Source organism: Chenopodium album, chromosome 14, assembly GCF_948465745.1.
Source record: "Chenopodium album chromosome 14, dcCheAlbu1.1, whole genome shotgun sequence".
Classification (NCBI taxonomy): domain Eukaryota; kingdom Viridiplantae; phylum Streptophyta; class Magnoliopsida; order Caryophyllales; family Amaranthaceae; genus Chenopodium; species Chenopodium album.
The window spans coordinates 3,135,000-3,207,088 of NC_137847.1; the positions used below are offsets into that span (position 1 = coordinate 3,135,000).

The 72,089-nt window shown below is 33.7% G+C and overlaps 5 protein-coding genes, 1 long non-coding RNA gene and 1 pseudogene across 6 annotated transcripts; 3 read left to right on the forward strand and 4 right to left on the reverse strand.

Annotated features, from left to right (window-relative positions):
* The first annotated feature begins 9,282 nt into the window (after window positions 1-9,282).
* LOC145579859 (putative sulfate transporter 3.4) lies at window positions 9,283-16,061 on the forward strand. The gene is made up of 13 exons (XM_081637145.1): window positions 9,283-9,743; window positions 11,935-11,983; window positions 12,068-12,275; window positions 12,675-12,846; window positions 13,199-13,264; window positions 13,390-13,503; window positions 14,193-14,309; window positions 14,466-14,592; window positions 14,706-14,992; window positions 15,083-15,273; window positions 15,363-15,448; window positions 15,554-15,630; window positions 15,728-16,061. The coding sequence occupies exons 1-13, from the start codon at window positions 9,420-9,422 to the stop codon at window positions 15,878-15,880; spliced, it is 1,971 nt and encodes a 656-aa protein (XP_081493271.1). The 5' UTR covers window positions 9,283-9,419; the 3' UTR covers window positions 15,881-16,061.
* A 4,966-nt stretch (window positions 16,062-21,027) lies between these two features.
* On the forward strand, window positions 21,028-22,953 carry LOC145578574 (trihelix transcription factor ENAP2-like). Its single transcript, XM_081635877.1, has 2 exons — window positions 21,028-22,052; window positions 22,676-22,953. The coding sequence occupies exon 1, from the start codon at window positions 21,066-21,068 to the stop codon at window positions 22,041-22,043; it is 978 nt and encodes a 325-aa protein (XP_081492003.1). The 5' UTR covers window positions 21,028-21,065; the 3' UTR covers window positions 22,044-22,052; window positions 22,676-22,953.
* Window positions 22,954-23,173: 220 nt separating this feature from the next.
* Window positions 23,174-27,630, reverse strand: LOC145578575 (ARF guanine-nucleotide exchange factor GNL2-like). Its single transcript, XM_081635878.1, has 2 exons — window positions 26,530-27,630; window positions 23,174-26,268 (listed from the first exon to the last, which is right to left on the reverse strand). Exons 1-2 carry the CDS (start codon window positions 27,525-27,527, stop codon window positions 23,223-23,225), a joined length of 4,044 nt encoding a protein of 1,347 aa, XP_081492004.1. The 5' UTR covers window positions 27,528-27,630; the 3' UTR covers window positions 23,174-23,222.
* Window positions 27,631-28,549: 919 nt separating this feature from the next.
* LOC145578576 (DNA mismatch repair protein MSH7-like) lies at window positions 28,550-38,745 on the reverse strand. Its single transcript, XM_081635879.1, has 17 exons — window positions 38,392-38,745; window positions 37,095-37,626; window positions 36,876-36,971; window positions 36,728-36,783; window positions 35,642-35,708; window positions 34,679-34,774; window positions 34,467-34,598; window positions 34,341-34,374; window positions 34,206-34,253; window positions 33,507-33,706; window positions 33,293-33,419; window positions 32,924-33,201; window positions 31,574-31,768; window positions 30,816-31,223; window positions 30,590-30,686; window positions 29,895-30,022; window positions 28,550-29,175 (listed from the first exon to the last, which is right to left on the reverse strand). Exons 1-17 carry the CDS (start codon window positions 38,727-38,729, stop codon window positions 28,699-28,701), a joined length of 3,309 nt encoding a protein of 1,102 aa, XP_081492005.1. The 5' UTR covers window positions 38,730-38,745; the 3' UTR covers window positions 28,550-28,698.
* A 920-nt stretch (window positions 38,746-39,665) lies between these two features.
* LOC145578577 (FRIGIDA-like protein 4a) lies at window positions 39,666-44,429 on the reverse strand. Its single transcript, XM_081635880.1, has 3 exons — window positions 43,502-44,429; window positions 40,659-40,834; window positions 39,666-40,558 (listed from the first exon to the last, which is right to left on the reverse strand). Exons 1-3 carry the CDS (start codon window positions 44,352-44,354, stop codon window positions 39,917-39,919), a joined length of 1,671 nt encoding a protein of 556 aa, XP_081492006.1. The 5' UTR covers window positions 44,355-44,429; the 3' UTR covers window positions 39,666-39,916.
* Window positions 44,430-55,223: 10,794 nt separating this feature from the next.
* On the forward strand, window positions 55,224-57,414 carry LOC145579717 (desmethyl-deoxy-podophyllotoxin synthase pseudogene; annotated as a pseudogene).
* Window positions 57,415-68,035: 10,621 nt separating this feature from the next.
* Window positions 68,036-71,986, reverse strand: LOC145578578 (uncharacterized). The gene is made up of 3 exons (XR_014098888.1): window positions 71,328-71,986; window positions 69,346-69,417; window positions 68,036-68,291 (listed from the first exon to the last, which is right to left on the reverse strand). It is a non-coding gene; the product is annotated as an uncharacterized LOC145578578 (long non-coding RNA).
* Between the last annotated feature and the right edge of the window lie 103 nt (window positions 71,987-72,089).

Consider the following 72,089-nt stretch of genomic DNA (forward strand, 5'->3'; position numbering starts at 1 on the left):
TATGTGCAACCAAACAACACCTCAAAGTATGATTATAACTTTTGAGAGGAAAACTGTTTTATTGGCCTGGAGTATAGAGGGCTATTTGTGGGCTAGGTCCAACACTTGAGATAGTTGGGCTTATTTTGACCCCACATGCAAATACTTTTTTTTTTTTCTTTTAAGGACCACATGCATATACTTGTTCATAAAATAAATTAAACAATTTTTTTTTCCTAAGAAGCGTATATAAATTGTTTTGTGGAATAATAATATTGATTTAATTTGATAGTTGTTTTATGGAATAATAAAAGATGTTGACTTTCATTGACCGATTTGGAATTGTTAGAAGAAAACAGAGGTGAAAGTTGGGATTAGTCAGAATAATCGATAGTTGGGATTATTCAAATTAAATTAGACAAAGTTGGAATTAATAAATTGTATTTTCCCTTTAATGTATGAAGGTATTTTGGGGAAAATTTTAATTTGGAGTCTTTTAAGAGTGGGGCTATCAACCCAAACAAGTTCGAGGGGTATGCTCTCATCATTTGTGCTCGATAATATGAGGCTAGCTAAGAGAAAGTTGTAGGGTGCTCCAAATAATGCTCCTACGAGGGCCGATCAACTTAGAAATGTACTTTTTAAATAAAGACAGAGAGATAACTATATAAAGTTCAAAATTTAGATGGAAAAGTAATTAGTCTTTTAATTTTGATGTAGGTCTAATAATATCATAATGAAGGATTTGTACTATCAAAACTACTGAACTAATCAACATTAATCTATATTATAGACATTGCATATTAAATATAAGAGTTTCGACCTTGATTAAGCTAAGAATGAATGATCCTTATGGATACTCTAATACTCCGTAATAGGGTTGAACCGAAACATAAATTGAACTCCAGATGTGGTAAGAGATTGTTATAAGAACATAAAATACAATCTAGAGATGATAAATTAAAGAATTTTTCTATTGGCAATGACAATAGCAAAATGACTTCAAATTCATCTAAGTGTGATTAATTAAAAGTAATATATAATACAATTATCGATGGCTTAATGCCAAGCAAAATCAAATTGGGATATTGAAATGGTCCTACGTTAGGTCAAGTTTGACCTCAAATAGTCATCAATAATTCTATGCAAAATTTGTTAGGTCTATTTAGACGGGTGGTTATGTGTATTATGTCTTGACATTGCCCAACTTCTCAAATGTTACAAATATGGGGCCTTGGCCTAATCATTGCGCTTCCCCTTTTTTTTTGACGCCCAAATGCAACTTCCTTCCGTCCCTATATACAATCATACAAATATAAAATATGTCATTACAACGATTTCAAGCAACCTTTACATCCACGTCAACTCATATAAACCTTCCGTTTCACAAAATCATACAAATATATAATATGTCATACAACGATTTCAAGCAACCTTTACATCCACGTCAACTCTTATAAACCTTCCGTTTTATAATAGTCCGATCATTTAACTAATGGGGTTATATATTATTAATAAAATAGATGTGATCCATATTTTAGGAGGGACGTACTTCAAAATTTAATTATGTTCTAATTATAACGTAGAGAATTGGATTATTTTTTAATTTTTCCAAACCATGTAATCCGTATGGTGTAATGTGTATTAGTTCGTACTTATAATTTTTTTTTTTGAAAGCTCGTACTTATAAGTTATTTCCGAAAGTAGAAATTAGTGTTTTGATTTGATTATTTTCACAGCTGTGGAAACTTTGTTTTCCTTAATAGTAGTAGTAGATTTACAAGGCTAAAATGAGGAATAAGGATCTTAAATATAGCCTTGGGCTAAGCACGAAGAGCGGGAAATACGGTTGCCCACTTAGTTGCTAGATGGGATACCAATTTCGACTCTGAACGTATTTGTATGGGTTTGCTTCCTTCCCCCAAAGCTTTCAAACTTTGGCAAACCTTAATTTAATTTAATGCTAATTCCTGTTTGGCTTAAAAAAAAAAAAAAAAAAAAAAAGGAATAAGGATCTTAAAGATGGCCTTGGGCTAAGTCTAGGTCTATTATCCGAATCATGGTCCAATTTAGCCCATGAATCATGTAGATCGGCCCAATTATTTATTGTTAGTTCTGGACTGGAATTTACTTGCGTTATCAAGGTAGGCCAACCCAACCCAACCTACTGATCATGGCTGTTTTTTTTTTGGATGACCTAATGATCAACTATCTAAAGAAGATTCTGGCCTGAGTTAAACATGTTTTGTAATGAACATTTTCATTGGTTTTAGCGTTAATTTCTGACACCTTAAGAGGACTCCATAATGCCAAGTTGGTGATATAAATAACCATCTCTTACAACTCTTCACTAACAGTGCCAATGTAATCAACATAATTCCGAAATATTCTTATAATTAAACCAAACTCATTTTCGTGACTTTGTAGACCTATGGCCTTTGTAGTTCCAAACCAAGTCAAATGACCATTGTCAATCTCTTACGCAATCACTCAATTTTGGAAAGAGGTCAGGCCTCGATGCTTCTTATCATGGACCCTACGACACCTCGAGATGCCATTTGGATGGTTGGAATCGTCCATTTTATCCTTAAACTACTAATCTAGCTGTCTACGTATACACCTCCTTTCATTAATTAAAGGCTACCACGGGGCTTTAATTGATCAAATAGTAGTTTACAAGGTTCCAAATAACATAATATGCCCTTGGGATCAATCCCCTTAAATCCCAAAGTTTTCGATACCTGGCCTAGTCCCTAAACCTTCGAAATCTTATTTCGTGTATTATTATTGCCTTCACTTTTGGAGAATTTTCGAGTGTTTGGTTTTGGAATTGAAAATGGTTAGGGTGTTTTACATGGACCTCACACAGCACACCGAGAGGATATTTGGGTGGTTGGAAGTTGGAACCATTCAATTTGTCTTTAAACTATCTATGTGGTGATTACGTATACATGCCTCTCTTTATCATCTCAAGGTAGCCACAAACTTTTTGGTTACTGACTAAATGTCCTTATACAGCTTTAAACAATATTATATGATCCCAAGATGCATCATTTACCATCCCAAAAAAATGCCATCACCGAGTCCCAAAATGTTTGAAATTGATCCAATTTCGTGTGTTATACCCTTTAAATTTGACTTCCGGAGAACATTTTTGGACTCATTAAGATTATGCAATATGCATCAAGTTGCTTTTCCAGGTCCCTAAAGGGCCCCGGGAAGCCAACTAGGTGCTCAGAATCATATATTTTCATTCATGCCTTGGTTCACCTTACCCTTGTCTTGCCTTGGCCTTGTCACTTACTACTTAGTACTGTATTGGTCTTGCGTTGCCTTGACTTGTTTTTCCTTGCCTTCCTAGGCCTTGCTTTTGCCTTTGGGAGACGATACCCTCAATTGCAAAAGTAGGTAGTGTTTTTAGGGAATAACCACTTCAAGTCTTTAATTTATCCATTCATTCTAAACAATATACAAGATCTTATAAACAAATATAATCATGTGAAAACTATAAAAACATCAATTTTTAAACTTTTTTTTGCAAATGCTTAAATTAAAATACTTACACTCAACTTCGCAATAGCAACTATAATACTCGTGAGGTTGAAAAACGAAAAGAATGGAGGGAGTACTTTTACAATTAGAATGAATTTGTGTTGTGTGGACGACAAAATTTAATTTTAGTAGAAAAAGAAACATTTTAGTCAGTTCATATCAAACATAAAAAGAAAGTTTCTTTGTGTGGAATTCTAACAAACTCGTTAGTTTTTACCAAAAAAATTGATGGAGTCAACTTTGCAAGAAACCCGCAATTGCGTGGTCCTTCTTGTAAGGGGGGTCCTGGATTGAGCAACATAGATGGTTATTAGTGCAAGGCCGGTCCTCACGCATGGGAGTACGAAAATGGAACCTAAAGCTTGGCATGAGCGTGTAAACATGGTGTAGGTAAACTTTATTTTCGATCTACTCCATTATTCAACCTTTGTTCACGTATATATAATTGATACATACATAGATGTCACTTACCAGATTAAATTAACTTTCAACATTAACTTCTAAATATAGATAATATAAGTAATACACGAAGTATTAATAAAAAGGCTAAGTTTTCATAAGAGGATAAACGTGAGAGACAAATTAAAGATATGTATAGAAATTGGTAGGTAACATATAGGCATATGTTGATATTGATCGAATTATTAGTTTCTTTTCTTTGATACGTTGAATTACAAGTATTAAGAGTAGAAGAACATAATCTTTTCTTGTACTTTTAGAAAAAGCTCTACCATTTTGCCGAAATGCAATTTTCATTATTCTCATAAATTATTGTTTAATCATAAATATCTCTTAGTTCATCCCAATAAATAGGATTATTTGGAATTAATATGCATCTTTCGGAACACCAACCATTAGTAAAGATTGATTCCAATTATGATTATTTAAAAGGGCTACTAAAATAGTCATGTTTTCCTCGAAAGATTCTTGTATCCGCATTACACATTATTGTTTAGTTTATTGTATAATTCCATCAAACCTTTAGGTGGAGTTAATCCGTAAGGTATGACTATATGAGCAACACCAAGTTCTTTGTTCCTTGTTATAGTTGAATGATAAATGACACAGATTAATTAAATCCATTCATAATTTATGTTGTTCAATTTGAATGGAATATCAAAGGCGCTAATCCATTATTTCATGTAGTTAACTCTCAAATATGGTAGAGTGCGCGCATGTAGTCATGCACACATAGTCGCATATATATATATATATATATATATATATATATATATATATATATATATATATATATATATATATATATATATATATATATATATATATATATATATATATATATATATTCTAATGGAATTAAGTTGAAGAAGTATAGCCTAACAAGGTCGATAAAGAAATAAGCAATGTACTTTATATTTTGTAAAATAATCCCGATCATATAGGCACATAAGATGCCATAGTTTGTTCCAAAATACTTACGCTACTATTCCAAAATCGTTGAGTGCAAATAAATGTTAAGGAGCGACTCACAGTCTCATAGAGTCACGGGAGTTACCAAACAATTCCACAAGGAGAGGAGGGCATGGGTAGAATGAATAGGTCGATAAGAAGTCTTCTTTCTAAATTTCCTATTATGTGAAATCATTTTTTATGCAATATTCCTATCCCCTAGAACTCCAGCTTTGGCACTCAGTGTTACATTTCAAAGCAACAAATTAAATGAGCAAGTTGCATGTGTTACTATTTACGTAGTATACTATCGTTGAATCTATTATATTCAGTTTTGACTTTAGGACTGTAGAAAGAGATTACAAGAATGACATTTTTCAAATCATTGAGTTGAAAGTTAGATTAAGAAATTCTACAAAATAGAAGTCAAAAATTTCATTATCTGATTCGTAGCATATATTAAAAAAAGTACTGCATATATACCTATCTTTATCGATGTTTCAGAGCAACAATATTAATTAGTAATTTAATTTGGTTTTGAATAAAAACAAGAAGATTTTCGGATCCCCCAAACAATAAACTACAAAATAAGTCACGATCCAAGACCTACACTAGATGAGAAATATGAGATGACTTCTTAGCTTAGCTTGCTCTAATAATAATTATTTCATGCTATTTACATAAACATGCATTCAAGGCTACTTGCATAAACATGTTTTTAATTATTTGAAGTGATTAACGTAGCAAGTGGTTTGTTCGAATTGATCAAGCTAAGCTTAATTAGGATGATGATTATTATTGTGTGATAATTGATCTGTGAGATAAAGATAATCATCAACACCATGCTATTGATCAACTCGATAAAAGACTAATTTGACTATTATTTATAAATTATTCAAATTGGTCATGAAAATAATAAGTAAATCAATACACAGACTAGTCTGTATTCTGTAGTGGTCATGTTAGGTCCATGCCAAGTTTTATTTGGAAATGATGACCATGTACATCGGTGACCCATAAGAGGTCTTTCTTGTCATGTCGAGCTGAACTTGTGGCAATAGGCTTGTGCCATTTTCGTGGTTTTCTTGATCGACCCTCATGCCGGACTCTATATAAGCATGCATGTGTGATGTACTATTGTATGAAGGCTAAGAGACAGACGAGGTCATACGAGAATGAAAGACAAGATTGAATTGGACACAAATCAAAATCACATAAAGACATAAATCCGGTTCTACAACTTGCATATGTACATAATTGAATAACTTGTCATTTGTCATACTCAAGGTTGTCAACTTGTCATTATTTTTCTAAATAAAACTGTGTAGTAGTTTACAATAATCACGAGAGAATGTTTTTCTTTTAATTTTTTTTAATTAAGTAAAGAAAAAAGAAATATAAAAAAATCACGGGAGTATGTTCTTCAAAATCCAATAATCTAAACACAACCACAAGGAATCCCCCAAAAATTGTTTTTTTAGACCTACAAAAAGGAATTCCTACGTACCAAATGAGGCTATGCACTCCATGATAAAATTTAAGATTAAAATAAATTCATTAGGTCATACGAATTGAAGTATCTTGTTATATAATTATGGGACTACTAATAATATCATACTTAATGATAAAATAATTTGTTCTTAGCTCTATACAATATATCATTTGTGCTTGTGCATTCGCCTCATGCTAGGGGACAATAAGTGATAATGGAATTTTTGTATTGTATTGGGGCAAACTATTTCTTTATAAGTTTGGTGCCACCTTTATATGGCTAGTCCATTATTGGAATCGAATAGTGTAAAGATTATAGTTTACAAAAGATCTTAATGATATTATACATTAATTGTTTTAGAATGTTTATTCTAATTAACTTTTCAATATAAAATTAGAAAATAATTTATAAGAATATACTGCATGTATATCTTTACTGATGTAGAAATTTATAATAAGTATAAATGATATAATTAGAGCGATTCATTTGAATATTAAATGAAAAAGATATTTGATCAATATGAATAGTTAGTATTTTGTTCAGAGTATGCACACACAAAAAAAAAAAAAAAAAAAAAAAAAAAAAAAAAAAAAAAAAAAAAATTGCTAATAAGATTTCGATTCAAATGTTTTGATACATAGCTTTTAAAAACTTTATCGATCTAGTTAATTAGCTAATAATAACCTAACATTTTTTTTTTTATATCTATCACTTATACTTGATAAATTGGAATAAACTAATAGTTTAATTGTTCTCTTCTCTATAAGAATCAAGAATTTATATTTTGAAACTATGAAGAAGTATATTGTAAAATTGATATTTAATTGGATGATGGGACAACAATTTGCTAATACTTTATCCTTTTTGCTTCACAAAAATGATATTTTGATGTCAAAAGAATCTTAGAATTGTAATAGATAATATAGAGACAACCATGTGTCATGTTATGGCAAGTTAAACACATTTTTGCTATAGGAGTTTTAAATTTCAACCAGAGTGGGTGGGTCTTCTAGATAGTGATAAATACGAATCATTGAAAAACATATTTCTAGTTAGGATATTAATTATTTGTTCTCACTGCCTTTTTTATTTTTAGCACAATCACCAAAAAGGACAACATAATACAAAAACACTTAATTACCAAAGTAGTTGTGATGTTAAACTTTACCTTCCATATTTTCTAAGAATGGAAAGCTTGCATCTTCTTATTAGGTGATATAGTTCATCTAAGGTATTAATCATGTAATTTTGAGGTGATCAAGACATATAACATCTTTGCATTATTTAATTGTGTGTATGAATAGAATCTTCAAATTGCATGATTAATATCTTCTACTACAAAAATGGGTTTTTTGAAATTATCTCCTTGTCTACTTGTCCTTGTTGTGCACAAGCCAAGGGGAAAAAAACAAAAGAGATAGAAATTGAAATGCGGTCTTTAAGCAATACTAGGACGGTGATGAATGTATATATATTGAATCATACAATTAATTAATTACGTTAAACGTAGTACTTTGTTCTTGATGCATGCTTACTTGCAAGGCACAATTTCATGGAGTTACATTATGCACATATCAGGTTATAGAAATCATCAAGTAGCGGTTCCTATTTTCTAATACAAAAGAGATAGAAAGTTACTAAGCAATTAGATAATATGAAATAGAAACGAACAATTGTGAAATATTAACTATCAAAATAAATGTTAATGTGTAGCTTTATAAGTTTTCACGCTTAATAACCAGGGCATATATGTGGGTGGGCTTGAGGCAAACCTATCAATCTTAGATGTATAAAGGTAGTCCCATCCTTGTACAAAACACAATACATCCTCCTTTCACATCCTTAACACGACGTACTTTTGGTGATAAATTACTTGGACTGTACCCTAAGCTAAGTACCTTAGGATAGGAAGTTACAAATCTTCACCCTTAGTGATTCTAATTGATAATAATCATTTGCAATTATTAAAATTATAGTAAACCATTATATTTTAAGTTAATTGAAAAAAAATGTATATGGAGCTCGATCGAGTGAAGAGCACATGGCATATATATGATCAATAATAATTTTTTTTTTTTTTTAAAAAAAAAGGTAAAAATAAGTCGATCAATATGAATTATTTGTTTCTAGTGCAAGTGTGCAACTATCAACATATTCATTCAAGTCTCACTTTATTCAAAAACAGTAGTAGTTGAGCCACTTCATTTTCCCTCCATGCACGGTCATTATAATTTTCTTCCATTTGCCCTCAAAAAAAAAAAAAAAAAAAAAAAAAAAAAAAAAAAAACTTCCTTTTTATGTAATTCTTATTTTACTTTCCAAATAACCATTAAGAAATAATGTCCATTAATTCTAATATACTCCATATTTGTTATATTCCCTCTTCAACACACTAACGATTTGGGGTGTTTGACAATTGGCTTTTTGCCTACCTTTTGACTTTTGGCTTTTTAGTTTGGTCAAACAGCCAAAAAATATGTTTGGTAGTTGGCTTTTTTGTTGGCTTTTAAGCTAGTTTTTCCGCCAAAAGCCAAAAGCTAATAAGAGTAGCTTTTTCTATTGGCTTTTGGCTTGTTGGCCCACTTTATCACTAATAAACAGCTAACAACCATTAATAATTTTACAAAACACTTTTGTAAACAACCAGCTTAAACAATAACTTAAAAAGTCAACTCATACAACTAATACTTCCAGCTAGTCAAACAAGCCAAGCAAACAAGCCAACAGCCAAGCGCCGATTGCCAAACAAACCCTATAACTTGTAGCATTTCCCATTCCCTAAAAAATACACACACATCCACAAAACTATAAGATGGGTCCAATAATTTATATTCCTAATTTATATTCTATTATTTCAATCTAGATAATGTCCTAAACTCCTCCCTATATATACATACACTTTACACCTTAATATTTCAAGCATACTCCTTCCCCTCTCAAAAAACTTGGTGATCGAGGAGAGAGTGTTTCTTGTACGAACTCGAGTATGGGACTAGAAGATCAAGGCCATCAAGCTATGTCCGTCGAGCAAGAAGAAATGTCGATTAACGTACCGAATAGTCTAGGGATACATAGTGTCTCTTTGCCACCCAAAAAAACCACATTACAAAAACTCAAACACAAACTTAATGAAATTTTCTTCCCAGATGATCCACTTTATCAATTCAAGAACAAAAATCTTAAAACTAAATTGATTTTGGGTTTTCAATACATCTTCCCTATTCTTCAATGGTTGCCTACTTATGGTTTTCAGCTCTTTAGATCTGATCTTGTTGCTGGACTCACCATTGCTAGCCTAGCCATCCCACAGGTAATCATATATATATATATATATATATATATATATATATATATATATATATATATATATATATATATATATATATATATATATATATATATATATATATTATCCCTTTTCGTTTGTATTATGGATAATTGATACTCCTTTCGTTTTTTTTAGTCTGCTTATTTGCATTTTGTCGTGCAGTTTGCACCATATATATATGCTTGATCGATTATATCTTTAAATATGTGTTAGTAGTGTAAATTATTTAAATTTGATATATGGATACCACACAATAGTAAAGTGATTCCTACAATATACAAGTACATCGTATATCTTATATAATAATAATTTATTTATTTAATTATTTTTTTTCTCTTTGTATAGAAGTAGCAATAGATGGTCAAAGTTTTTTAGGTTTGACCATATTATAGTAATTAATGAAACAAATCATATTAAAATGGTAAGCATCAAATTATAAGGTAATGTTACCTTTAGAATATTTACATAATTTTATCTGCTTTTGGTTATAATCATATTTGGTACTCATAAGTCATAATTATTAAACCTTAGAAGTAAGTATAATGCCAACTTTTCCAACTATATTGATTGGTGTAGCCTAATAATGCAAACTATTACAATTCCATTTTAGTATTACTTGAAATATATACTCTGAACTAATTGATAAAATTATTTCTTGTTTTTCATAAATACATTTTTCCCCACATAACTTTATACTACATAATCATTAGCAAAGTCTTTTTTTTATACTCCGTAGACCGTAGTATGTTTCTCGTGTGTCTAGTAAATAATGAAAAACATAAATCTCCATCTTTAAATAATACAATTATGTAAATTTTTATTTAAAGTCGTCTTAAAATAAAAGTCCACATTTTATACTTGGTAACTTGATTTTTTAAGTTACTCAATGATTTCATCCATTAACACAAACCTTCGATAATGAATAGTAATTTGATCATATAGAGTACGTCAAAACATAATTAGCTATGTACTGGTAAAAATTGCACTTCGAATACTGTTTGGCATGTGAAAAATGAAATAAACCATAATATACAAGTATATATAAAAACAAATAATTCTTCATCAACTCATCATTACTTTGTGAGAATCTTTGTTCACCAATTATAAGGCAACGACTTACGAGCAATTTTCGATTGAAATATAGAAAGCTCAGGAATTTACTATGATATATGGTGTTTAAATTAATTTCATATACTTTCATATCACTAATTATTCTAAACCCAAAACTCAAACGTTTCTACGTCTTTTAACAATTAAAGGTTATACGAGTTCTATTTAATGAGTAATGCATCATACAATATAGACCCACCAGTCATGGTGCACATTATTTGAACACATACTCCAAGCTCCCCACGACCCCAACCCATCGGCTCATATTTCTCATGAGAATCGAACCCTAACCTATTAACCATCCCAAAATCGTGTAAACATCAAGTTGAAAACTTTATTCATTGCTGGACAAATTTTGTTCTTTTGTCATAGTTATATAAAGTTAAAAACATTATTTCGTCCCTATTTAAGTTAGTGTAAAGCATGTTATTTATAAACCTTAGAATGTGATGCTTCTTGATATATATATTAATTAATTGTGCAAATTAATTAAGAATTTGTTGGCTACTCGTTAGTATGTTTTATTAACTACTAGTAGTACATTTTTTTTTATTAAATTTGAATTGAGGGAAGTAGTACATAGAAATATGTATAACAAGTAGGACCATATATTATTCAAGGGTCCTATAAAATTGATGTTATGTTTCCTCTTCAGTATTTATGTTACTTACGGAGTACTGTAATACACTAGTACTTTCCTTTATCGGCACATTAAATTTTAAGGGTCGTATTCAAATTCTAAATTCCGTCAATTTAATTGTCAAGTGTATAAAGAAAAATATTAGTCAATATGTTTAGACTTCAGTAGAAAATTTGACAATTGACAAACATTGTGAGCTAAAAAAGTTATAATAGATTAATAGAGGGATAATTTAGGTGGTTTGAACTTTCCTTCCAATTTTATGTGATCTTGAGATCGATTTTCATTATCAGCCCTTAGGACTCAAAAATAAATGTACACCTATAATAGAAGTTGAAAATTTTGGTTTGGCAAATAATCAATTCAAAACTTTATTATGATTTTATGAACCTACATTGATGCATTTACGCTTGTTGATGGCAGGGTATAAGCTACGCAAAGCTTGCAAATTTGCCTCCTATTATTGGATTATGTAAGCACACTTAATCACTAATTACACTACTAATCCTTGAATTTTCCTTGTTAATTAACTAATTAAAGACTCTAATTTCTGCAGATTCAAGTTTTGTACCACCATTAATATACTCTGTTCTTGGGAGTTCCAAACATTTGGGTGTTGGTCCAGTTTCCATTGCATCTCTTGTAATGGGTGCAATGCTAATTGAATTCGTCTCACCGGTTAATGATTCCGTCCTCTACCTTAAACTCGCTTTCACTTCTACTCTCTTTGCTGGGTTATTTCAGGCCTCGTTGGGCTTTTTCAGGTAAGGCGCGCAAAACTTGTATACAACGGGTGTATTGTATATCGACTTAATAGTCAACTTGGTATAGGGGTGACACATAGAGCAGTGGTACTTTGCTATAAAGTTGTGTCCTTGATATGAAAGGAATCTATGTTTAAATTTCTTGTACTAGAAATGCACCTAAAGTTCACTAATTCAAAAATAAATTCAGTGAATTTAAGTTAATGGGTATCTTTTACATTATGATATTGATAGGTTTTTAGTGTTGATGATTCGCGGCAACAATGTGCATTGTATATGTTTGATAAAATGCCTATGAGAAATTATATTGACAAAATAATGGTTATGTAGGACTGTTGGAACATATATCGTGTATTATGTTGGATGCTTTGACTGATGTCTAATCATATGATATTATAGGTTGGGTTTTATTATTGATTTCTTATCAAAGGCCACATTAATTGGGTTCATGGCTGGAGCAGCAGTCATTGTCTCTCTTCAACAGCTCAAAGGGTTGCTTGGAATAAATCATTTTACTAGCAAGATGCAGATTATCCCTGTCTTGTCTTCCGTTTTTAGCCACAGAAATGAGGTAACTTACTATATGATGTGCAAGGTTACACGTATTATCGCAAACAAATGACAAGTACTATAATGATTTACATTTGAGCATGGTTTTGGCACCCTTGAATGTCATGTTAAAGTCCTTAATGGTCAATAATTGATACAAAAAAAATTAAAAAGATGAAGCTCTACGTACTTCTGTTAATCAAAACTTGTGACATGCTTCGTATTACATTTATTTACTAACACAAATACATGACCGCGCCAAGTTTGAATACCTTCAGTGTATGTATTTGATCAACATGATTGTTGAAGGGGAGTAAAAATTGTAGTACTCTGAATAATTTACTGATGATCATGTCTTTTTTTAATGGTTGCAGTGGTCATGGCAAACAATTGTTATGGGGATCAGTTTTCTGGTTTTTCTTTTGGCAGCAAGACAAATTGTAAGCCATTCATATCCTAGATTGTATACCATCATTCATGTGTATGTAAATGCATTATTGATGTTTTTCTTTATGTTTTCTTGTGTTTGTCATTTTGTTCTTGTTTCTATTTCTTTGATATTCAGAGCACGAAGAAGCCTAGGCTCTTCTGGATATCAGCCGCGGCTCCTTTAGCATCAGTGATTTTATCAACCTTCATAGTATTTTGTCTCAAGTCTAATGCAGATAAGATTCCCAAAGTAAGGATGGTCACATTTTGGTTGCTTTGTTTCATTTTCATACTTTGTTTTTTTCGTTTTGGTTGACGTTTAGTTCTATCCATTAAACCTTGTAGTGCTTTTTTGTAATGTGCCCTTACATGCCTCAAAAGGAATGGAAGTGGAACTTTGAATCTTAATCAACTTTTTTCAAAAGATTTGGAATCTCTTTGTCTTTCTTTAAACCGAAGTATGTGAGATTTGGTCTGTTGAATATTGGCCACGTAAAGTTATTGGGTGGTCCGATACCATGATTGTTGATTGTTCATGTATATCAGGTCCATTTGTTTGCACTAGTGTCACATCTGCTGCCGTAGTAATGATTTTTAAGTCACTATATGCACGAAACGTTTTCATGATGAAACTTCAGCCTTGTATGGTAATCGGTTCTGTTGGTTGCCTTTTATTTGTAAGTTTTACTAAAACTCTTGTTTAATAACCAACATGAGTACAAAACCACCTAACACTACCAATTGATCAAACAAGCTAAGTGAACCAACCAACAATTGGTTGTTAAATAAGAATTTTATCCAAGTTATTATTAGTGTTACCATGACAAATAAAAATGGCTAATTTTATTGTTAATTATATCCAATTATGTACAAACAGATAATAAATAAACCTCTTGTACGATGGATTGTGTTAAATGAATTATTTTTTTCATCGAACAGATTGGTCAGCTGCCCAAGGGTCTGAATCCTCCCTCAGTAAACATGTTATACTTCCACAGTGCCCATGTTGCTCTGGCTGCTAAAACAGGTCTCATAACTGGTATTCTGTCTCTAACTGTAAGTGATGATTAGTTTCTTGCCTACTTTAGTTCAAAGTTATAAAATTACCCCTGATTTGCAGTTTTTAAGTTGTGCTTTTGAATATATATTTTACGGATTTTATACAATTCCCCATCATGCGTGCTGAATTTCATACAATTTGGTTACCTCTAGGAGGGAATTGCAGTTGGTAGAACATTTGCTTCCTTGGAAAATTATCAAGTTGATGGTAACAAAGAAATGATGGCAATAGGCATAATGAATGTCGTTGGTTCATGCTCCTCATGCTACGTGACTACAGGTAAACTAAAATGAAGAAACAAACTGACTGATAAGAATTTTCGTATGCACATCTCATCAATAATCTCATTTATCTAACTTCGACAATTACATATATACTTCCTAAACCTGTAGGAGCATTTTCTCGATCTGCTGTGAACTATAATGCTGGAGCTAAGACCGCTTTCTCCAACATAGTGATGGCAACTGCTGTATTAGTCACTCTGCTCTTCCTGATGCCCCTCTTCTATTACACTCCCAATGTTGTTTTAGCAGCAATCATTATAACAGCTGTTATTGGACTTATAGACTACCAAGGCGCTTATAGATTATGGAAAGTTGACAAACTTGATTTCGTGGCTTGTTTGAGCTCTTTTTTCGGCGTTCTCTTCATCTCAGTACCTTCAGGGCTTTCCCTTGCTGTAATAATCTTCTCAATTAACAAATTTTCGAATATATCCCAAATTTATTTTGTAAATTTAAATAATCTAATTGACTACCTAAATTTTCAGGTTGGAATATCAGTATTCAAGGTTCTCCTGCATATAACTAGACCAAACATTGTGTCTTTAGGCAACATTCCAGGCACTCAAATGTTCCAGAGCCTTGAACGTTACAAGAATGCCTCGAGGATCTCATCGTTCCTTGTTTTAGGTGTGGAAGCTCCCATATATTTTGCAAATTCAACTTACCTCCAAGAACGGTATGATTAACATCCATTTTTTACATCAATTTTTTTTTTTTTCTTTTGGGTGCAAGTATGTCCTTAAATATCAATTGAACTTCTTGCAGTATACTAAGATCTATAAGGGAAGAGGAAGATTGGATCAAATCCAATAGAGAGTCCATGCTAAAATATGTAATTTTAGACATGACAGGTACATTTTCATCAAAATACTGTTTGAAAATTGGTTAACCTTACTACTTCAATTCTTACCACCAAATGCTAGTTATAACCAAACAACAATCGTCCACATTTGCAGCGGTTACAGCCATTGATACGAGTGGAATCGACACCATCCAAGAGCTAGGAAAGATCATCCAAAAGAGATCATTACAGGTGATTAGGGGCTAAGATTTGGTTGATTTGGATTGTTTCAAGTTACATTTAAATAAGTGCTCATTTTTTGGGATCAATGTGATTATATTTCTTGCAGTTGTCTCTTGTAAATCCTGTTGGGAGTGTGATGGAGAAGCTTCACAAATCAAAGGTGCTTGAATTATTTGGTTCTAATAATGGGGTTTACATGTCCGTTGGAGAAGCTATTTTGGATTTGACAGCTTCAAGGAAGGTAGAAGGCTTAGCTTAGGTTTGTGGCATCTAATTTTTCAAAGAGATGTAAGAACTCCATAATTTGGAGCTATTTCTCAACTAGAGTTAATTAAATCTTATATATATATAATATATTACAAACAAAAATATGTGAATAATTTTGATCCAAATATTAGTTTGAGATTCTTCTAGTCATTTTGAGTTGGTATAAATTATCATGTTCAATTAGGGGTAAAACAAGTCCTGCGTATTAGAAATTTGCGCAAAGTGGTATTATCAATCATACGCAGTACAATTATATGCAAATGTAACATCTTACATTTACTAATATTAATTAGGGAAATAGAAACAACATTCAATTGGTAGCAAAAGTTTTGCTAGGAATTGAAATGATGCTTGAAATTAAAGACTACAACAAATGGAATTACAAACGCTAGATGATTTATTCCTTCAGTGTTGTGATGGTGATTTGTGGGCAGTGACAGTTGCTCCCTCGAATTTTTTACCAACACCGCCTCCAATTCCACCACCAACTCCCTTCCAAATGCCACCGCTAATACCTTTTCCTATTCCTCCTCCAATTCCTTTACCGTATCCACCTCCAATACCTTTGTAAACACCTCCTCCTACTCCACCACCAATTCCTTTTCCAATTCCTCCTCCAATCCCTTTACCAAATCCACCTCCAATACCTTTGTAAACACCTCCTCCTACTCCACCACCAATTCCTTTTCCAATTCCTCCTCCAATCCCTTTACCAAATCCACCTCCAATACCTTTGTAAACACCTCCTCCTACTCCACCACCAATTCCTTTTCCAATTCCTCCTCCTATCCCTTTATGGTAGCCTCCTCCAATGCCTCCACCAACTCCTTTCCATATACCTCCACCTATTCCACCTCCAATTCCTTTAACGATGCCACCTCCAATGCCTCCTCCAACTCCCTTCCAAATACCTCCACCTATTCCTCCACCAATACCTTTACCTATACCACCTCCAATTCCTTTCCCTATTCCTCCACCAATTCCTTTGCCAATACCTCCACCTACACCACCACCAATTCCTCCTCCTGAACCTCCTCCTACCCCTCCACCTGTACTTCCTCCCTTACTTCCATGTCCTCCACCACCTCCAGTGCCACCACCAGCACCACCTCCATAGTAGCCACCCTTCCCATGTCCTCCGCTAACACCACCTCCGGTGCCACCACCAACACTACCACCCGTTCCACCACCAGCGCCTGCACCACCACCAACTCCACCTCCATAGTAGCCACCCTTCCCATGTCCTCCGCTAACACCACCTCCAGTGCCACCACCAGCACCACCACCAACACCAACACCAGCACCACCACCTGCACCACCACCAACTCCACCTCCAGATCCACCACCTACACCACCTCCGGAACCCCCACCTAGTCCTCCTTTTCCGTAGCAATCAGGCTTGCCAGCTCCAATACCAAACCCAATTCCTTTCCCAATCCCAAACCCAACTCCCTTCCCAATCCCAACACCCCACCCCTTTTTCCACCCTACTATGCCACCAAACACCCCACCACCACCAACTCCACCCAAAAACGTCTCTGGCTTTTTCACATCTCCATCCTTAATCTTACTAACCTCCCTACCCTCGACACCCAAAGAACCAGCCACTAAAGCAACAAGCCATAGAATTAATAAAGCCACCCTTCTAGCCATAACTACAAACAACAAATGAGCAATAATGTATGAAAATCCTCTACTTCAACATACACTACGTACGCATCCTCCACTTCATGAATATATAATAAAACTTAACCCTAGACTACATTTAATGTCTTGATAATTTAATGTGGGGCGGTCCATGGAAGCAAGTAGTACAGTTGTATTATCTTCTCTTCATGATCTACACATCAAATACGATTTTATGATACATGAATGATAGTAGTTGACAAATACAAAGCTTTACAACCACGTCCAGGTAAGTAACAAACACTCGTCATGCATGCATGCATATTTACGTGAATATATATAATGTTAGTTGTTGCATGCATTTAATTACTGCATTCATGGCACCACGTACTAACTAGCTAGCTGCCCCCGCCGGCCCGCCACCTTTGTAATAACCGCAAACTCATGAAAGTTAGCTAGGTTGTTGATGAACCTGCAACTAACTTTTTGTCGGAACATCATCATTTTCTCGAACTCCTAACTGTACAGTTGTACTACTCATTATGGTGTACTGTTTTATGATCTACTAACTTCAAAATAGGGAACATTATAAGAAATTGATTTGATGGAATTGATAAGTGTATTATGTTGCGATGAAAAAACTCGAATTTGATTAAGTTTATGACTAAGTGCACTTATTATTAAGTTTATGACTAAGTTTATGACTTGTCGTACTTTGGAAAGAGGAAGTCGTGTAAACCTTAATTATTAGGCGACTTTTTAATTAGTTAATTACATCACGAATTGTCATTATATCATTGATGTCCTTTTTTTTATCGTTTTGAAATTAAATTTAATTAATAACAGTCGATTTTATGTATAAAAATGAAATAATAATGATGGCATGCATATCAACATGTTTGCTAGTAAGTTATTATGCACATGTTGAAATAAATGCATTCCATTGCATCTACATACGAAATTTGCAATCTAACAGGAGGAAGAAGTTAGGCTATAGAGTACCAACTAACTGTACAAATGACCACTCATGTACAATTCACAAACACAACCAAACCACATAAATATAAATATAAATATATGCGTACATATATACTACTTGTTGTATGTAGCATTCAAGATCAAGGGTTAAAAATTGTATCTAGATTTTCTGTGGCTCTTAATTCAGTTCTTTTCTACTTCCCAAGAAAGATTTTTTTGAATTGCCTTTTAGGTATAAGCCACCAATTTGGGGAACATTTAAAAAACTGCTAATCCAGTATACTTTATTTTGAATTTATCATAAGTTTGATTGAATTTCTTTAAACAATCCAAGATATAGCTAGTTTAGAACTGAGGTCAAGCCTAAAATTGGGGCCAAGAATTCGTACCCAAACAAATTGGAATATGTAGGCCTATGACCAAAATAGCTATACACATATAACATATTGAAAGTCCAATTTATAGGTCGGAAATTAATTAAATCTATAATGTAACCCGGCCAAAATAAGGGTGAGCTATGGTACGGTTGATCAACTATACCTTAACCTGATTTCAAGTAAACATTGTATTGGAAAGGTTATCAATACCATATTGCAACTCTAATGAAACGGAAAAAGTATTTTTCATCTCAAAAATTAAAATAGAGAGTAAAAGACCAACCACGTAGAAGTCCCCCATATATAAACAATAATTGAGAAGTGAGTTGGGTACTTGGGTGAGTAAAATCTAAGAGGTGGGTCTCACAGGCCTAGAAGAGCAAGGAAGTTAATGTCATATTAGCCCATTGGATTGAAGATATTAATTGAGTTACAAGTCTTACAACACATGTAGAATACAACCTGGCTAACATTAATGGTTGGTTTGTTCTTTTGGGATCGTAAAAACGACAATTCATATAAGTAGACTTTCAGAGACAACTCAGATTAGGTCATCATATGTTTTCATCTTAGAGCCTGTTCTTTTCAGATTATTTTCAGTTCAGTTGGTTCCAATAAGTTCAGTTCAGTTCTTAATTTCCTTCTCTCATAAAAATTCAGATCAGTTCAGTTCGACTCACTCAGTCAACGGAACATGCGCTTAATTTGTAAATTATTCTCGTCATAGTCATCAACCATAGAAAGTATCTTCGGTTCAATCCTTTCATAAGTAGCAAATCTTTAGAGAAGACAGTCCTAATTTTAGTTTACCTGTTAAAAAAAATGTTTGGCATGCGTGTCCTTAAGTTATTGCTTGCTAATTCGTGCGCACAACAAGGCCATTGACTTGAATAAATTAATGTTGAACTCGTGTTAATAATGTAGAAGGTTTTTGCAATTAAATGGGCAATTTTAGGTGTGGTAACACAAATACACAATAATAGACATGTAGGGAGTACGAAAGAAAAATTAAATCAAACTGAATAAATGAAGTTTCAAAACAAAGCTTCTTTCCTAGAACAACACATAATAGTATGAATGATACATAATGTGTATAAGCATGATCAAATCTTTTGCTTTTATTTAAATGCACGGTTGCAAGCGCTAGTGAATTAGATTAGTGAATTGAGGTTTTAGTTTTCATTTAGGGTTTTATTGATTCAATTTGAACTATCTTATTTACTTGGTTGACAATAAAAAAACTTGTATTAATATAAAGGTTGAATAATTTACACTCCTTTATTTCATAATATAAAAACTATATATAAGCTTCAACCATTGTTTTTTTTTTTTTTTTTTTTTTTTTTAAATTTTTTTTAGAAACCATTGTTTGTTTGATTAATATTCAAATTTAAGCAAAAAAATTCTAAAAGTAATCATGTATATTTCACCTAAACCAATATATATGATTTCTATTATATTGGAAAAACTCTTACATTATTGTTTACAATTTTTCTTCTTCTGCTTCAACGTCTTAATCCCATAAGCGGGATCGACTACATAAACCAGTATGAGGTCTTCCCAAAAGGTCATCCATCCTAGTACCACACTCTCAATCATTGTTTACAATTTTTGATTAATAATATTTAACACAATAGTTATATGTTCTCGATTAGAGTTGCACACTTAAAAAAAAAAAAAAAAAACTTTCAAAAGGATGTATACCGATACTTTTGTGTGTTTTTTAATTAGACTAGAAGTATAGTTGACTCTATTAGTAGGTTTTCAGAGTGATATAGAGTCGATTGAATTCTAAGTCAATCAATTTATCATGTAAAACCGATCAATTCCATGAAAATTCAATTTCCGGTAAAGTCAGATTATTTCGGAAACAATTCAGATATGGGTTGATAAATGGGATCGAGTCATATTGTCAAATCTGATTGCATAGACTTTAATCTTTAGAGCATGAACTTTGTTGGGCTTCAGAATCAGAACTACTAATGGATCAAAATGTCAAATCCCCTCAATAAGCTATCCAAACCAAAAGTAAAAAATTAAAAAGAAAAAGAAAAAAGGTTGGTTAAACTGTCTCAAAACTGCCAACTACATTCTTCAATCATCACTTCCTAGCTATAGTCCTAGGGTTTTTCTAGACAACAAAAATCCCCTGCAATTTCATCAAATTAATCTTCAATTCTCCCTCAAATTTTATCAATGGATCGTCGATCGAATTACCCTTACTCTCGCCGATCAAAACCCCAGAAAAGTTACGCCGAAGAAGAAGATGATGACGATGAAAACGACGTCGTTCTTGGAGCAATCGACGATTCCGATGAAGAAGAAGATGACGACATCAATGACGAAGACTTCAACGGTCCTGGGCGTCGCCGCACATCCACTCGACATCGCCAGAAGCAGAGAAAGCTCTCTACTTGGAATTACCATTCTACCCCTAATTCCTCCGGCATGGATTCCGATTGGTCGGAGCAGGGTACTTTCGTCCTTTTGGAAATCTGGGGTGAGAGGTTTCTTCAATTGGGTAGGAGTAGTTTGAGGAGTGAGGACTGGAACGAAGTCGCTGAGCGAGTTTCGGAGGCGACGCGGTCGAAACGCTGCGTTTCGGATTGTAGAAGTAGGTTGAATGCATTAAAGATGAAGTATAAGAGGGAGAAAGCTAAAGTGATTGGCTTAGGAGTTGGGAGTAGCAAATGGGTGTTCTTCAAGAAAATGGATGTTTTGATGACAATGTCACCTAGGCAATTGCAACAGCAAGAGCAATGTGGGTTAGCTTGTGGGGTTGATTCGGGCGAATTCGTGTTTATGAACCCGAGAGTTTACTTGGATCATTCTAATGCGTCTGATGAGATGAGGGATAGTCCAGGGAATTCGGAGTCCGAGTGTGGGGAAGATGATGATGATGAGGAAGACGAGGATGAGGAGGATGAGGAAGAGGCGGAGGAGTCGTATAGGATGTTGTCGGAGTCGATTAAGAGGGTTGGGGAGATATATGAGAAGATGGAGGATAGTAAGAAGCAACATATGGAGGAATTGGATAGGATGAGGGAGGAGTTTCAGAGAGAATTGGAATTGCAGAAGAAGGAGATGCTTGATCGAACAAAGGTTGAGATTGCGAAATTAGGACAAAAGGATGATCAGGAACAGGACAGTGATTGTTCTGTTGAGAATGTGTGAGAGATGAAGGTTGCTCTTAACCCCCCTTTTTTTTGGTAATTTTGTTTTGTTAAGCGCTTGTATATGTAGTTCTGTTAGATGTTGTGATTGAGTGTAAGAAATGGAAGATATGGTAAGGTGGTGTTAAAAATATATCCTATACATTTGAAACTATACTACTTCTATATTTGGTTTTGAGAATGTTAGCTGAAAATGTGTATTAGTATATGGACTATATGATGGTTGTGTATGCTTTAGCCTTGTAAGCAATGCATCCAATATTCTATTTGCTGAAGGCATGTTAGTTGTTTTCTGTATCCTTTTCAAGTTTGCATTTTGTGCTCGAATTCGGGGGCTTGACTTGAGGAAGAGAGGTGGTAATGTGATATAAAGGTTCATTAACATACTGTATAGATGCAATTGGGGGGAAGGGATTGTTCTTCAGCAATCTCCATGCTTGTTATGCTGTTTAAAATTTAAATTGAGATTTTCTGTTCATTTTATTGACTAACAAAAATCTTACCTTGAGAGTACCAGATCTTTGTCATGTGTAAATTAACTATGCTATTATTTATTTATTTATCTCATTTCCACCTGTAGCTCTCTGCAATGATAGTAGTCATAGTACTAATCTTAAGTTTTACTTGTCTCAGTGGATGCGATTGGAACTTTCGGAAGGGCGAATATGATGAGGACTGCCGTATGTTTTTCGATGGGCTGGCTTGATAGGTGCCTTCTGTTTGCAGAAATGTCTAAATGTGCAAAGCCTCAGGGATGTTTCTTTTTGTATTTCTAACATGTAACTTTTTCATTGTCCCTTTAGCTTTTGATCTATGTTTTGTTTTTGGTATCAATTGGCAAAGCATTAATTTAACAGAAATGTACTGTTCTTAGAAAAATTACAGCAATAGAAGAACTTTCTTCAGCATCAGCTGGTTACTATATAATATTTCCATCTTGTTTTTGTGATCTACATTTTTTTTTTTCCCTTCCTATTTCCTCTCGTTCTCTGGAATTTTCGTATTTCAGGCATCTAAATGTTCTGGATAAGTTAATTCTAAAGATTTCTGGTTTGCATGAGGCTAATTCTCTATATTATACTACCAAAATATATGAGAGAAATTGAGAAGAAAGCACAAATACATCTCCCCTTCGATCATATATTGAATTAGAACAGTATCTTTATGACCATAAAACATCTTACGGAATATATGGAAACATCTCCCCTTCGAGTGATGGAGCTATCCATTGAATTTGGATGTAAGTAATATCCCAAAAATCATCATTTTCTCTTGGCTCCAAAACTCCTGTGTCCTTCATTACTGCAATTATCTTCTTCAATAATTCTGGGACTACTTGCTGCATTCTTGATGGACCGTGCACACCCAAATCTGCTTTCACACAGGTGTCCATCCTTCTTAACAGCCCTAACCAAAAACTCCTGAATCCTGGATTTTCTGATATTGACTTTAAGTATAGCAAAAATACATGAGTTAACAACTCCATTGCATTTTTCAGGGTACCCTCCATGCTCCTCATTTCTCTCTCTGCATTCTCTCTTCTTGAGTAATCCAACATTTTTTCATGCAGATCATCAACCATAGCAAATATTACATGGTTGAAGAAGATGATGGTATTAGTTGATGTCAGTTCTAGATCTCTGGCTAGTTCAAAGCTCTTTTTCAGACTTGCTACTGCATGGTTTCTCACTTCTTCACGTCTTGCTAAACTGGTCTTTCTTAAGGCTTCTCCTAGCTTGACAAATAATTTCATTTTGTCTTCTGAACTGCTTGTGATGCTTGCATTGCTGATACTGCTTCCAGGGTCAGAGTTATCTTTGTACCATTGAATCAATAATTTGACAGAATTAGCCATTAGATCCATCATCTGTATGTTCTTCTCCACCAGGCTGGTTCTCAGGGCAACAAAACCAAAAGCACAGTCAATGCAATATGCATAATTGGTTCTGGTCATGGTTTTCCCATCAGACAATAGCTGAATTATTGCCTTGACTGCCTGATCATAGTTTTCAGGAAGTCGACCATTGGCTGACAGCAATTGCAGAAGTGTTTTCCACCCGATTGGGGTTTGTACATTACCTGGGAATTCAGTTAAAATTTTGCACACTGTTTGTATGATGGTTTCACAGCAGGTATCAAGAATTTCCTTGTCAAGTTTCCACATCAAACTTATTGATTTGAACATGACTTCTTCAGCATACTTGTCAGTTTGGTAAGAAGAAAGGAGCTTGACACACAATTTAAAAAGGATCATTGCTGCTTTTTCAGCAAATGGCACAGGAGAAAAAAGAGGGAATTGAGTAACTGCACCAATGTAGTCGTAGTAAGCAGGCCAGAAACTGGAAAATCTGTCAATGTTTGCATAAGCAATGGCTCCTACTATATCCCAGCAGAAAGTGACAGTTTCTTCCTCCTCAAGTGCTGTCGTGAATTTCTGCCCTTTTCCTGCCGCTGCGAAGATCAGAGTTCTTCCTAGATTCAATAATGTGTCTACAGGTAATTTTGATGAATTACTAAATATATTCCCAATTTTGCATTGTTGTATAATTTTCAGGTTTTGCTCAAACTCACTTCCACCAGGATTTAGCGACTCTTCATTACTATCCAATAAAAAATGTGAAAGTCGGCCTGTTGCCATGGAGTTGTTTCCTCTGCTACTTCCGAATTTAGAGTCCTCGCTGATGTTCCTTGACTGTAACTCACTCTCTGTTGCCACTAAGGTATCGTAGTCTACCACAGATTGGGGGAGTAGCTTAAGCCTCTTGAGTTTCAACATGCAATCAACTATATTTCTCCAAGCTCCTCTGATTGACTCTCCGAATTCATTTGCAATATTGAAAACAGCAAGAGTTGCCATTCTTGGCTTCAGTTCATTAGAAAATAGATATAGCGTCTCTTCTGCAGATGCATATGGATTCAGCAGTGTGGTGAATTTGCAAAGTGAGGCCACCAGCTCATCAAGGATGTCTTCTAGCCCATGCCGTGCAATTCTAGCCACTGAAACCATTCCTTCTATGCACTCATTAAGGACTTCATCATCGTCAGCATGCTCAAAAATTGCAGAGAGAGCAGAAACTGTAGGACCTGCAATACTTCCAAACATGTCTCTGCCTAGTCTATGATCAAAGTTGCAAACAATGAAGGGATTCTTAAATTTGGATCGACTTATCAACTCAACCCAACGGCTAGGGTTCATCTCAACCAAAGTTGGCGATTGAGCAAAAATGGCAATTGCATGTGTGGCAATAGATTGGAAAAGTTCTGATAGATACTCCCTAGGAAGGTCCTTCCCATTATTGATAGCCCTGTTATTTCTGATGAACTCTTCCTCTGTCATCTTTTTTTTTACTTGTGGATTGTGCTGATCTGTATTTAACATGATGAGAGAGTAGCAAAGGATAAACACTGCATCCTTGGTTTCAAAGAGCTCAGATGATTGCTGATTAAAGAATCTTTCTGAGAAAGCCTCTAGAATCCTGTGAATTTTCTGGGATTCTCCAGGCAGCCTGAAACTCTCTAGGTAAGTTCTCAATGCAGTGTCAAGAACAAAGCTTGTAAAATCGAATGTGTTTGTGAATTCGTTTAGCACTTGTAAGTGAAACTCATCTGGGTCACCGAGATAATCTCCTATTGCAGTCTTATTGAGCCCAGGTGTAAAGCGAAAGAAATAGGCAAAAGCTTTTGCATCTGGTGGATTTGGAATTAAGTGTGAAATTTTAAGGTACTCTAGACCTTTTTTCTCATCTTGATTGAAATGGGTTCCTGCAATCAATAGTTTCTTCTTTTGTGCTTTCCTCAATCTTAAAATATGAACCCAGTTTTCCAAGTCGTCGTCCTTCCTTAATGGCTCTTCCCAAAAGGGAGAATACTCTGTAATTTCAACCTGAAATGGTTCGAAGGAAACTGTGTTATCTCCATTGTTTACTTTATCAGCGATGGCTTGGATGATTATGATTAAGCCTTCAAAGGCTTGAAGTTGCAAGCTTGTCAAAGGGGTAGTCATTGGAAATGCCAGTTTGCAAAGGAGCTTGCCCATTTCCTCAAACACATTGCAGCACATGAAAGCGCAGTCATAGTTTACGTAAGTCTCTATTAGAAATGTGGGTTGTCTACAGAGATTGATGATACCTTCCAGTGCTACTTCTTGGTATCGCACCGAGCTGCCAAATTTTGCAACTCTGAATAAAACAAAGGTGAAGAATGCTTCAAGCTGGAGCCTAAGTGACCTGCAAGATCAAGGAAACATTTCAATTGTGTTATTTGGTTAGGAATTTTCTTTAACTTTCTCTATGCATTTCTTGCTTTACTTAAATATGCAGGCTCTTTACCCATTTATGGGGTTGAATAACTTGATCCAATGTTAATGTTTTTATTCCAAAACAGCCCCTTGTTTTGAAAGGAAAACCAATGCACCTAGACATAGCTATTTTATTTAGTTAAACATTCTTGAATATATATTTATCATTGCTCGAAAATCAAGTTCTAACCCGTGTAGGAAATTATATGAGTTCAAGACGGTGCTGCAAATCATTGACAAGATGAGGGCGCTGGAACGAGTTCCATAATGGATTAAATGATGAAATAGATCATCCCCGACCATCCTACGTAGTTTTGGATGCTTGGAAAATCCATCGCCACTCAATTCCAATGCTGTGTTAATCAACATCAAAGCCAGGATCTGGATATCCTCATCATTGCTCTGAGATATGATCCCATCAATCTCAACCGTCTGCACTACATTCAACAAGGAACATAAGAACTGAAAAATGTCCACCACACATCGAAGACCAAATCCTTTATTCACAATGTCATTGTCATCCAACCCTTCTGACTCAGACTCGGAATTCTCCCCTTCCTTCACTTCTATGCTATCCAGCCTTGAGAACACAATTTGTGAAATCTCAAGCATAGCAAATTTAGCAGTTCTTTGGAGCAAGTTTCCTCTGTTAGATGATTGCTGCACGACTTGGAAGGTTGTGTTAACCACCCTACAAACACACTCATCTTTGAGAAGGCAAGAGCCTGGATGCATCATTATGTTGTTAAGCAGCAGCAGGACCTTCATAAGAATCCCTTCCTCGCTAAGTGGATCTGTCCTCTCGAGCCTGCAGCTTGTAGTGGACATAACCAGGGCATTCATGGCTTCCTGAGCCCCTGGTGTTTTCTCATCGAATACTTGGATCTTTAAGAGCTTGATGAGCGAGGAGAGAGCAATGTTTGTCGCTGCTGCAGGGACATCGTCGCTCTGTATTACATCTAGGAAGGGGGAGAGGTATATTGAAGGATCTATGTATTGCCATTCTTGCCGAGGATTGAAAATGAGAGATCTCAATGATTTCAAGGATTGTTGGAGGATTGCAGTGTCATGGTAATTATCTTCTGCGGCGGATAGCTCGTTACTGTTTCTTAATGCTGCTAAAACTGAACCTACTTCTGTGTTAATGGTGCATGAAAAACCAACATCTTTCTTCATGTTTTTGGTCATGGCATTTTTCTTTCAAGAAATTTTGATTTTAATTTTGGGTTTATTATTTATTTTTTTCTTTTTTTCTTTTCTTTCTAAATTTCCCTTTGTATTTGTTTACATGGGTTTGTTTACTGGACAAAACTGAGAGAATTAGCTTCATGATTGAAGAAAAACGAGCGTACTATTTGCAAAACAAGTGGTTGTTTATTAGTCTTCACATTAATCTTTATTTTTAACGAGTTAAGATTGGATTTGTGGCTATAATAAATAAACTAAATCAAGGAATCTTACCTTAAAATTCTCTTAGATATGTTGTCATTAGCCAGACGTTTAAAAATTTAATTTTTATTTCTATGAATTTATAATTATTTAAAAAATTGAGAAAGAAAAGAATTGTTTGCCATTTTATCCGTTTTAGATAGCAATTATTAGAAATTAAAGTTTCTCAGGGAAGAGACCTTTCATCTATTTCAAATTTCAAAATACAACTTTTCTAACGTGTGTCCATGGGCAGAAATTTATGAACATCCTCATTTTATAATTTATTTCATTTGATTTATAAGAATGAATTATATTGATAAAGCATCTTTTAAAAGATGACGTCATGAGCACACGTTAAAAGATCCATTCAATATAATACCTTTTTCGGCATATTTAATGATTGTGTGAATATTAGGAAACTTCAATGAAAACAAATTCTATAATCATGTATGGGTATTTTCTTGCGTATTTTCTTTCATTTGCGTATTTTCTTGAACACGTGTAGGTGAAGTAGAAGTAAAGCAATAAAAAGTCTTGTAATAATCAAAGTTGTCATTTAGTTATGTTGACGGATCGACATATTGTTAAGAATCATATTATTAAAAAAAAAGGCCAACTTTTACGTTAACAAATATCTATATGTGTGAAAATGTCAAACATTGTACCTGATACGAGTATGACAATTGAATGGTGTGTCCGTGCATTGTGGTGTAATCGCAAACCACAGGCAAAAAAGCTAAATTACATGTACAAAATAAGAAAAATAGAACAAGTAGCAAGCAACTATACATTAATAACCTTTACACCAGAGTACATACACTCTTCTAAATCTTACACCAAACAGATTACCACTTCACAATTAGCCCATAATACCTAACAAGAACATCTCCTGAAACCCCTAATGGCTTATAGATTACAATGCATTGTTCTATAACGGAGCCGTAGAGTTCTTATATGAGATTTTTAGCTCATGCCATAAGCAAAACAGGGTATCATAAGTATCATCATCAGGATTACTGTCTTTGCAACATGCAAGAGAAAGTATGGATTTTAGCCATTGTTCATGGATGGTTGAGAACTCTGATCTTTGCTCGCTTGACTTGAAGCTCTTCCCTATCATTTCTTTCATTGCCTCACCAGCAGTCGAAGCCGATTCAACTACTTGCTTGGGTATACCAGCCATAAGAGCCACTTGTAAACCATAGCTTGAAGGACAAGCTCCAGTTGCAAGTCGGTAGAGAAACACCAAATCAAAGTCCTCTCCAGTGGAGGATCTTGGTTTCATAGCACAAGACATGTGTTGCAGAGAAACATGAGGATGGGACGCGAATTCCTTTGTTAGCGGGTGGTAATGAGTGGCAAACAGCAAACGACAGTTCACCTTCTCAATTAGATGGCGAAACACCTGCAGAGAAGCTCAGAAAGATGGACTTATCAAAGATATGCAACTATATTAAATTCTTGTTCTCAAAATAGACTAACTTCTGCCAACCAATGTTATCAAGCAAAGCAGGGCAAGACATTGATCACATATGACAAGCTACTGTTCTCTTCCATGACAGACTATTCATAATTTCCATTACATGTCTACTCACAATTGTTGGTTTTACCATAAAAGAAGATTCATTATTATATCCAGTTTGATCTCTGAAAATTATAAAAAAAAACTTTGTTGGTGATGTGTGAATCCATCTGTGAGGGTGCCAGTGTGTCACTGTGTCTTAAGCTGCAATACATATCAATCTCAGACATCCATTTGTTGTATAACAATTAACGTCAGCAGAAAATCCACTCCCTTTGAACAACTTGCAAATCTATCAAATGTTCGTTTAAACCATTATGTTACTCCCAAGTTTTGACTTTCAGGAGCACATAGCTACCTATAGTGATATAGTCCACTAATACTGGAACCTGAGTGATGTGGATTGTGGATCCACATGATATTAGCTTCAGCAGTTAGCATATGCAAGTGATGCAATTGACAAGGTATTTATTATAATACAATAAACTAATTTAGAAGCTTGGCACATCATGTAGACCATTTAAAGCCAAGGCAGAATATTTCACTTTATGACCAATCACTAAAAATTGTGGTTGAAATTGAGAGTTTAAAGAGTTCCTTACAGCATATGCTATGGCATATCCATCAAAAGTACTTGTTCCTCGACCTAGCTCATCAAGAAGGACAAGAGAATCCTGTGTTGCATTTTGGAGAACTGATGCTGTTTCTGCACACTCAATGTAAAATGTACCTGCAGATTATTTCAGCACTATCAAGTTTCAACAGTACCCTGAAACAAGATGATGCATATATGATAAACCGAAATAGTGATATCACAGGGAGCTCAACCGTTGAGAAGTATAACATGATATGCAGGGAGCCTTGTCAAAATACAAAAGTATAACTCTAAAGTAAAAGAGTTGATGTAATTGTTGTACATTTATATCAGGCAGTATTGCACAGAAATAGATAGCAATAGCCAGTTTAAAGATGAGCAATGAATTTCTAGGCAAACCAGATAACTTATCACAAAAAAAACAAATACGACATAACCTATAATATTAACATGAAAGGAAAGTTCATATTATGTCAGTGACAAAGCACAGAAGCCAGTAGTTGACTAAGAGTGCATTGTTTGAGGTTTGGATGCACTATCTTCTTAGCAGTCCATTATTGATCAAGACAGGTAGACAGACAATGTAGCTACAAGCAACTTCTTCCTAGGCTGAAGGCTTATGACTTGGACCATTAAATGGCAATCCAATCAACTTATATCTAATTGCACCAGAGACTAAATCAAAGCTATTGTGAAACTTACTTTCACCGGTCATAATCCGATCAGTTGCACCAAGCCTTGTGAAAATAATGTCAGCAACTGATAGAGAACACATCTCACATGGAACATAGCATCCAAGCTGAATGAAAATTTAAGCAACAAAATTAGAAATATGTGACCATTTAAAGTATATAAAAACCTATGCCAATATAACAGCTAGACAGGCAGTCCTTCATTAAACCTAAAAGAATTCGAATTATATAAAAACCTGTGCCAATATAACAGCTAGACAGGCTGCACGCAAGAGTGTGGATTTGCCCCCCATGTTTGGTCCAGTCAACAGCAAAGTCCGCGGAAGATGGGCATTTGTATCCTTACCCAGAACTATGTCATTTGGCACAGGCAACCCACTTTCTCTTAGGGCAAATGGATGCCACAATCCTTTGAACTTCAATGTAGGTCCTTCATTATTTTGGCAAACAATAGAAGTTGACTGGGGTAATATAGAAGGTCGACACATAGATCCACTTGAATCAATAGCAATGGCGGCGAAAGATCTTAAGACATCTATGCAACAGAGAGCAAATATTACTTGAGACCACTGACTAGCTTTTTCAACAAACAGCTCAATCAAAATAGAAAGCGTCTCCGCTTCAGCTTCTGTCGCATCATGATCCTGAAATGTTTGATAAACTTTTAGTTAATATAAAAAAAAAATACATTAACAAAATTAGATTTCAGCCTTTCAGGCATGTAGGCAAGAAATATGATGAGAATAGGTTGTTCTGATTTTCTGAGGAAGTATAGCAGTAAAGGTGACTTATTCTACTAAATGTATGATGATAGCATGGTTATTGGAAAGGAGGCCTCTACTGTATCTTTGGTGCATAACATGACAAGAAGGAAGGGGCATTTCTAAGATTAGAAAAAACAGAAAGCTTTTTAGATCATTCTTGTTTTTGTATCTCAAGCACCTAATGCAAAATTTTCTAAAAACCAATATGCACCAATCCGAAAGAAACTAACCTGATACTTGGGAAAGTCACTATCTATAGCCGCTTCAAACTGGCTAAGAAACTCACTATGTGCATTGTGCTCACTAAGCTGGGGTAGGTCCATTATTTTTGATATCAGTGACATGAGATCCTCTTCATTGTATAGCACATTCATTAAGTCCATCCCAATCCGCAAACCTTTAACAATTAGTCCAAATACTTTCACCTGCACCATATCAAACATAAAGCTTCTATATATGGTAATTTCTCTGCAAAAAGGCAGCAACACATGATGAATAAAACTTCGTAATTGATTAGCCAAGAGGAGCAAAACACAACTTCAAGGAACTTAATGATATACTTTGCCATTTCAGCAATGTGGTAAGACACAAGCTGACCATGTATAGGATAAGATTGAATCCTTCTTTTAAGATTTTGTTTGGTGCATCAAAAAAAAAAAAAAAAAAACCTATAAAATTTTAAAAAAGGAACTTATGGTAGAGAATCTTCTCTGAACTCATCAGAGAGTTCATAAATAAGGTCACTTTTCTCAATTAACACATCTAGCTCCCTAGAATGCCTAGGGTCTTAATTTGCGGTAAATACATTGGATAGCAAGCTGAGTCAACTAGCAACATAAAACAAGCACAAACTTCTATGATTACATACTGATGCAAATATTTAAACTAAACAATGACCATAGTGAAGCACTCCAGATTCCATAAAACTACAAAAATTGGTGACGTGAGCAATGGAGTCGGTAACAAATTGACAGAATTATGCGTTAACTTTAAAAATGAAAGTTTTAATTTTTCAGAAAAACATCAACTTGATTTCACAAGCTATTTAATCAATCCTTCCACTAGCAAGCAGAGAAGGTTCAGAACCCTCTCATCTTCACAAAAATTCAGCACTTAAAAAGATGAAATAAAATATATTTCAGTCATATGACATGGCTATGTCACTTGAACTAGGGTATAATGTTGACCACAAGTACTCATGCTGGACATGGGCAGTGTACAGGTATCTGACACAACTATTCACAATTTCGGCCCAAAATCAAGTGTCAAAATGCCCATACCCTTGTATGAGTGACAAAAATCCAACTAGGTACTTGAGGTGAAATAAAGAGCACAAGCAACATAGACAACATCTGGTGAATTGAAAATCCTTCTTCAAATCCGTCATGACATTGTTAGTTAATTCTACATGCTATGTAATATTGTACTTATTTTTGCCTGATAAAAGCATCAACTCAGACACATCAACAGAGTTGTTGAATCAATAAGGTTGGTTAGCTCAGTTTCACAAAGCGAGAGGTCTCAAAATGCAAGTATACAATTGAGACGGTGCAGATGAAACAAAATAGAAGCGGCCTTACTCTCTGTTTCAATGTTTTCTTTCCTACCAAGGGCAACGTGAGTATAGCTTGTGAATGAACCATAGCTTTAACCTTGCCAAGCAACCTTTCCAGGTCTGGAATCTTGCGCAAATATTGTGCTATGATTAACATGATTTCAGAACGCATAATTAAGGCCTCAACAACATTCAGCCGATTATTGATTTCATCAATGTCTTTTAGTGGATGACAAATCCAGCTCCTCAGGAGTCGTTTCCCAGAAGGAGTTATACAGTTGTCAAGATATTTGAATAATGTACCTGAAATCAAAAGAATTAAACTCTTAATATACACATTGAAGCAGCATGATATTGTTAATCATTTTAATACATTCAAGTTCCAGAGGATCACCAGCTGAACCACCATCGGCGTTGTTCTGAAAAACCTCAAGATTAACAAGTGTCTGCCCATCCATTCTGAGGCAACCTCTATATACTTGGTATGGCAACACATCTCCATAGCATAAAACGTCATCCAACTATGAAAGGAAGCAACAAGGATTGTAAAAGATGCTGACAAAATTGTACTATAACAAACAAATTAAACAGTAAAGTAGTAAACATACCATCAACCTTGATAAATGATCAATGAGACCGCCCAAAGCACACAAGGTAAATTCATGATTTGTTACACCATCAAGCAGATGATCCCAGAGGTTGCCAGAATCTTTGAAGTATTTCTTTGTCTGGATCACAGCCTTCACTTCTGCGGCTTCCAAGAAACCATTAACTGGAAGCATGGGTGTGATTTGTACACCCATGGAACCTGAAACCATTCATAAATTAAGGGATACTCCATAATAAAAGTATTGGACATCACTGTTAAAGTGATAAACATATAGCCAAAATATAAGTGTTTGCTACATCTTTGACACCCTGACTCAATATCCTGCCATAAAGAGGAGTAAGACTGCAACAGAGCTGAGCCAGCTCAGTGAGGCCCCTCTGTAATCAACTCAGTAGCATCCTTACTCTAGCCGCAAAATACAAAGGTCAAGGGTAGTTCCTAGTTAGATTTGATTCAAATTAAATGTTTAGTGGGGAAAAGTACATGTGAGCATTCTAGATTCCTGGACATTATATTGGTAAAACAACCTTGCTCAGAATATATACATATGACTAGTCGCACATTGACAAACAAACTTTAACTACAAGAGAGCTAGTATAGAAAATACAGCAATTAATGCTGAAAGGGAAAGTCTGTTATAAAATCAAGAATTATCTCAAAGCAATCTACTCTAAATCTACAAGATCAGTAGTAAAACCTGTAGATGAGTACTTTTTAAGCACTTTCTGAGCTTCTCTTGATAATCCTGTAAAAGAATTCACAGGTGAGGGAGGAAAAAAAAAAAAAATTCATAAAAGTATGCTGACGGATACAACCACAAAATAATACTTACCTCTACTTTCATAAATAATTTCCTTTGGTGAAACCTAGAATCAAAAAATCAGAGTATCGGAGTTAAATCTCAATTGCACAAGTCACACATATATAAGAGTATTTATCATGAAATTCAAGATCATACTTGCATCAACAAGGCCATCAGAGCAGCACAGGATGCATCATCACTGACAGAACCAATCCAAATCTTCAATGCAGCACAATCAACAAAAGCAAACCCATATACTGAAGTACCACCATCCACCCCACAAGATCCCTGCAGTATTTTAAAATAAAATGATACAAAATCTGGAATAAGAAGAGTGAATTAAATTAGTTGACTTCAAATCGACAAACCTCCTTTATTGCCAGAAGATGGACAGCATCAGGGCCGATGGTTTCATCAGCTGCTGTTGATGGTGTGATCACATTGACTAACTTTCTAGGGATAACCTGAAAACCATGATTGTAATTATTTAAGGATATAATTGTCATGACAAGTCGATAAACTCAAACTAAAAGAGACATAAGAATGTTCTGCAATAATAAAGAGAAGTGGGGATCAAGATTTCAAGCAAAAGCTCTTGAAAGAATTGTCTTGGGTGTTCCAGTTAGTCAACCTTCCTCTACATGGGCATTTTTTAGTGGTATTCATGCTTTATTCCAGTCACCAAACAAGATTCCTGTTTAACATATGATGAATTGATGATTATGACACAGGCGGAAAGCAGAACATTTAGAGGTGCAAACCTGATCTCTGCACTTGCTATACTAATCACTTCTCTTACAAGACCAGTTTCAAGAACCAAAAGTAGTGTGAGGAGGAAATAATTAGATAGATGGATCCATAAAAATTGCAGTATCCCTAATCTTCCATGATGCTATTGAACTGAACCATGAACACAGTTAATAAAGTTGATCACCCATATCCAACAAATTGCATTACTACTGCATGACACTGATGAGGTCGTAAAAAGTTCAAAGAAATTAATGTTATCTTGCAAAGCTATCTATGGGGAAAAAGAAAAATTATCAAGTATTTGTTTCACACAAAGCCACATATTCCTTGCCAGTTTTCTTGTGACCTGTGTGCTGTTAAAAAAAAAAAATAATAAAAATAAAAATAAAAAAATTACTTGACTCGTCTTAATAATCTTCTTGCACCAAACTGCTTGTCTTTTGGGTAGGCAAGATGAATTTCATCAAGAGAAGTAATTGGATAATACATGAGGTTGGAAGGATAGAAACCAAAGTCCAAACACAGATAATGTCATAAATAACACAACTTTAAAACCTTAAGACAGGCCCGAGAGGACTTACAGCATTAGCACCCCTTGCTTTAACTTGATCAGATGTCTCTAGCTGCTCTATTCGTCCAACTTTATACCTTGAATGACAAATTTTCAAATTTCAAAATAAGTAACACAAACAAGCAATTTACACAAAAGTGAAATGTTTACATATGCCTTCACAAAAGCATGAGATTATGTGAAGGAAAGAAATGGTTTGTTCACATGAGCAATCCCAAAGTCCAGAACTGTGGAAATTCTACAAAAGAGAAACTTTCTAGTTTCTACGCATAGAAAGTCTTGAATTGAAAGGTGATAGATAACAAGACTATTGATTAAAAAAAGGGAAAAAAAAAAAAAAAAAAAAAAAAACTCAATGAAGAATTGAACAAGCCAAACAATAGAAAGCAAGAAGCTAATCGGGCTGAATACTTCAGTACTCCCTCCATTCCTTAATGTTAAACCTTATTTGACTGTTTATAGCTTAAATTACATATTACTAAAAATATTAAATAAAAATAATAATTAGATATCAAGAAACTAAATGCTACGATGAATATAAAAAGAAATAAGATTCATCAAAATATTTTTTTCCCCTTATAGGTTAATGAAAATATTTGGTCAACATTTTAAACATTGACTCTCAAAGCAAGTGGGGCAAACATCAAAGGATGGAGAGAGTATCAGATTTTTATAGCAAATTACATTGTTCTTTTGTAGACTAGGAAAAAATAATAATAAAACAAACAAATAAACAAAAAGCCTCTCAGCATTTTTCTAAAAGAATTCAATATGAACCAAAATCCAAGATAATGTTGAAGAGGAAGAGATAACTCCAAAAAATAATCACAAATCTAGGGCAATTTGCCACTCAACATAAGAAAAATAGTAGTTATATGCAGACTCACACACATTTCAAACAATAATGCTGAAAAACCAGATAAAAGGTAGGCAACAAAATCATACATCAAAAGGTATATATTCACCTTTTTGCAGCTTCACCAATAAAAATGGTCAAGATTCACACAGAAATGGGATTAAAACAGAATAAGCAACATTTACGATTTATACACAAACAGGATGGAAATAGAAATGAGTGAAGCTTAGATTTCCCTACCCTCGAGCAACCAACTTCTGCACAGCATCATCAATGCCACTTTCAGAAATACCAACCTGAACAGAGTCGACAAATAAATGTCACAAATTGACTAAAGCCGCTAAACCAAGAATTTGCAACTTACAAATTGTAGAAGAGCCAAATATACCTGTCTACATTTCCCCACACCACTATTGGTCAGTTTCCAATCCAGTTCCTTGTGCCCTATGTCAGCATCTAGCTCATATAGTTCACAGAATTTTCCCTACATGGAGCAGTATATTAGCCAAAAATTTCAAAAGAGAGAACTTTAACATAGTAATATAAACAAATTTGTGTTATTAGCCTACACACTATCGGAGAAAATCCAGTTAAAACTGGAACATACCACTTTAAAGAAGAGCAGCACATCCATATATTGACATTTCACTCTCCAGTACTGTTTCTGTGATGCTGACATTTTCTTTAAGACGTCAGGTGGTATATATAGTGTCCTTTTATCATACATAGGATCGCTGGGCCTTCTTCCATTTGCATCCCTAATTTTTGAAGGATGGAGCCACTCAAACTTACTAACTACTTCTGTTACCTCCTGAGGACTCTTGTTAACTGGTTTTGAATCTTCAGTAAATTTCACTCTTTTGCTAGAGTTTGTCAGGTTGAAATCACTTTTATTGCCAAAATTAGTGCAATCCTCTTGAATTCGCTTTAGGCGTGGAACAAAGGGCCGGCCCAATGGGGTTTCTGGTTCAAGATTAATGAAGTCACAGTTGCTTTTCACTGAATAGTCCTTGTTAAGCGCCCCATTAGAATTATTTTCAGGAACCTTACAAGAGCCAGATTCCTTGGGCACTTTGTTGCATTCATTAAACATATCAAACATCGAGCAAACAACCGAAGATCCACCATTTTCTTGGTTCCTGCAAGGGTCACAACTCAAATGAATGTACTGCAAGCACAAGATCGACTAATGAAAAAAAAAAAAAAAAAAAAAAAAAAAAAAAAACTCGAGAAATGGTACAATAACTCTATAGACAATAATGGCACTAAAGACAGTCTGCAAATTACAAGGCAGAAAACTTAAATATTCCACATTTTGAAGTGCAACAGTAACAACCTTGAGCTACTGAGAGCATAAACTAGGAATGGCCAAGTCTTTCTGTCTTTCATTAACGAATACCTTCTAGATTTTGATTTTAAAACGTACCATTTAAATATTCCGATTTGCTTTTGGAATCAACATTTCACCAAAAAAAATTAAATTTCTATCCTTCAGAAGATTATGATTTACAGTTTAAACACAACACAAAAGAAGCCAGACAATTAGAATGAGATGAAGTAATTCAACAGCTCCTATCAATTGTCAGAATCCTTCAATGAGCTCAGACAATTGAAAAAACATTTCAAAGCAATTAACAAAACTAGCAGCTATAAAACGCCAATATAATAACAACTGAATCATTAAAAAAAATAAACAAAATTGCAATTCCAGAATAATTCCAAACAGCACATCCACAAATAATCCTTCTTTCCAATACTAACACTAGGATTACCTAATTCATCGATTCTCATTACACAGCAATTTCAATTAAATTCATCTAAACAAAGAAAATTGAACGAAAAACAACAAAAACATCAAAATAAAAACCCTAGAAATGCGAGGTTTAAGTAGAAAAAAAACGAACCGCTGAGAATTTCTGTCAATTGGATCAACTTTAGCAAATTTGTGCAAAATACTAGAGAAAACGGAAGATTTCTTATTATCAGTAGGAGTTAAATCATCAAATTGAACTTGACGAGGAACTTTCTCGGGAGGAGTGTCAGTTCCTCGGATTTCTTCAAGTTGAGAAATAGATGATGCCGAAGCAGTGTTGTTAGGTTTCTTAGGACCGCCATTGAAGCTCGGCTGAGAAAGGAGGCTATGGCGGTTTCCGGCGACGTTGAGCTTATCGCCGGCGGTGGAGTTGCGGTTTTCCGGCGAGGGTTTCTGGAAGAAGGAGAGGATTGACCTTTGTCGTTGCATTTTGAGGAGAGAGAAAGAGAAGAAAGGTGGGAAAGTAGAAGATTTGAGGGTGTGAATTTAAGTAGCCACCATATAAGTGTTCGCCAGAATTTTTGCAGGAAGTTTTTTTGGCGCCATTTTTATGCCACGTTTAATTTGGAATTTGGATTGCCCCTTTGCCCTAATTTTACTTGGCTTCTTCCTAATTTTTAAAGTGAGTAATGAATTAATGATATACGAAATTATGAATAGAATGTGCTAAATAGTTTAGATGATTGCGCCCTATGCATAAACTTCATAGTTTAAACGATTGCACCTGTAAAATACTCCTTTCATCTCAAAATAATTGACACGTTAAAACTTTTTTCATTATTCATATGTTAACTTGATTGTAAGAGTTATTGTGGAACTAAGGGAGTAGCATGTAATTTTAAAACATTTTGCTACCTAGAATGTCATATACAATTAAGAATCTTAAGGTTTTTGGTTGAGAAGTTCTTGTTAATTTTAGCCCTCAATCATAATCCTTCAAGATAAAAGAGAAAATCCCCCAAAATGTACAAAAGAAACTAAGGTGAGGAATAGAGTTGGTGATCCATTATCCAACAATTAACTTGGTCTTCCTATCCATATCATCTTATCTTTGAATACCTAAGATTGGCATGGGGTCAAAAACCTTCTAGCACAGGCACAGGCATGCAGGCAACAAGAAAAGGATTAGCCTTGAAAAAAAAAAAAATCCTATACTTCCTCCGTTCTGTTAATATTGCAACAAGGAGGAAATTACGCATCCCAAAGCAAATTTTATATGCTAAATATCTATAATTGTGTAAGAGTAAAAATTATAAAAAGTTGACATCGTGAAAGTATTTTATGAGACGAATCCAACAAGATCCCACATGACTATATTTTGCTTAACGTATAAATCATATTATATGGTCAAACAAGAGTGATGAATAGTGCAAAAAGTCCATTGTTGCAATATTAATAGAACGGAGGAAGTATTTTAAAGCAAGGATTAGCCTTGGGGAAAAAAAAAAAAAAAAAGGCAATCCAAACTTCCTTTCTTAAATAAAAATTTATACAACTCCGAAGTAGAGAGAATGTACAGCTTCCACCTACTGGACTGAAATGTATAGTGTAAACTCTACTCTATGCTAGTACTAACTTAGGATCAGCATGTCTACTCCTAGTACCGGATATTATTTTCAGTAAGGAGGCTGATAAGTAGATATCGGGGTGGCACCATAATCACATGTTCCATACGCACTCTGTAATCCATAAGAACCGACAAGTCGTGGCCCAACACTAGGACTAGGAGCACTGCCACCAGCTACTCCATACTGTTGTTGAGCAACCTGGTCAGCAGTTGGAGCAAGAGAAGCACCATACCTCTGATCATAAGTGGTTGCAGTGAGTGCTGGATCATAGGCAGTCTGATTCGGTAAGCTTGCCCCATAAGTTGATGCAGTGAGACCTGGATCATAGGCAGTCTGACCAGACAAACTGTAGTGGCCCAGATATCTTGATACTGGGCTAAGAGCCGGTGAGCGTGAGACTGCCTCGCGCTGACCATACGTTGGGTGCGGACTCCGGAATTTTTGCATTTTTGCAGGACGTGGAGGCGGTGCACCTCTGCTCCGAGGTGGACCCCCACTGCTGTGAGCTCTTTTGTTAGAAGGTTTGGAGCTGTTGGATGCAGAACTTTTTTTCTTATCAGACTTTGCTTTCTCCAGCAAAGAAAGCCGCTTCTTCAAGCTATTAACAGAAAATTCAGCCTCAAGTTTATGGTCTTCAACACATCTGATGATAGACCTGATGTAATTCATCTCAAAAGTGTTGGCTTCATCCTGAGATGTCAAGCAATATCTGTAGTCAGAACCAGAATTGCAAAAATAATATGGAAATCCAACAAAAAGGAAAAAACAAGAATCATCCAAATTAGCTTACAGTTGCACCAGCGTTACGGTTGCCTTTCTTCAGTATTTCTGTGGTTTTCTTTTTGACATGACGCAAAGAAGACTTGAGAAGGGATACAGGCTGGTACTTTTCAATTAAGCCAGACTCAGAAACAAAATATACTGCTTCAACTTCCTTTTCATTTTTTACCAACTGATCAATCAAATCTGTGAGAAGAAAATTTTCTTATGAAATTTTACAAGATGCATCTTATCTCATATGGCTTATCACGGGTAGCAGGAATATACATGCACCAGTGAAACAATCATGAAATGGTGCTGCAGCAGTGCTAATACAACTTTAAACATATATGTCAACAAGAGTCAATTTTTACATGGTTTAACTAAATCAGTTTGTAATCCCAAACTCTGAAAATAAAAGTGTTCCAAGAGCATCATTGCATATATGATCAAGTCACAGACATCAAAGGCATGAGAGACATGCTAAATATTCAATCTTCACCCATATGGCCGTTATGGCTGTATCCCCACTAACCATTCCCCCACCCCAACTCTCTCTCTCCCTAAAAAACAAAAAGAAGACAGAGAAAGAACAGGTAGAAAGGAAAGCAAGATGAGAGTCAACCCCATTAGAGAAACTGGAAAAAAAAAAAAAAAAAAAAAAAAAAAAAAAACGTAAATATGAAACCAATACGCTTCAGCATTGTTACGTTGAAGAATTTCCAGCTTAATATCGAACAATCTCATTACCTATGGCCAAATAACCAAATTGGTATAAAAGGTAGCACCTCTTTGACACATTGGTATAAAAGTTGTCAATTGTGAGATTTGTGACAGATGAGTATAAAACTTAGCTTTGTGTGACAAATGAGTATAAAAATTAATTTCGTGAGACATTTAACCCATATTTCTCAATAGAGGGGGCACGTAAGGTATGCTTTAGTTTATTTTCTCCATCAATTCAAATCAGCAATGCTGAATGGTCAAGAGAAGAGATGGGAATATATGCTCAAATACCTTTGTCTAGTCTAGTCAACAGATCATCAAACCTTTCCATTCTGATAGAATATATACACTTCTTGGCAGATGGGGTCTAGCAGCTATGATAATTCAAAGGCAAGCTAACTGTAAGCTTTTAATTCCCTTGTTGCAATGGAAGGTCCAATATATCCATATAGACAGTCTTGCTTATGAAATCGTTTATCAGTGTCTACATTGACAACTTCCTAATCTCCTACTCCGTATCAGGAATACACTTTCGAATTCTTTCTAGACCAAGAACTCAAATGTGTACACCGTCTATTTATCCAAGAAAATAAAAGTGTGTAGGATACACAGCACCAAGCCACCAAGCTTGGTGGTTTCCTACCATCGCGGCATACACACAATCTGTCTCACTCCAAACAATAAAGGAACATATTATTTATCCAAACAAGCAATGATTTCTATAATAATTATGTGTAGGAGAAACAGGGTTGAAATTCTGCAATGAAGGTGATGATGGTTACCAATGTCAAACTTTCAGTATTCAACAACTTTGTATTTATAAAGTCTATCAAAATCCCCTCACCAATTATTGACCATAAAGATATATCCCAATACTATATGAAAAGAAAATCACCTTCAACAGAGCTTCAAATTACACGAAGGTATAACTAAGGTGCAACTAGAAAACAGTGGCTCGAAACCTCAGATGGTTGATTATAACAAGGGAATATCCAGCAATATTTGGTTACAAGATGTCCGCAGTCATGACCATGATCGTGGTCACAGTACAGTTTGTGGTGTAGCTGAGGTGACATCTCGTGGGTATAAGTCAGTAAGTGTGTAGCACGGCGTTTTACAACCATAACAACATGAAAACACAAATTGTAGAATTTTTTAGTCTGATTATTTTTGGATTATAGCTGACAATCTTGATATTCCATGATTATACTTTGTAACTTTTAGAATTGAGCTCCTAATGAACTAAACACTCCACAAGTCCAAAAGGTGATGCTTTTCAACATTTTATTTTCATTTCAAGGTAAACCTAAAGGCCCTAGATACATTTGCCTTAGTATTCTCTTTATGGTTGTGAATAGTGAAATATGAATACATAAAAAGCAAAACACTTTTGCTCTATCATTCAGCACTTTCATTAAGTATTTACCAGGTAACAAACGGGACAAGCATTCTATAAGTCCAACAAAATTTATGGCATGGCCATTTTCCTTCTTTTTATCTCCACTAAACGCAAGATACATGAAGTTCATGTACATTAGAGTGATTAGACTACAGAGCCAAGATTTGCAATATGTTCATTATCCCAAAAAAAAGAAGAAATAGACTGGCTCAAGTGTTTCTAACAATGCAATTAGATCATTTTAGCTCTTCACAGCTTACCTAGAAACTTAATTAAAAAGCAGCAGCTTTTACATATTACAGCTAAAACAATGACATTCCCTTCAGTTCCATACTCAATCTCTCAGACATTCCCTTCTAACCTGACGTTATTCGGAGTCACAATGACAACAAGACTTTCCTCATCTCAATATATTAAAACACTATCAGTTAATAACACACCCTACATTCCTCTTCCCTATATCCCCCTCGTACAAATACCAACTGCATAATTCGTCATAAATTTCAGCTCTTGATAAACATAAAGACCTATTCTTGACACAACAAACTAATTCGATAACATCACACAATTTCTCAGACAAGATAGGTTCGTTCAATAAAAATACCATAGTTACTCTAATTTCAACATTCTGCCTAATTGTCAATCAAAAATGTCACTCTATTTTGTCAATTATGACACAATAAAAGTTAATAAACAACATAATTTAAGACATACAATTAAACAAACTCCTCTAAAGTAAGAAGACAAACCTGCAATTTGATCACCAAAAATGGGAACAGCAAGCTTAGCCATATCTCTCCTAGCAGCAAACTCCACCACCATATTCCTATAAAACTCCTCCTCAAAAATCTCCTCCAATCCAAACCCCACCACAATCTGCAGAAACATCGCCGCCTCGGCCGAACCCATACCGCCTTCCCCATCACCAACCTTCTCCGTTTTCTCTCTCCAACCTCTTACCACCTCCTCCGCCATCTTCCTCGCAAAATCAACCCCAACACTCTTCTTCTTCTTCTTCTTCAACTCCTCCGCCGGAAACAACCCCGTCACAACCACCCCACACGCCCACCGCTTATCCGCCATTCCTCGCATTCCCGCTTCCTTCGCCGCCAAAAACTCCTTCACCGCTTCTAGAACCATCCTCTCAGGGTCCACACACTCCTTCAGCGCTTCCCTCATTTCCCACCTCAACGACGCCGTTTCCTTCCTCTTACCCACCACAAACCTCAGCAAATTACTATGGTCCATCCTTCTACACAAAGACCTGAGAACTTCCGACAAAGGCGCGGATTCATCTAGAGGTTTCTCGACCTCGGCAATGGCGGATTGCTTCTTAGACTCAATTTCTGAGGAGAGAGAAATCAACCGTTCAGGGATTGAAGTTTCGCGTTCATGGAGGTCTTCGAGAGATTTCTGGTGGGTTGAATCGAGATTTTGGAGGTTTGATTCTAGGGTTAGGGTTTTGGAATCGATTGATTGTTGGAGATTGGTGAAATGAGAAGTCAGGGCTTTGTATAGGTCGGTGCATTTGGAGAGGAGAGCTTTCTGAGCTTCGAGATTTTCGAAGATGTTATGGACTTTGTTAGCTGTTGTTGCCGCCATTGATGGTGGAAGGAGGAGAGAGAAAGGAAGAAATTCAGTGGAGAAGAGAAGGTGACAATCTGATGAACTATGCGAGGGAAAAATGTTGAAGATGATATTTTGTTGAAATGGGCCTATATTTCCAGGGAGAATACTGGGCTAAACGACCCATTAATATCTTACCATAGTCCAGCCCATTCTAGTTATCTACAGTCTCTTTATTGTACAATGTACTCCCTTTGTCCTTTTGCCTCAATTTTTTTTTTTTTTATAAGAAAAATACAAAAGTTAGATAAGTCTTCTCTCAATACTGTACCCTAACTTATCTAAAGAAATAAAATAAGAAAACTTAGCATCTACATTAGGGCCAATGTTTACATAGCCTGTAATTCGATGGCCTATAGCTGCAACATAATCTGCTACACGATTAGCTTCTCGATACACATGGCAAGAAGAAACAACCTCAAAGTGAGCCAACAACTTCTTGATGTCGTTCATTAGCAATTGTATTTTCCAAGGACAATGTGCTTTATCCTCCAAAATATTTATAATTAAAAGGTTATCACCTTCAATAAAAAGTTTTCGTATATTATGTTCTTTGGCTCATTAAATCATTGTCATATTTTGGATCAAATTTTATAAAGTTTGACCATAAATTACCTCTTTAATTGTTTGTTAATTGTAATAAAACCTTTTTCTGATCCATTTCATGTTGATTAGTTTGCTCATAGTCAATTATGTAAAAACAGTACAATTGAATTGACCATGAGCAAACTAATCAACATCTCCATTTAATTATTATTTTTTTTAAAAAAAAATAATTATGTAATGAGTTCTTGTTATATTCGTCTTGATCTGCAATTTAGCAAATAATATTTAAGCTATCAAAAAGAAAATGAATATCGATGAATGAACATTTAATTATATTAATCATCTATTAATATGTGAATGACAGCATATTAACATATAAATGAACATTTATCAAAATGGAAATGAACATTCATTAAAAAAAAATACTTCCTCCGTTCTATTAATATTGCAACAAGTAGGAAATTACGCATCCCAATGTACATTTTATATGCTAATTAAATATCTATAATTGTGTAATAGTAAAAATTATAAAAAGTTGATATTGTGAAAGTATTTTATGAGACAAATCCAACAAGATCCCACATGACTATATTTTGCTTAGCGTATAAATCATATTATATAGTCAAATAAGAGTAATAAATGGTGCAAAAAGTCCATTGTTGCAATATTAACAGAACGGAGGAAGTAATAAATAAAATCACTACGAACTAAATTTATTAATACTTACATTTCTCTAAAATCTTTGTTTTTAACATCTGAAACTGTTTCCTTAAAAAAAAATAAAAAAAATAATTTACTAACTTTTGAATAAAAATTACTAAAACTACAGTATTTTACCTACGTTGATACATTTTCCATGGTTGATGTTTTAATTATGTTCCTGAAATACAATCGTAACAAAAAATTAGTAAAAACATAGTGTTTATACTCTTTTTCGTTCCAAATTTGAACGAAATAACTTACTATTTTCGAATTTCACCTTTGTTTTGTTGAATTTCAAAGTGATTGAACAATTTCTTGTGATAATTTTGTCACAATTTTGCCATTAAAGCTTTTGATTAGGAGAGAGAAAATAGTTGAGAAATGGTTGAGGAGAGAGAAAATGGTTGAGAAATAGAGGTTTTAAATTTCTTTTTTTTTTCCATTTTTTTTATATATATAGTCGGTAAATGCAGTTAGTATGCTATGGATATGGAGGTAGGGGGATTAATGTAGTGTTTTGATGGGGGTGTAGGTAGAGTTCCCTACTCTAAGGTGTAGGAATAGATAATTAATCAAACATAAAGCATACAAGACAAATTGCTTTATTTAAGTTGTGTTTTGTGGGCTTACATAGGAGATTAGGACCGGAGCTCATATGATTACTTGTAATTTGCAACTCATCTTGGAAAACATTATCCACTATTCAGCGGACTTGAGAAAGAGTGACAATCATAAAAGCACTGCTATGACCCTATCTATGAGACACATTTATGAATGAGTATTTGTTTAAACAATACCACTTGAATATGAATTTAATCATTTATACACGCCTTTTAAAAATTTTGATACTTGTATTTAATTTAACATGAAGAAAAGTGTGGAGTACGTATTAGCTATACATTTCATGATTGTTTCAATTTCAAATTTTTGCGATTTTAAGATGATTAAACATTAATTAACTTACCCTATTAGTTTATTATGGTTTGAGTGTGCATAGAGGTGGGCATGGGCCGTGCCGGCTTGCGGGCGGCATAAGCCCGCCAGCAGCACGGCACGGTGACCGAGGAGTGGGCTGTGGGCCGTGCCGTGAACACGATTTCAAGAATCTAGCATGAGCACGGCACGAACCCGCGAACGACACGGTAGTTTGGCCTGCCAACACGGCACGCCAGGCATGGCCCGATACGGCCATAAAATAACATAAATAATAATAAAGAACTATAATAATAAAATAATAATACTAAAAAGAACAGTAATAATATAATAATAAAAAAACATAAACATAAATTAATAAAAATTATTTAAATAGTATATTTATTTTAGAAGTTGTTCAAAATAAAATTTTTAAAAAATTAAAAATATTATGAACGGCCCGATGCCCAGCATGGCATGGCACGCCAGGCACGTGGGTTGTGCCGTGCCATGGACTGGGATGTGCTAAATAGTGGCCCGACACAATACGTCAAGATGCAGGCACGTCATGAGCCACCACTAGGCACGGCGAGGCACGGCCCACGGCGGCCTTGCACGTGACATTGCCCACCTCTAAGTGTGCGTATGTAATATAGTATGTATTAGCCTATGTAGATTTATATCTACTCTTAAAATTATATGAAGAAACAACTATTCAACCGATCATTACCATATCAATAAAGTAATTATAGTAATTATTTAATACCTCATTTTATTCGGATATATATCTTTTTATTATCTTATATGATATGAAATCAAAAAATAAGATAATGTATAGCATACATCGAGACAAATCTAACGAGATCTTACACGACTATATTATTGCTTTAGCTATAAGTCAACAAAGATAGTCAAAATATTACATATGAATAGTGTAAAAGTCAAAAGATTACAAGTTTAAAAAAAACAACACAAATTCTTATATGTGTGGTGTGACCACTTCACATAATCACATATAAAACCATTACTTAAGTAATAGGGGTCACGATGATGAGCAAATGGGGTTATCTTCACGTATATAAGGTTACTTAAATGAGAAAAAGGAGTAACTACCTTATAAGTGGAATTATTGTTTTGTTTTTTTTAAAACAAGAGAATAGGGGTTATTCGAATGAACAAATGAGGTTACTTATTTCTAAATTACTTGATTTTACTCGTATAATGAATTTGGGTTAATTTTTATGGACAATATGAGGTCACTCTTGTAAAAAAATGAGGTTACTCATACATATAAATAAAGATTACTCTTATAAACTAATATGGTCACTCAATGTGACTAGCCACATACAAGACTTACCCAAAAAACGATCCTAAATTTCCAACTTTTGGATATCAATCAACGATTCGCTTGCTATGACGGGACAAAAAAGTCAATCCAACTATTCAATTAATAGGCCAAATATATGACCTACATAAAATTATTCCCTTATTTTCAATTAAAGGACAAAAAAATGGCATTACCATACTCCATAGTCCATACCATACCACACCCCCTTAAGAATTGGAAGCAAGCCCAGAACTTCCCAACCAACAACCAAACACTCAAACAGACATACTGTAAATATTTGGTTAGAGAATTATAACGTGGGGTTGTCATGGATTTGTTCGAACAAACGTCATTTTCCCTTTCTGCTGGAATCTTACCAGATTATTACCTTCATCAATGCTTTTTTTTATACCACAACTATTATTGCCTTAGCCCTTAATTACTTTAAACAATTTTATTTCTATACTCCTACTCCCTATTAATCTTCTTTGTTTATAAACTAAAACTATTCAATAAAATTGTTATCGTAATCAAGCTATTTTTACTCCTAAAATCTATAAATTTGCATAATAGGTTGGCATTGCATTAAAAATTACTCTTTCCAACCTAAAATATAATCTATTACTTTGACTTTGTCATTATTTATTTATTAACTTAACTTGATTTCATAATATGGAGTATCAATTTTATGAAATTTAATTATACAAATAGAACTATAACAATTTACGTTCTACATTGGATAAACACGTTAATCAAATTAATTTGCAGATTTGAAAACAAAATAAATAAAAGAAGTGTGAAATAAACTTACAATTAGTACGAATAATTGTTAGAGATTCTTCACCAAAGAAATTCCTTCTAGTTGAGAAAGTTAAGTACTTTAGTTCATCCCAACCATAAAATAATATTCACAAGTAAAATATTTTTCTATACATATAGAAACGAGTTTATATTTCTTTTGAAAAAAAAAAAAAAAAAGAAACGAGTTTATATATACTGATCAATATATAATACTCACAAGACATGACAAATAGAATAAAATTCATCAACTATATGTCATATATGAAATCTTGTTTTCTTTAACTTATTCAAATACAAGTAATATTTAATAAAATAAATTTAAATTCAAACATCTATCACGCCATATAAGGTTAACTTTTAAAACTCGGTATAGATGAGCATATATTATTTGTCACTCTATAATTATATACACCTTTTTTAAAGGGGTCTAATATAGAAATGCAGCAGTATGAAGAAGTTGAAACAATGACAAATCACTAATTGAGGCTTAATGAAATAGTGAAAGTGTATATTATTCGAAATAGTTGGTTCAAAAAACACAAATTACAAGATCACGATGATCATGGGCCACACGAGTAACGCTCCTCCTAACAACAACACTAGTATTACTATTACTTTTACTATTAGTACCGGAAGAAGAGGAGTTACTACTACGAGTAATTAATTTGGTGGGAGCAGCAAAACGCATTGAGAAAGTTCGAGACAAGTTATCAGGTTCATCATTCCACATCAACCCTTGATCAAAATTCTGTGCATACGTGTCAGGATCATACCCGGGGAGGTGTACGTCAGAAGAGTAGACCTTACAACAGTCGATTTTTGTCATCTTCCTTTTCTCTCTCATTAGCTTCTTCCAGAGTGTTCTCCACGACGTTGATCTGTTGCTGCTTCTTCTTAATGGACGCTCTAGATTTGTTGTGCGACCCAGTTGTATGATTTCTACGCTGCTTGTGGAACAGCAGATGTTTCTCATTTCCATTATTGATTATTGATTGATTATATTTGCTGATTGTTTGGATTGATGTAATTACAAATTAATGGGGGGAAATTAGAGGAGAGAGAATGTAGTGGGAAATTTGGAAATGGAAGAAGGTGGAGAGGGAAGGAAAAAGGGTGAATTAGGAGGCGACTATAACAGTGAGACTTGACTTATATAGGAAATTGGGGAGGCGCATATGTCAATATTCCGTAAATGATTTTTTTTATTATTTTTTTTAAAATTACATGAACTATAGAAAATTTCAATAATGTGGAGTATTTCTCTAATTAAATATTTAAATGCCTACCATTTTGTTATGCTCGTATTTGAATACGAGTATAGCATTTGGAATCAGATCAAGTTGTCTTGTAATTTGATTGCTTGTCTAAGAGTCCTCGTTGTAAGTAGAGGGGAGTATTTCTCTAATTATATGTAAACCATTATGTTCTACTCGTAATGGAGTTTTATATTTGGACTCAGATCAATTTGTTTTGTAATTTGATTGCTTCTCTAAATCCTCGTAAGAAAAGGGAGTACGTAATTAACGTAAAATAAATATGATGATGGATTATGATAAGATATGTTACCTAATGGATGGATATGACATTAAATTTTGGATACAAAATTAGCAAGTTTATTTTTTAATTTAAATGGAGTATAATTATAGAGAAGGTTTTGTGTGAGTCCGTTTCACGTGAGTCTGGTTTTATTGCATACTCCCATCTCCTACCCACTGTCACTGCCAGCCCTATCAGCGGCCGGCGACCTTCTCCCTCCCAACCTCCGGTACCGGCGACCCTCCCCCACCACTGACCAAAAAGAGCCCAACAAACACGATTTTAAAGTCGTCAATGAGCATAGCCACAACTCCACCACGCACCACCGACCCAAAAAAGCCCAAACCCAGACCGACCGTCCTCCACCCTCCTCAACCTAGAAACGCAGCAATTAACAACCCACCTTCAAATCGCAGCAATTAAACACCACCGTCATCGAACGCTGAACGCTAAACCCACCGTCGACGTGCTGCGATTTGGCTGCGCTTTGATGGCTGCGATTTAATGGTTCGATTTAAAGGAGTTGATGGTTCGATTTGGTTGTGCTTTAGTTGTATGTAGCAATTTGGTTTGATGGCGATTTGATGGTGGTTGAGGTCTCGCCATTTTCATAGAGGAGGGAGAAAATGTAAATGGTGGGTTGTTGAGGAGAGAGAAAGAGAGGAAGGAAGTAGGGGTTTTAATACCTGACCATTATAATCTAATTTCTGACATATTTAACCTATTTTCTGATATGTTTATTCTATTTTCTGATATATTTAACCTATTTTCTGAGAGTTATAATATAGTATATGATATTTATAATCTAATACATGACCATTATAATCTAATTTCTGACCATAATAATCTAATATCTGACTATTATTATCTAATTTCTGACCATTAAGATTTTTTTTCCTCAATTTTTTTTCTTTTATTTGTATGACCGGACTCACGTGAGTCCGTTCTACACAAAACTTTTACATAATTATATATACATCTTGTCTTTAATGGCTCATTTGTATATAAGCATTCATAGGAGATTACACATACCTAGCGGCATAAAGGGAATTTCAAGATGTCAATTATTGAATAATGTATTCGCCTTCTAATTTTTTTGGTAAAATTTTCTTACACAAGTGTTTGAAAAAGTAGCGGATGATGTAATTTTTTTTTAAAAGTTCACAAAACTACTCTCAATTTTTATGGCAATGAATGTTGACAAAACTAGATAATTTAGCTCGAAACAAGCATAATTTTATGTTTATCCTAATGCTTATACAATTAATGTGTTGAATACTTGAATTCAACAACCACTATGTTAATTGCCAACCATCTCTAACATCTACTCATAATCAACAACTAACAACTTTCACAAGGGCCACATCTAATAATTACTACGTAAATCAACTATTTTTTTTAGCATAAAAGTACTTTGACATGCATGGAAGATATGGTTATAGAATTCCAACTCGATTATTGCAAACTAACATCCAATGATCCAATCAAATTAAACATGCCATTAAGCTATACATAATAAATGTTTTCTCCCTTTTTTATTTGTTTATTCATAATTTGAAAATTTTGAAAATATATGCTATAAAGAAAAATAAGAGTAAATTAAACTATGCTACTTACTGTTTATTCATACTTTGTATAAAACAATCTTAAATGATGTTTATTCACTTATGTACAAAGTATCTATTTTGATACAATAAACAAGGTTAAATTAAGTTCACAATTGAATATTCTATACAATATATTATGAGAAAAATAACCCATGGAGATAGAATTATTCAAAGAATAGAGGATGTCAATTCTTAAAAGTGATATAAACTTGGATACATTCCTATAACTTTATTTTTAAAATGGTTGATTCTCTCCTATCTTTCTATCTTGTAGGAAAGGCATGTCACCATCATATCATAAGAGACTCAACTACTAGACAATGTTTTCTAACCCCCCACTAGAGCACTGGACTTATGGGATGACTTGGAGTTGCTCCATGTTACTGACATAATCAAGTTATAACAGCATAAAATCAATTAAGATTCAGTTTATATTAAATTATTTAATTTAGACAGTTAATATACTAATTTAATTTAATTAGTACAACCACTAACTCATTAATTAGAAGAAAATGGAACAATTTAGGTACTACTAGACTAGACTGCAACTAACCAATATAATGATTAAGAATATTGAGACCATATAAATATATACAAGCAACAACTAATAGTACAAAAAAGAAAACTTTAATTTAACTAAAGTGATAGAGACAAAACTATTGAGGTGCATGAAATATTTGTTGACAATTCGTTAAAGAAGATTTTGCTATGTCATGTATCTATATCTCATAATTAGGAGCATATTTGTATGGATTAATTTGTAGTCCCTTTATATTTATGACCATAATATCGATACTATTCTGTCCTTGAAATACCGGCTCACCAAACAATAAGCCCACTGAATCAGGTTAAGACATTAAAGTATATAGATGATTAAGTAATACTAATGTGAATAAAAATGGCAACCACAGACCACCATTATTAGAGCCAAAAGAATAAAAGATACAGGTATATGGTCAGACGAAATGGCGCAATTTTTGGATCCTAATCTAATACCAGTACGTATATTAAATCATAATCCACATGATTATTCACGTGACTTAGGGAATTGGGCACGTCAGATTAGGCAGAATTAGGATGTTTTTCAAAGGATTAGAGTTTGACAAAAGATATTAAGAAATGAAGATTAAAGTTGACAATAACTAACATTTCTTGAGCTTGCTTTCTTTCCACACAAGCAGATTCCTTTGGCTAAACTCTAGGATTTTATTTTGGGTTAAAAAATCTTAGTGAATTGTGGCTCGAGGAAAAGGTTAGGAATAGGGTATGAATGATTTTAAAGTCAGGACTTAGGCAATGAGGAATTGAGGATAAAAGAATCCAATGTCTTTTTAAGTGAATTTTCCTACATTGGTTGAAGTTAAAAATGGGTCAAGTTCTAACTTAGGTCTTGTTTTGATTTACTGAACTGAGCTGAACTAAACTGAATTGAGCTAAATTAAACTAAACTGTTTATGAGAAAAGGAAATTAGGAACTGAACTGAGCGGAAATGAACTGAAATTAAGCTGAACAGAATAGGCCCTTAGTTGAAAATCTTTAATTTAACGGATTAAACTGATATTACTATGGAGTACGAAGTATTATATATTCATGATATAATGCGAGTAAAATCAAATTATGGAATGAGATTTTCAATTTATTTAATCTTTATTTTTTATTATTGTTTTGGCAAAGTATAAATTTATATTTTTGGATAAAAAAAAAAGCATTAAACAATCATTTGTATTTTTTTTTTTTTAACAACGTAACAAAAAATATTTTTAAAAGGTAGAAAATAAGACCGATTCCATCTAGACTTTGGATCGATTTTATCAGCCCGGTCTTTGATCGTTCTTGAGTTATACAATAAATTTTTGTTCTCGATCTGGTTTTAAATAGGCGAACAACACTTAATAATATAGGTAGAGGTGACCCGTAGTGAATTCCAGGCCTTCCAGCCCTATAGGACCCTCAATTTTACCAGCTTAAAAAAAGAAAACATCAAATCTAAGTACTGCGGATTATACTCATGTGCTAGATTAAAGGCACTGTACGTACTACTACCTCTTTTTTCATGGATATTATGATTAATGATTAATACTCTATAGTCCATATCACTCTCTGCTGAATGCTAATACCATATGATATACACAATAGAAAAAATAATGATAAAATGAAAAGGTAAATGATATGATTGGTAAGAGCCACAAATAAAGTCGTTATTAATTGGGCTCAACAAGTGAAATTTGGGCTGCTTCTTTATAATTGGAACTACAACACTGATGACCAGCCACACAAAAAAGCATGTTGTAGACACAAATAATGGGCTTCTCCAGCTCATTGTAGACTACCTGTGCTACCATTCCAATTACCAACTTCTTCAACGATGAGTCGGTTATGAACTTATGACACCCTTGGCCTTGGCATGTTAACAAGTTCGCCTCTAATTCTTAAGAAACTCGTGTCTCTTTTTCCATTTTTTTTTAAGATAGAAACATAGAATGACGTATTGACGTATGTATACAAAGTGATAATTTATTAATTTCTAATAGATTTTATAGTCGGTGATCATATGTATTTCTTAATATAAACAACTCAAAGATAATCCAATAATGTTGAAAATGAAAAAAAAAAAAAAAAAATGTTGAAAATGATGCACCAAAAATAAGTCAATATTTAATATTTATACATTTAAAAAAAAAAAGAAAAAAAAAACTTTCAATAAGTAACGAATTTTTTATAAAGATTGAACTTGCTATCGAAATAAGCACTGCAATATATTAACAGTAGCTATATAGTACTCCCTATATAGCTAATAAAGCAATTGAAGGCATTGCCTAAAGTATAATTTTTTTTTTTTTGGGAAAAAGATATATGCAGCTCTAAAAATGGAAAGAAAAGACAATAAATAAATATTTATTATACCGATTTACTCGGGAATTGTCGATAAATTCCCAACGTAATACTAAAAAAGGAAGTATATTAAATGCTAGAATTACCCTTTTTTTTTAAATTTTATTTTATAAAACCAAGCTGCAAATTTCAGCCTAAAGTGTACAATTAATTACTTACTACGTTAAATTAGATTAAAAGTGAGGACAAAGTAACAACTAATTTGAAATGAACTATTGTTTATTGACTTTGATCTTATTTTTCATAGAAACCACTTTGACTGTACAAATTTGGAACAACCACAATTAATATAATGTGTTTTAGTGCTAGTTTTGTATTATTGGAATTTGGAAATTGGAGCCTTGGAGGTGATTGAGCATTATTTAAATGTACTATAGTTGTTTGACTTTGCATGAAAAAACACAATGAAAAGGATAATATAATTTATTTAACCACTTTAGCTATAGTAGCATCTAAGTGATTTAACCCCATCTACAAAAATTTGAAATCAAATACATTCCTTTTTTTGTTTACTAAAAAAAATGGAGATTTCATGGCTAATTTCACTCATATTCTTCCTTTTAATCCCCATTTTTCTCATCCTAAAATCACTAAAACCCTTAAATAAAAAACTAAAATTACCACCAGGACCACCAAAGCTACCCATCATAGGAAACATGCACCAACTCGCATCATATAAAACCCCACCACACCACCGTCTACAAGACCTAGCTAGGGTGCACGGCCCTATCATGCACCTTCGACTAGGAGAAGTTTCCACCGTGATCATCTCCTCCGCTGACGTGGCAAAAGTGGTGATGCGAGCCCATGACGCTAACTTCGCTAACCGGCCTAAGCTTATTGTGGCTAAAGATGTGTACTATGATTACTCCGATATTGGACTTGCCCCCTACGGTGAGTATTGGAGGCAAGTCCGTAAGATTGCAACCCTCGAGCTGTTTACGGCTCGAAGGGTGCAGTCGTTTCGAGCCATTAGAGAAGAGGAGGCTACCATGTTTGTGGAGTCTATTGCCGAGAGGGCAGCAAAAGGGTGCTCGGTTAATCTTAGTGAGAGGGTTTTTGGTCTTATTTTTGATATTACATCTAGGTATGTTGCTGACCTTAGTTACTCACTTGGATCTATTCTCATTTCTTTCCTTTATGTGCAAATTAAATGAACAGATCATGTTATTGTATCGTGTGCATAGTACAACTGATTTGTACAATTGAAATTGTTAAAGTGTATTTTCGTATGTTTGATTACTTCATAAAGTTTAATTAGGTCTAAAATATATAAATTCCAAATTGATTCAATTTATAGTACCCATATAATGATCGGTTTTAAATAACTAATGTTTAAAACGATTTTTTGGTTTGCCTTTGACCTTTTCATGTGGTCAGATCAAATAGCTATTCTAGTACTCGTAAATGAAAAAGCTAGCTTCACAATGGAGTACTAGTTTCTACGAGTATGACATTTTACCCCTTGTCTCTAAATTATCAATAATTAGCATTGATATCCTAATTACAATTTCTTAATTATTTAAATTGTTTAACAGGACAGTTTTCAACAAGAAAGGGAAAGAACAAGAAGCATTCAGAGCATTAATAGCACTAATGTCAAAGCTTTTCTCTGGTTTTTCAATTGCTGACCTTTATCCATCCATCAAGTTGCTGCATTCAATTGGTGGGATGAAGAAATCAGTGAAAAAGATAGTTGATGAATCAAATAGAATACTTGATCCTATAATTCAAGAACACAAGTCTAACATAATACAAGGCAAAGCTGATCAAGAGGACTTAGTAGATATTTTGTTGAAGTTTCACAAAGAGGATCCTAAGAATAACGATTTCTCCTTGACCAACAACAACATCAAAGCAATAATCTTGGTAAGTCATGTTAGAAATCTCAAGAAAATTACTTTTATGTAGCATGATTAATCACTTTTAAAAAAATGTGCGTGACCAAAGTAGTTATTTTACATGTTCTAAATTGAACTTTGACTCTTAATTTTTGTTACTTTATAGTTTTTCCGCGAGTCCTGTATTACTATCTTCTTGAAGAAAGTGATTAATTATTTATAAAACAACGAATTTTTTTGTTAGGAAATTTTTGGTGCTGGCACTGAAACATCTTCAACAACAATAGAATGGGTCATGTCCGAGTTGATAAAGAACCCAAAGGCAATGGAAAAAGCACAAAATGAAGTTAAGGAAGTTTACCACGGGAAAGAAACAATTGACGAGACAAGCTTAGATGAACTCAAGTTTTTGAAGTCGGTAATAAAAGAAACATTAAGACTACACCCTCCTGCACCTCTCTTAATCCCTAGAGAATCCATTGAGCAATGCCAAATTTGTAACTATGATATACCTCCTAAAACTCGAGTCATGGTGAATGCACGAGCCATAGGGAGAGATCCGAAGTATTGGCTAGATGCTGATGCATTTATACCTGAAAGATTTGAGATGTCTCACATAGATTATAAAGGTAACAATTTTGAATTTATCCCGTTTGGTGCAGGAAGGAGGATGTGCCCTGGTGTGGCACTAGGTATCGCGAATATTGAGCTTCCTCTAGCTATGTTGCTCTACCATTTTGATTGGAAGTTACCTAATGGAATTAAGCCTGAAAATTTAGACATGAATGAATTGTTTGGAATTACTGTGAGAAGGAAAAATGATCTCCATGTAATTCCTATCCCTTATAAATATTCAGGTTTTAGACAGTGATTATGGCATATAGAATGTAGTTCCTATCTTTACTGGTGAATTAATTATGTGATATATTTTGTTGCTACTAAATAAAAATATGTTAGTGTGTTACTGATTTCTATGGCATTTGATGTGTACTGGTTTCATATTTTTTAGTATTTACAGACTCATCTTTGACTACATTCGGTTATGTATTTATGTATATGTACAGAAAGCATGAATATGTGACATCTTCAGTTAAATTAGTGGCAATATATATATCCATGTTTTTTATTTTAATTTATTAACCATAGGGCCTGTTCTCATTAGATTATTTTCAGTTCATTTCAGCTCTGCTCTAATAAGTTTATTTCTAATGATAAAGCTAATGATTTAAAGCCAAATTTCATACTTTTAAGCTTATATTACAACAACGATAACAACAACAACAACAACAACAACAACAACAATAATAATAATAATAATAATATAGTATATGTTTTTAAAATATTTTGGGGTTCCATGTTTTTAATATATTTTTCATAAATATTTTAATTATATAGTATATTTTTCATAAATATTTTAATATGTATATTTGTATATACACATATACATAATAATAAACAATCAAAGATCATTAATCCGTAGTTAAAAATCACTAATCAATAAGTTCAGTTCAGTTTTTTTCAATCAATGAGAATAGGCCCATAGTTACAAAGAATTGGTCCGATTTAATTGTGATGCTCTAAGTTGGAACTGAGCAGTCTAAGCTAACTTTAGAACATTAAAAGGAGAAAGCTTAGCCCAGTCCACGAGAGCATTTGAGGCCCAATTTCTTCACTACATGAAATTGCTTTTGCAATACTTCACCTTGTATGGCCTCTTAAAATAAATCGCTACATTATTTTTTAAGTGAATGTAGACAATATTTTCATATCTCATACGAAGTACATCATTAAACTAGACTTGTAAAAAAACCAATTCGATATGATCTGAGCCTTAAACAACCCAATCGGATTTGAAGTGACCTAAACCCAAAACATTACACGAGCCAAATCCGTTACAATAAGACATGACTTAAAACAAACTCAACCCCACTCAATTTGATAGCTCAAGGTCTCTAAGTAAAACTAATGCAAATTTTTATGTCAAATTGCTTTATATTGACGTTATTAATGCACATTTACAACTTTTAGACCCCAATCTTTTTTTTCCCCTAAATTCTATCATATTCCCAAATAAATCGATGTACGGAGTAATTACACAAGATATGATACTATTCGCAAATAGCCTATCAGCTGTCAGTCCTGGTTGGATGACACCAATATAACGTTCGCTAATTCGCTTACTAGTCGTTGGACAAACGTGGGCTTGCCAATTGACAGTTACTTACTAGCGACTACTCTTCCAATTTGCAAAGTTATAACTATAATCCAATCAATTTTGGAATTAAACATACTGTACTCTAGAATGTGATCAAATACCAACTACGACGAGTGTGATGTGTGAAAACGAATATAATCACTATGAAATTGTCGATTTTACCTAGTATTTTGGCCCGCGTAACACACAAGTTGTAAATAGTGAATTTGGTGAAAAAAAGGTATGGTATGTTCTACTACCACTTATAACAAATGCCAAATAGAATTCATGAAAAACAGAAACTGTAATTTTATTTATTTACTATCATAATAAAGAATACAAAAAAACACTACAATTTTTTCTTCACCCTTGGATATCCTGGGAGAAAAATAAAAAGTAGCTAAAGAATTGATCAAACTATAAATATATCAAATTAATTAATCAAATTCTAATATTATCACCAATAATTCCTCATAATAAAGTCTAAAATCACCCTTAATAAATTAGTGAAAGAGGTAAGTAACAGCAAGCGCAACCGCCAATAGAACGTATGCAATCCCTTGATCAATAGTAGCACCTGCACAAAAAGATATATCCCCCAATAAATAAAAATAACACCAGCAAACTCGAAAACTTAATTCTAATAATAGGGCCGGCTACATAAACCAAAATTTTATCTCTAGCACTCATCATCTAAAATTAAATAAAATAAAAATCCGGCACCACCCAGTTAGACCTAATTGGGTTGAGTTCGGATTCGAGTCGAATTGAAAAGAGAGAAGGGACTTACTGTCATTGGTAGGAGGAGGCGCGGTAGCAGGGGAAGGAGCAATCATCTGGCCTTGAGTAACCTTAAAAAAAGCCATTATCAAAAACCCAAAAATAGGCAATGCGTAAAACTTCATTGATGATCCGTTAGAATACATATTGATATATTCTGAAGTTTTAATTTTTCTACGAAAATGTAATATGATTTGGGGTGAATAAAATTCTTTGTTTGGTGCAAAAGAATGAATGAAAATAAATTATGAAGCGTTTATGATGGTAAGGTGTATATATATAAGTTTTTTTTAGGGAGCAGTAAATTGAATCTGGAATTTCCTTTTTATGAGAGGAGAGTAGGGTGGAAGGAACGCGTTGAATATTTTTTGTGTTTACAAATTTTTATACGATTATTTATTTATATTTATAGTTTTTATTATTTTTACCTCCTTTTATTTTAATTAATAAGGTTTTTATTTATGTTTTCTAGAAGTGTAAGATATTTGACTGGTGGCTCGAAGGAATTGTATTAGTAGGCGGCTAGTTGACTTGGACCGGAATGTCTTGTATATGTGGCAGCTCTGAATTATTTGGGTTTACTAATGAACCTACGTTATTAATTTCTTGTTTCACATTTTATACAATTATACTCGTTTTTTTAATTTGGGTGTACAATGTTTTTCTAGAAGTTTTTATTTTTCAGGTTTCAAAAAAAAAAAAAAAAAAAAAAACAAATAATAAAAAGAAAGTAGTTTTTTTTTTCATTTTTTTTTTTTTTTTGTTTTTTTTTTTACTTGGATTAGGATTTAGGAGTGTTATAGTAGTACTTTGAACTTTTGAAGGAAGTTTGGGGGAAGTTGTCGCTTTTTATAAATTGTACGGAATATTTAATTAATGATGTGATCATATTTTTCTTCACCATCATTACCGTGTAATTATGTAAATCCTTAATTAGTGCATATTATCCTTACTAGAAAAAATTAAAGAAGAAAAGAAAGAGATGACGAGACAACTACAACATAAAATGATTGCGTTTTCTTCATCGTCACTATGTAATTATGTAAATCCTTAATCATGAGTACTTCATTGAACATATGATACCGTGATTCTAATGAGTTATGATGTTAAGACTTTTAATCAAATTTGATTTCTAATAGTATTTTAGTTCAGTTTTTTTTTTTAATTATTATTTTTTTAATATTTCGTGTGGAGGGTTATTATATCACAATTAGGACTTTACCAAATAAGTTAGTTGACATGTATACTACACATCTAACGAGTAATGTATAATTCAATACAACTTTATCAAATTAATTTTCGTATGTATACAGTATGAGTTTTTGTATATGAAATAAATTAAGGCAATTCTGCAAGATTTATAAGTTCAATTTATTGACCCATTTGTTTTGCTTCCCCATGCTATTGCCAAAAGCATGTAAAATATCTTATTTTATTTCAATTTCTAGTCCATAAGTTACTATACAATACAAGTATTTATTTAAGCCATAAAATCATATATAAAAATGAATTTAGCATTTAGCTTGATTTTTTCATAGATATGACTCATATGAGTAGGACTTGAGCACTTGACCTCAAGACACTTGAAAAAGAGGGATTTTTTTTTTTTTTTTTTTTTCAAAAAAAATATGAAATGTAAGGGGACCAAAGTTATCCTGTACCATGTGTACATTGTTGTTTTGTACATAATCAACTACTGCATAAAAGCTGGAAATCTTGGAGTACAATCCCAAGTTTAATTTATCTTTTATTATTACGAGAGCAGAGGAGAGTCTTACACCGTTACATTTCAATTTAGTTGATCCGATCTCGCGTAAATACTCATGATTTTTTTTTTTTTTAAAAAAATCTATATAAATTATAGCAAATAAACTTCCATAATCATATTACATAATCTTATTTAATCCGTCTGAAAACAACTTAACTGAATTGATTGGAGCTGAATTGAACTGAACTGATTGGAGCTGAACCGAATTGAACTGAACTAAACTGAACTTAAACTGAAGAAAACAAACACTTAATATACATATATATATATTCACATTATATTTTGCTGACATTATATATTAGCCATCCTACGTTATTATTCATAACAAACCATTATATGTCAACGGACGTTGGTCGTTACATTATTAGATTATCATGTGCGTAAGCAACCATTCATTTGCTAAGCTTAATTACGTTAGAAGATGTGACTTATACCAATTTAAGAACATATACAAGTATTATATAAATATGGATTGATTACAACCAAAAAAAATTGTGGTCAAGAATTGAATAATTGTAGATCAATCAACCAAAGCAATTTAGTACTTTAATATAGGATTTAAAATTCTTGCACATGACGAGTTGATGGTTACCATAATATTAGTACTAATTTATGTAATTAATGTCAATTGTTCATGATGAGACTTCCTTGCTGTAGTTGCTTTAGGATTTAGGCTAATGTACTTAGTAATATTGTATGGGACATAACATTCAAAACGAATTATCATCGTATTATTTTCAATATTTTTATTTTGACGAGTATTTTTAATAAATTTATTTGCCTAATTGCCATTTTCTAAATTAAGGAAATACTTTGTTGTCTAAGAAATGGTTCGAACGTATCAAAAGTTAGTTAGCAAAGGTATAATGATCATTATATACCAACTTTATCAAACACTAACTATTTTTTTTTTTTAAGTTGTAAAACTTTTTAAATTTGCCAATGTAAAAAACATAAAATATGTTGACATATACCAAAGATTTATAATGATATGAATATAATAATAAGACCCCACATGATTGAATACTATGAGAAAACTAAATTTTTTTGGTAGACATCAAAAAATTTTGTGTGATAGTGCCAAATGTTGAAGTTAAAAATTTTGAGAAAGAGACAGCAATTATAAATTTATAATAAGATGTAAATTTATATCGACTTTTATAAAGTTTGATCAAGGATAATAATAATAATAATAATCTAATATATATAAATAAAGTAGGCATTTTTCGAGAGCATTTGGCGCGCCACATAAGAAAATATATTATTTTGTCCAATGAAAAATTAGATTAATAATTTATTTTAGAATTAAAAAATTTACTCGCCACCTAAGCAAAAGTGACTAATAAGATTTAAGAATTTTGACACATAGGTAAAAACAACGAATAGAGAATAATTAAAATTTAAATTATTTTTAAAAACCAATAATTATCTTCTTAGGAAAAAAAAGAAGTAATAATTATCTTTTTTTGCAAACTTTTGATTGCAAATATCTTTAATCTCTCCCTAACAAATATTATAAAAGTTTGATTTTAATAATGTACTCATCGAGACAAATAAAACTATATCTCATATGACTAATTCCCCATAATTTTTAATAGTTAAACGATTATAAATGAGACTAACATTTTAAACAGAACAAGTATATTAAATAAACGCATAGGCAAAATACTTATTTTGATCAATAAAAAAAACGAGATTTGTCATTTCTTTTTTGAATTAAAAATTTAAATTGTCACATAAGCAAAATTAGTGAATAAGGTTTGGGATTTTAAATTCAAGCATCACATAAAATAAATAAAATAACAAAAGATAACTTTAGGGTTAAAATTAAAAAATTATCTTATGGTATTAGGAATTTTATCCATATATTTAATGAATGATCTTCATAAATTTACAAAATTTTAAATTAAAAAAATTTACTCGCCATCTAAGCAAAAGTGACGAATAAGATTTAAGAATTTTAAAGGTAAAAACAACGAATTGAGAATAATTAAAATTTAAATTATTTTTAAAAACCAATAATTATCTTCTCTAAAAAAAAGTAATAATTATCTTTTTTACATAAATGGATGCAAATTTTTAATCGCAAATATCTTTAATCTCTCCCTAGAAAATATTGTAAAAGTTTGATTTTAATAATGTACTCATCGAGACGAATAAAACTAAATCTCATATGACTAATTTCCCATAATATTTTATAGTTAAACGATTATAAATGAGACTAACATTTTAAACAGAACGAGTATATTAAATAAACGCATAGGCAAAAGACTTATTTTGATCAATAAAAAAACGAGATTTGCCATTTCTTTTTTGAATTAAAAATTTAAATTGTCACATAAGCAAAATTAGTGAATAAGGTTTGGGATTTTAAATTCAAGCGTCACATAAAATAAATAAAACAATAAAAGATAACTTTAGTGTTAAAATTAAAAAAAATTATCTTATGATATTAGGAATTTTATCCATATATTTAATAAATGATCTTCATAAATATACACAATTTTAAATTAAATACAATGATTACTAGAACCGTGCATCGCACGGGGTTACATCTAGTAATAATAATAATAAAAACATTTGAAGAAAAATTAAAATATTCTAACTCTTTTTGTATGTTCAACCTTTAGGACGTGATCTATTCATGGAGTCAAAGTTAAAAAATCCTTGACGGAAGATATTAATTTATACATAGTACATACGATAAGCACATTAATTATCACATGAAATTTTTTAGATTAGTTTTGAATAGTTTTTCAACAATTTTTTTTTTCACTAGTACAAAATTAAAAAATTCCATAGTTATAATCAGAGGTCATGTAAAGTACAAGTGAAAAACTTAGAGAAACAGAGAAAGTAGCCGAGAACCAGAACAATTTTTAGCACAAGGTTTTAACCTAATTCATGAGCAATCAATATATATTATGCTAATGTGGTTATATTGCAATACTAAATACGTAAATAAGATCAAAGTCAACTTGTCTCTCCTCTATCTTTTCTTATGTGCATGCCATCGCAATTACTCTGGCAAAGACAACTAAAAGATCCTAACTAGAAATATATTCTGCTGTTCCATTGTTATTTTAATCAAACAAAACAACCATTATTCTCTGTTGTATTATTGATGCAATCATACAAGTTAGATTTGCAAAGCCAGCCATTTGGCCTGGATATTTGCATAATGATATGATTATATTGTTGGCTTATTAAGTAATGATCCGTCTAGCTATGATTCTACATTATCGCCGCCGTATATTACTCTCTTCATCTATGCATTAAAAAAATATAAATATGAATTTAATACTTTTGATTTGAATAATAAATTTCATTAAGGTTGTGTCTCATATTAAAATGTTCATTCCATCTGAATTTCGACTTTTTGTGTTTATTTATACACTAAAATACTGTATCAAAAATAATTTCAATAGTAGTTAGCATGAAATACATAATTCATTAGTAAAAGCTTTCTAACTTAATGTAAATGGAGATTCTAGAATACGTTTTATATATACGACTGGTGTACAATACACCCAATTCGGTTTAGGTGGTCTTTTGCCCCATAAATTTTACTCAAGATTGGACATAACACTTTCACATTAGCACACTGCACACTCCTAGAAAATGCAAGACGACCAATTTACTCGCTTAACCAAACAGCCAAATCACTTTACTTTCTTTCTAGGTGTACGCGGTAAGTTACTTTTATCAACAAATTCAAAGATGTAAACTTTAGAACATATTCTTGATTTCTTTCTGAAGTATGTATAGTAGTTTTGTTGGCTCAATCAAAGTACCAATTTACATATCAAGTACATACATTCTAGCTTAGTGAGTAAGGAGTTGTAACTCAATGGTGGACTAGAAGAACACTTCATCAACACTAGATCAATCAAGTGGTCATAACCTCATATAGGTTCAAAACTCAGGGGGGACTGAAGAGTTCGTTAAATACAGCTAAATAGTGATCCCAAATGAGCCCTTACAATATTAACTTTTAGCTTGTTTAGAATTGAAAATGAGAATTGTGTAAATTAGTTCAATGTTTTTGATTTATATTCCTGCAATTTGTATCTAATACTCAAGTGGTTAGAGCTCTCCTTCTGGTTCCAAGAAATCCAGGGATAGATCGATTGTCATCACTTGTCCTTGTAGCTCTCTAAACAACAAAAAAAAAAATGCGGGTGATTGTACCTTTCTTGCTAGGCAAGGTATCCTTGCTTATATATAACACATATAATTACATCTTTAAAAGTTCAACAATATTCTGTGTAACACACACACGGCGGCATAGACTATATAGTTAAGATATTTGGTTTGATTAGGAACGTGGAGATCATAATTTAAATAATTTGAGAAAAATATTCTAATTTTCATGTCTTAATTAAGGTCACTTGATGTTTAAGGAAAGAAATAAATTTAAAGGATACAACTTTGGCCTAAACTTAAAAAGAACCTGGTGAATGCTATGCCCACTACTTCTGAAACAGTTTTAATTTATTGTGAGTTGCGAGTAAAGAGATTCTAGCACTCTAAAAGTTTAAGGAAATTTAGCTAATATTCTAATGAAAAGTAAAACTTTTAGTCATAATAATATTTATCGTCTGAGAAGCTTTCAAAAAGATGAAACAACTATCTGCATGGAAGGATATATATTATAGAAATCGCCTAACTTTTTTAGCTAAATCTTATTTGAAATATAGTACGATCTTATTTGAAGGTATAGTACTTAACGCTGGAATCAAACTATTACATGTGTTTGGGAGTATTATAGCTTGTGATGTCTTTCAAATAGTTAACACGTGTTGCAATCACTTGAAATAATGAAACTTGATGTGATACGAAACTTAATCTTAACCAACAATCTAAGATCTTATTGGTAACGTACAATTGAAAAAATTGTTAACATTGAACTTGATCTCGAGGACTACATGTTGTATAATGTAGCACAAACATTTAACAAATTTTCACTATCATTCACTACCTATTTAAAGGTGGTATTGTGTAGTAATGAAATTTTATGAGCAAAATCTTATATGAAATTGTTTCGGTAGAGTTTTATTGACAAAATTATCTTAATCATTTACAAATTCGTTACCATTCTCATAATATATGACCGCTTATTAAATGTGTCAAAAGAGAACCAACTCCATAACGATACTTATAATTGCCGTTAAAGACCCATCAGAGAGAGTCGAGTGAAGTCCTAACCAAAAGTTAGGATAAAATTTAACAAACGATTGAGGGGGCTTGTTTTATCTTTACTAGGCGCTCTAATAAGTGTAGTGAATGACAAGATTCTCAGTCATCCTCTCTAATGTACGCACGAGAACAATCAAGAGAAAATGTACACATCATGGAAGCATAAAGTAACCCGGCCCCTATTATAAAGCAATCCTTTTCTTCCTAGAATCAATTTTAAGCCCCACTTTCTTCCTTTTTATACCCAACTTTTCCTTAACCCACTCTACTTTCTTACCTTAGGAGTGCGTTATATACATAGCAAACACCAAAGAGAACATATTCCCTTGCAAGTAAAGAAATTCTACAACTCACAGAACATACAAAGTAGAAGATCAAGAGCAAGAAGGTATTATCATGTGCCAAAAAGCAGGGTTCCCTTTCCACAGCCTTGAGGGGCTGGCGACGATGAGGATTGCTCGAAGGTACCTCTTCCATGCACCGCCCCTGGTGGAGGAACCTGCTGTAAATAATCCACGGCAAGGAGAGGGAGCTGCTACGGCGGGTGGTGGAGGTGGGGAAAGAAAGGTTTGTCTGTGCTCACCAACAAGCCACCCAGGTTCTTTTCGTTGTCGGTATCATCATGCAGATTATGTGTGGTGCAGCATGAAGCTTAGTCCTAGATTTCAGTATTAAGGAAGCTAAAGTTTAGTCCTAAGATGACTTGTGCAATTGTATGTTCTTTGTGATCAAGATATAGTATTTTTATTTTGATTGCAACAAAAGCTTTGAAATCACACTTCTGTTACAAATTTAGTTCGTATCAGAGATAATAATCATGGGTCTAATTGACCCAAGCTGCCGCCAACAGAGGTCCATTCTGACCATAAAGTGGCGGCACAATCTCGGCTCGAATTGGGCAAGCCTAGGCCATACGCCATACTTGATCAGCTCTATGATTGTATGTGCATGAAGATAGCAACTATCAAAGAATGTACAACGTCACAAGGAAACAAAATAAATTAGTCATAGTATAGTGTTATGTAGTCATTCTAATTTGCATGCTTGTAAGTTGTAATTAATAATTGGTTACGATACACATGTACACAACTACCTAGTTTCTGCAAACATTTCAGTGTGGATAACTATAACCTGGCCGACATTAATAGACCTGCTAAAATATCCATTTGCTTGAGTTCGGCAGAATTGTAAAGAAATGGCTGTTAGGTAAAAGACAACTTTGATCTCAGCCTCTAACAGAGTGCCCTTTTTAATTGAAGATTTTGGCATAAGAAGAAAGTAACAGTTTAGTAGAGTGAGGTTAAATGCCTACGGCTGCAGTTTAGTGACCGATTATTGGATATAATCGGAAAATGTGTAAAGTAAATAGGGATGGAAGGAGTAATTGAATGACCCTCTTTTGCTCTCTCCACTCCTTAAAAACAAGCATTGACGTTGTGATTAAAAGAGAACAAATATGAGTTTATTGTTTATGACATTCCAAATCCATGCATGCATTGCAGTCAAGCAAACAGAAGTGCATACTGAGAACTGTCGTGATACAATCAAGCGTCGTATACAAAACATGTAGATTTCTCAATGTGATTGATCGTGTAAGATGTTATTAGAATAATATTGACTTCGAAATAATGTACATAACCCCTGTACAATAATAATTATTATAATGTACATTAATATCCACACGATATGCAGATCCTGCGAAACTCACATAAATACCTTCTGAAATTTACACCTCAAGAATATCGAGCGAGAAGCATCTCCATTACTAATTGAATAATTGCAGCTTGTTGTATAGCCATCTAAGTCACTGAAAATGTAATAAGCCATTAAGGAAGGAACATTTCTTCTGTGTTGTGTAAATTAAGATGAACGATGCAACAGTAGAAACACTTCTGTGGCTCTGTTGTCTGTCTCTATCTACTAGTTCTAATTTTTAAACAACTGGAACTCGACCCCAAAAGAACAATAGCTTGGTGATCAGAAGGAGAAAGAATTAAAGAGCAATGCCATATCACTTATATTCATCCAAGTTCCTAGAAAAATTTCACCAGGATTTAACTACTGAAAGATGTTCATCAACAATTACATGACTACTACTATATGTTAATGCACAATATTACGCTATATGTTTACAAAGGCAAAACTAGCCCTTAGTAAGCAACTAACAGAACCATTAAATATCAATAATTGCACTCTTCAAAGAAATAGAATTCCCTTTCCATACATACAGTTCTTATGACCCAGCTCAGTTACTTAAAGTGAACATAATAACCAAAGTCTATATTCTTCTAATAGAGGTTAACAACAAATCAGCAAATCCTTCAGAAGCTAGGAGAAGGAAGAAAGAATAAAATATGTACAGGTTGAGTAATCAAGTCAACATAACCCCCAATTCAAGAAGGCTTCTCAAGTTCTTATGTCAATTATCAAGAGGCTCTGGGCCTTCCCAACTTTGGAGAATATAACTTCTACGGTTCTACCATATCATGCCATCAACTGAATGGACAAGCTCACTATTCAATGATTCCGATCTCAACACATTGCCTTAATGGTAATTGGAAAATATTACACCTCACATCATACTATCATGATATATAATAATCAAAAGTTCATCATCTAATCAAACAGATATGTACCACTTAGTATGTACTACTAAAGTCTGACACATCTCGTAGAAGATTTTACACCAGTCCACACTCATATTTACTCATAACTAGACAACTACTGAGCTATGTCACATCAAAAAGGAAATGTAGAATTGAATTAAGAAAAAAGGGAGGAAGTTTCAAGAACAGTTGACAAAAGATGACATGTACTGAAACATTTGAGTATATATGAACACAAGTAGCTCAGTAACTTACCTCAGGATAGCAATTTTGATGAACGATTGTCTGGTCTTTTGGATTTACATCTACCTCACATGACACTTTAGTCTGAAATGTAATAAACAGATATCAGAGCATAATCACAGCCAAAAGGAAAAACGAAACTGAATACAGCACAACAATGACATATCAAAAAGAGAATTAACTCGGGAAAACACCATTATCTGAAGGTGGGTTGTAGAAGCCTTGCTATGGTAACTTCCATGGCGCATATCAAATGTAAAAATGCAATGGCTCTATGCAATTTTCAAAGCAATATAAGACAAAAGGCTTTTTTATAATATTTGATATGAACCCCCTCCCCCCTCTCTACTACTTTGCTAATCCAGTGAGTTCTCGACTTCTCGCCTATTTGATGGCTTGGAGTTAGATTAGCTTTGAATCAGACGGCACTCATGTTATTATGTGATGGCTTGATGCTTAATCTCAACCTAAACGGGACATGTCTCAAAGTACCAAGAGACATGATTCAATAGTTAAGAGACAAAACCCCCTAATCCATCATTATGCTTCCATGGGGAGCCATTAGGTGACCAAATTGCAAACTGAACTATTCCCATGCATGCTTTCATTTACAGGAGTAATTTAATTCCATGTGAAATGTATCATAGAATATTTGAAGATTACGATGACTAGGACAACCTGATAAGCATATGTTTTTCATGAGGTCCACAGGCTTAAGGGTCATCCGTCACATTAGGGTGTAACAACAGTCACTGCTTAGATGACCAACTCATGACACTCAATTAACAACTTCAAGTAATGGTCTCTACTCTATAGGTGCTACTGTGGGTTATACCTTACATAATTAGGGATAAATCTTATTCCCAGCTCCCTATGTTTATGCTTGAAAAAATTGCATGACAAAACAAAATTAAAGGATAGCTAATAAACACTTGTATAGAACTAGTATAGAAACAGGAATAACATCTGAAAAAACATAGAAGCAAACTTTACACTATTCAATGACAATCCGTGAAGAGCACCACGCATAACAACTTGAAAAAGAAACATCACTACAGCCTGCACTACTCATGCAACTCTAAATGATATTTCATACAAAAACAGTAAACAATCAACACCTATTTTCTCCATGTTCTATCACAAAGATGGTTCAGCAGCAAAAACAATAACTTTTATAGCATTGTTTGCTTCTCTCACAATAAAAGCAATGGCACAATTTTGCTTTTCTGTAATCAAATGTCTTACTCTTTCCACAGCCCACAGCACAAGCATAAAAACCAGACAAGTGGTAAATTTTTTTTTAAACATGGCCAGGTATGCAAACAGCAATAGAAGTAGAAACAATAGTCGCAAATGGTCATTAACCTTTTCCAAGAACCACTTTTCCAAGAACCACAGTGGCAAACACAAATCGTAATTTCAGCCTTGACAATGTAAATGATGTTCTATCTTGCAAAAAATGCTCAACATTTAGCAATGCTAAATAGTAAGTAGCATAGCACTAAGTATTAACAATCCACAAACTTGCCACAATGTCCAAGCTACCTTAACCTAAAATCAATTATTGGAAAATATTGATCCCTGTAAATTTCTAGTTAAGTCAATAATCACCACAGAGTCCTGTACAAGAAGATCACTAATTGCAAATTTGCAATTACAATTTTGTCGCATTGTTAAAAGCTCAGTTCAAATTAGCATTAAGAAGAAATAGAAAGTATTAAGCATTATATGAATATGAACAACACCAATCCAACGCTTAATTTTGTCCGGAATTCCGATATCTACCAAATTTCCCTATGATTCCAGACAAAATGAAAATTCAGAATATAAACAAAATCAACTATTGCAATCACAAGTTTGTCCGATTAAAACAAAATCCAGCTCAATCAACAAAAGCGTAACATGTAAATAGTTTCAATTCATCAAATTCCGCTTGCATATAAACACTAAAATCAAACGCGAAATTTAAAAAAATAAAATAAAATAAAAAGTACCTGGATTGGAATTTTGAGGAAAAAGAGGCCAAATCTTCCTTTAATAGAAGAAACAGTATCAAATGGAACTTTACCAGCAGCAACATCTTCAATTAAATAAAACAAATCATGAAAAACCTCAAAACCATCAACCAAAAGCGTGGCATCAACATACGACGATCCTCTTGCTTTAATCCTCCCACCATGAGAATTCACAAACCCTAATTCCCTCCCACGATATGAAATCGACACATTCAAAGCGTCGTAATTAACAGAGAAGAAATCAGGGTTGCGAACTTTGAGGGTGAGAGAGAGAGAAAGGTCGAGAGAGAGGTGGTGATCTGAGTTGACTCGGATGTGGTTGAGTTTGAGACGGACGAGTCAGAGTTGAGGGTCGGAAGGGAAGAGGAGGAAGACGGCGAGGATGAGGAGGAGGAGGAGAGAGAAAGAGAGGAGGTTGCGACGGAGGTGGCGGAGGAAGCGGTGGCGCGTGGGATGGTAGATGGGTAAAACGACGTAGTTTTGGACGGTAGTTGGTTGGGAATTTGGGTTGGATGGTAGAGAAGAGTAGAGGATGGGTTCGGGTTTGGAGGTCATGGTTTGTTTATTGGTGGTTGGGGGTTTGTTGTTTGGTATTTCAACTGCTGGTGTTTACTGCCGCGCACGGCCGTGTTGATTATTATTCTGGGTGTGAACGACCGTGCAACCAAATAAGTGTCATTTTAGCCCATGTATACCACTTTTTGAGTCCAACTTAATCACAGTCCAATTATCCTTTGAAAA

Bases quoted from the DNA above. Each gene is read 5' to 3' on its own strand.
- LOC145579859 (XM_081637145.1), top strand. From the start codon at position 9,420: ATGGGACTAGAAGATCAAGGCCATCAAGCTATGTCCGTCGAGCAAGAA. The intron at 9,744-11,934 runs GTAATCATATAT...TGTTGATGGCAG, and splicing joins CTAGCCTAGCCATCCCACAG to GGTATAAGCTACGCAAAGCT. The intron at 13,265-13,389 runs GTAAGCCATTCA...TTTGATATTCAG, and splicing joins TTTTGGCAGCAAGACAAATT to AGCACGAAGAAGCCTAGGCT.
- LOC145578574 (XM_081635877.1), top strand. From the start codon at position 21,066: ATGGATCGTCGATCGAATTACCCTTACTCTCGCCGATCAAAACCCCAG.
- LOC145578575 (XM_081635878.1), bottom strand. From the start codon at position 27,527: ATGACCAAAAACATGAAGAAAGATGTTGGTTTTTCATGCACCATTAAC. The intron at 26,269-26,529 runs GTTAGAACTTGA...TTGATCTTGCAG, and splicing joins TCATATAATTTCCTACACGG to GTCACTTAGGCTCCAGCTTG.
- LOC145578576 (XM_081635879.1), bottom strand. From the start codon at position 38,729: ATGCAACGACAAAGGTCAATCCTCTCCTTCTTCCAGAAACCCTCGCCG. The intron at 31,224-31,573 runs GTTAGTTTCTTT...CAAACATTTCAG, and splicing joins GTGACTTTCCCAAGTATCAG to GATCATGATGCGACAGAAGC. The intron at 30,023-30,589 runs GTAAGTTTCACA...AATAATCTGCAG, and splicing joins TCGGATTATGACCGGTGAAA to GTACATTTTACATTGAGTGT.
- LOC145578577 (XM_081635880.1), bottom strand. From the start codon at position 44,354: ATGGCGGCAACAACAGCTAACAAAGTCCATAACATCTTCGAAAATCTC. The intron at 40,835-43,501 runs GTTTGTCTTCTT...TTCTTCTCACAG, and splicing joins TTTTGGTGATCAAATTGCAG to ATTTGATTGATCAGTTGGTA. The intron at 40,559-40,658 runs GTAAGCTAATTT...TTGACATCTCAG, and splicing joins ACCGTAACGCTGGTGCAACT to GATGAAGCCAACACTTTTGA.